Here is a 72,089-nt window from a genome sequence, read left to right as displayed (position 1 = left end):
TTTGTTGGTATTCAATCAGCACTGTTTTTTTATTTTTTGCTAAACAAACTAAAAAAGACTGAAAATTTTGAAAAAAAAAAGTTTTTTCTTAGTTTCTGTTATAAAATGTTGTAAATAAGTAATTTTTCTCCTTCATTGATGTGCGCTAATGAAGATGTAGTGATGGGCACTGATAGGCGGCACTGATGAGTAGGCATTGACAGGCATTACTAGTGGGCATTGACAGGCATCATTAATGGGCACGGATAGGCAGCACTGATGGGCACTGATAGGCGGCACTGACTGGCACTGATAGGTGGCACTGATTGGAACTGTTAGGCGGCACTGATTGGAACTGTTAGGCGGCACTGATGGGCTGCACTGACTGACACTGATAGATGGCACTGACAGGCACTGATAGATGGCACTGATAGGTGGCACTGACTGGCACTGATAGCTAGCACTGAAAGGTAGCTCTGATGGGCACTGCTATGTGGCATTGATGTGCACTGGTAGGCACTGATATGTGGCATTGATGGGCACTGACAGGAGGCATTTATGGGCACTGACAGGTGACACTGATGGGGCTACACTGATCATCAGGGCACTGATGATCAGTGCCCTGATGATCGATGTAGATGTCCACTCTGAGGAATGCAGCTTACCGTCTCTCCTCTCCTCACGCTCTGTCAGTGCATTTCCTGTTTATATGCGATCAGCTGTAATTGGACACAGCTGATCACATGACAGAGCCTGTGTCATTGGCTCTTTACTGTGATCAGTGATCTGCTGTGTCCCAGGGACACAGTGCACCACCGATCGCCGTGCGTTCCCAAGGGCACACATGCACAGTTTTAATGTGACATCCTCCCAGAATGAGAGAGCCACCACCCGCCTATCATTTCCTTATATTGCAGATTGGAGGTGGTTAAAAGATAGGAAAATCACTTAATAATTATCTGTTGTATAAAATTTAATTTAAGATGCTTGAAGGGATAGGGTTTCAAAAGGGCAAATGGAGTCCGTTGTTAAATATACGTATATGCATACAGTATATTGTGGACTATGAAATATTTAAATATTAAGACAACTGGAGCTAAAAGTTTGCTTAACCACTTGCCCTCCAGAGGATTTACCTCCCTTCCTGAGCAGGCTATTTCAACTGGCAGTTGTGCGGTCATGCAATGCTGTACGCAAATACAATTCATGTCCTTTTTTCACACAAATAGAGCTTTCTTTTGGTGGTATTTGGGTTTTTTATTTTTTGCACTAAAAGCAAAAAAGACTGAAAACTATATTTTTTTATATTCAGTTATAAAGAAATATAGTAAATTCAAAGTTAGCCATAAATTTAGGCCAAAATGTATTCTACTTAATGCCTTAGGTAAAAAAAATTCCAATAAGTGTATATTAATTGCTTTGTTTGAGATTTATAGCATCTACAAACTATGGTATAGATACTGGAATTTAAGCTATTTTTTGCTATACAGCGCTGCGCTAGTTTAACTGACAATTGTGTGGTCACGCAAAACTGTACATAAATTAAATTTATGTCCTTTTTTAAAACAAATAGAGCTTTCTTTTGGTGGTATTTGATCACTTCTGAGTTTTTTATTTTTTGCGCTATAAACAAAGATCATACATTTTGAAAAAAACTATATATTTTCATTTCTGTTATAAAAAATATCCAATAAACTCAAATTTCGTCATAAATTTAGGGCAAAATGTATTTTGCTATATGCCTTTGGTAAACAAAATCCCGATAGGTGTATATTAACCACTTGCCCACTGGGCACTTATACCCCCTTCCTGCCCAGGCCAATTTTCAGATTTCAGCGCTGTCGCACTTTGAATGACAATTGCATGTCATGCAACACTGTACCCATATGAAATTTTTATCATTTGTTTTCACACAAATAGAGCTTTCTTTTGGTGGTATTTAATCACCACTGGGTTTATTATTTTTTGTGTTATAAACAAAAAGAGAGCAAAACATTTGAAAAAAAAGGGTTTTTTTTGTTTCTATTATAAAATTTTTCAAACAGGTAATTTTTCTCCTTCACTGATGTGCGTTGATGAGGCTGCACTGATAGGCAGCACTGATGGGCACTGATAGGCAGCACTGATGGGAACTAATAGGCGGCACTGATGAGGTGGCATGGATTGGCAGCACTGATGGGCACTGATAGGTGGCACTGATAGGTAGCACTGATGATGCTGCACTGATATTCAGCAATGATGGGCACTGATAGGTGGCACTTATGGGTGGCACTGACTGACGGCACTCTCTTGCAGCACTGCTGGGCACTAATGGGTGGCACTGCTGAGCAGCACTGCTGGGTGGCACTGATGGGGGGCATTGCTGGGCAGAGGTGGGTGGTACTGATAGGCAGAGGTGGGTGGTACTGATAGGCACAGATGGGTGACACTGCTGGGCACAGGTGGGTGGCACTGTTTGGCACTTGTGAGTGGCACTGATAGGCACAGGTGGGTGGCACTGCTGGGCACTGATCATCAGTGCCCTGATGATCAGTGCCGATCTGTTTTCTGACAATTGCCGGTTATCGGCAGTACTTTCCTCTGTGACAGCGTGAGGAAAGTGCAGCCAACAACCAGCAACTTACAGCTGATCACGTGGTAAAAGGCTGCTGTGACTGGCCTTTTACCACATCACGTGATCAGCTGTGTCCGTAGGACACAGCAATCATGGAGATCACTGGGTGTGCACAGTTGGAGTTGGAGATGATGCCCCCCCTCCCCCTCTGCCTTCCACGGCCTTCTCGGGCAGTCCCGGGCCATCGAGGGGAACCTGAGAATGCAGCCGGTGTTTCTTCCAGCTGACCATAGAGCTGATTGGAGACCAGAGTGGTGCCAATCACCTCTATAGTCTAAGAATTCAGAAGTTACAAGCATTTCATCACTTCAGTTTCGCAGGATATAAACAGCGCCATTTGTCAATTGGGAAAGCATCTGATCACACTGATTTTGGTTTGATTAGATAATGTAAGGGCAGAAAAGATATCCAGAGTCTGATAGACCCCAGATTTCTCAAAAAAGAATATATGACAATGCCCATTGAAGTTATAAGGGATATTTGCATTCCCTGTGATAGCATTAAAAGTGCTAAAAAAATGAAAGGTACAGTGAAAAAATAATAAAAAAAATCAAAATAACTAAAAAAAAAAAAATTGCTCCTCCCATGCGCACACACCTGTGTGCACAAGCCTTGACCCTGTGCCAGTATGTAAACAGTGGTTGCACCATGCATGTGAGGTATTGCCGTGAACGTCAGATCAAGGGCAGTAATTTTAACACTAGACCTCCTCTGTAAATCTAAAATGGTAGCTTTTAAAGCGTTGCCTATGGATATTAAAAATGTATGCAGTTTGTCGCCATTGCACGGGGCATGCTCAGTTTTAAAGCATGTCATGTTTGGTGTCTATTTACTTGGCACACCATTATCTTTTATAGTTTACCAAATAATTGGCCAATATATTGTGTTTTTATGCATTAAAAGTAAAAATGTGTATTTTTTTTTTCAATTTGCTTTTGAAATATCGCTGCGTGAGTACTATGTGCCATAAAAAATTTTAGTATCCACCATTTTATTCACTAGGGTGTCTGCTTTAAAAAAACATATAATGTTTGGAGGTTTAAATTAATTTCCTAGCAAAAAATGATGATTGTCCATGTGAACAAAAAGTGTCAGAAAAAGCTTGATCTTCAGGTGGTTAGAAGAGTGAGTGATGTGTGGCATAAACTTCTAATGCTGGGCATAAAACGCCCCCACCCCCCAAAATGACCCCTTTTTGGAAAGTAGACACCCCAAACTATTTGCTGAGAAGCATGTTGAATCAATAGAAGAATTTATTTTTTTACCACAAGTTTTTGGAAAATGACAAAAATATATATATATTTTTTTACACAAAATTGTCATTTAAATGATTTACTGCTCACACATGCCATGGGTATATGTGGAATTACTCCCCAAAATACATTCTGCTACTTCTCCCGAGTATGGGGGTATCACATGTGAGAGACGTTTTGGCAGTCTAGCCAAGTACAGGACCCCAAAATCCAATAAGCACCTTCAGGCTTTTAAAGGGCTATATTTCCTCATTACACTTCCAGACTACCTATCACAGTTTCGGAGGCCCTGAAATGCCAGGATAGCACCTAACCCCCCCAAATGACCCCTTTTTGGAAAGTAGACACCCCAAGAATTTGATAAGAAGCATGGTAAGCATTTTGCAGATCTCATTTGTTGCCACAAGTTTTTGGAAAATTAAGAAAAAAAAACAAAAACATATTTTTTCTATTCTATTTTTATATTTTAAAACCTTTTGAGAAAAAATGAGATCTGCAAAATACTCACCATGCCTCTTTTTAAATTCCTTGGGGTGTCTACTTTCCAGAAAGGGGTCATTTGGGGGGGGGGGGTTTGGTGCTATCCTGGCATATCAGGGCCTTCGAAACTGTGATAAGTAGTGAGAAAGTGTAATGAGGAAGTTAGGCATCTGTAGGCTTTCAAAGTGGTCATTGGATTTCAGGCCCCTGTATGTGACTAGGCTCCCAAAAAGTCTCACACACGTGGTATCCCCATACTCGGTAGAAGTAGCAGAATGTATTTTGGGGTGTAATTCCACATATACCCATGGCTTGTGCGAGAAATAAATCATTTAAATGACAACTTTGTGTAAAAAAAAAAAAAAAGTTTTTGTAATTTTCCAGAAACTTGTGGAAAAAGAAATAAATCTTCCATGGACTCAATATGCCTCTCAGCAGATAGCTCAGGGTGTCTACTTTCCAAAAAGGGGTCATTTGAGGGCGTTTGTACTATCCTGGTATTTTAGCACCTCAAGAAATGATGGGCAGTCAGAAAGTAAAAGCTGTGTAAATTCCATTATCTATACCATAGTTTGTAGACGCTATAACTTTCAAACAAAGCAATAAATATACACTTACTGGGATTTTTTTTAATCAAAAACATGAAGCAGAATACATTTTGGCCTAAATTTATGACAAAATTTTAGTTTTGTTTGGATTTTTTTTATGACCGAAATGAGAAAATATTGTTTTTTTTCAAAAAAAATTTTCTTCAAAATTTTCTGGTTATAGCGCCAAAAATAAAAAGTGCACAGGTGATCAAATACCACCAAAAGAAAACTCTATTTGTGTGAAAAAAAGGACATAAATGTAATTTAATTTATGTACCATATTGCATATTGCAATTGTCCGTTAAACTAGCGCAGCGCTGTATAGCAAAAAAATGGCGTAAATTGCAGTATCTATACCATAGTTTGTAGACGCTATAACTTTCACACAAAGCAATCAATATACACTTATTGGGATTTTTTTTACCAAAACATGTAGCAGAATACATTTTGGCCTAAATTTATAACTAACTTTGAGTTTACTATATATTTTTTTATAGCTGAAAGTAAAAAATATTGTTTTTCTTCAAAATGTTTGGTCTTTTTTTGCATATAGCGTGAAAAATAAAAAGCGTACAGGTAATCAAATACCACCAAAAGAAAGCTCTGTTTGTGTGAAAAAAGGATGTAAATTTCGTTTGGGTGCAGCATTGCATGATTGTGCAATTATCAGTTGAATTAGTGCAGCGCCGAGTAGCAAAAAAGAGGACTGGTCAGGAAGGGGGGTAAATCCTCAGGAGGGCAAGTAGTTAATAGTAAAAAGGTCAGGTCCGAGCATGTAGGCCCTTTACAAAATAATCTAGAGTGGGTGACTAGGGACAAAGAGAAGGCAAGTTTATTAAATACCTTCTTCAGCTCTGTGTATACAAAGGAGCATGGGGGAGCTCTTGTCCATAATGGGAATGGTATGGACACAGCTCCAGATGATCCACATTAGCTCACAATTGATATGATCCAAAAATATTTAGACAGTATAAAAGGTGAATAAAGCACCTGGACCGGATTGCATACACATATGGGTCTTTAAAAAATTGAGCTCTGTCATTTCAAAGCTATTGTTTCTAATTTTTAGGGACTCTTTAATGACTGGCATAGTACCACTGGATTGGTGCAAGGCCAATGTGGTGCCAATATTTAAAAAGGGGTCAAAATCTTTACCAAGTAAATATAGACCTGTTAGTTTAACTTCTATAGTTGGGAAGATACTGTAGAGTTCAATAAAAGACCACATAGATGAGTTCTTGCTTGAAAAAAACTATTTTTTTGAACTTCCAGATGTTGGGGTCTTTCAAAATGTAATAGCAAGTTTCCTAACTACTTAACATCTTTTGCGACCCTGTGTAAATGTATACCCTAGACTGTACCATGCTGTACCCTATACTAATAGTCCACTAGTGTATGGTAGCGACGGAAGCAGTCCTTGAAGCAGAGACTAGGTTGGCCAGGACAGAGGGGACAAAAAAATCAGGTGTCATGCTTAATTCCGTGTCTGCTACAGACACATCTTTTTTGGGGTGCCTTTTGGGTTAGGGTACCAGGAATGGCATTGGGAAAATGCCTCTCATGCAGCCAGCTAACTGCATCTGGGTTGGGGGTTTGGGTTAAAGCACCTTCTGGATACAAAAGGGCCGGGATGATATCTTCCTGGAATTTTAGGAAGGATCCACTTCATCCAGTTGCTTTGGTACAAAATAGTGTCTGTTTATTTATTTCAATTGCCTTTGTATAATGCTTTTGTGCTTTACAGAGTCTAGCTTTTTAGTCGTGGACACAGAGGGGATTCTCAACAACACAATTTGGATGGTTGTGTCTGTGTGAACGGAAGACAGGACAAAAACATCCCGTTCGTCTTTCCACTTCACTGCGAGCAATTCATCATTTTTAAAGCAGGCATGGGGTATGGTACCCCATATGGAAAAAGGGTAACACCAAGTCCCAAACTATCTTGCCACTGCTCCCCATGTAGTCTGGGCATCCGGGGAGCTCCACTTGACTATCTTTTCCCTCATAAATCTGAAACTTACGTTTATAGCCTGTTGACCTCTCACAAGTCTTATACATTTTGACCCTATATCTGACACACTTGCTTGGGAGAAATTTTTTGAATGCAAGGCAGCCAGGAAAGCTAATGAGGGACTCATCAACACAGATGTTTTCCTGGGGAGTATAGACATCTGCAAATTTTTAGCTAAGGTGATTTATGAGGGGCCAAATGTTGTGGAGATGGTCAAATTCAGGCCATCCTGAGGATGACAGAGTTTATTGTCATTGAAATGCATAAATTGCATTATACTCTACAGTATGCCTGGCAGCAGAAAACATGGGCATATGATGAATCAGGTCTGTGGACCAGTACAACTGCAATTAATTTTTTTTAGTAATGCCCATGTTGAGGGTTAGGCCCAAAAAATTTGGAAACCATGATGAGTTTCCATGCAAATGGTCTGGCAAGGTTTGAATTTGGGTTGAGTGCAATAAATTACTGTGCATATAAATTACTTTGATCCACAATCAATCCATACAGATCTTCCGTGAAAAACAGCTCAAAAAAATCAAGGGAAGTAATTAAATTTGTGGTTTCCACCTGAATTCCGGGTTGGGCAGTGAATGGTGGAAGTATGGGTGCTGCAGAATTTATGGGATGCTAGTCAGGTTTTGCAAGCACATGCGGAAGGACACTATGGGCTTTATGGGCCTGCGTTTGAATTATTGGTGGCTGTGGGACACTACTTGTGCTAGCCACCGCACCAGCTTGTACTGCACTTATGGAACTCTCCATGTCACCAAGTGATGCTGCAGTGCTGGTATGTATAAGACCAGGATGTACTAGTCCGCTGGTGCTCACCAGTTCACCAAACGGTAGAGCGGCACTAGTACTGGCACTCTGCTGCATATGAGAATCATCATACAATTTTACCGCCTCAACAACCTAGGAAGGGGGTCAGGTACACCTTACCTTAGCAGGGACCTCTACTCCATCATCTGAGTTATCTGTCAGGGTGCCGCTGCTGTCTACAAGTTTATATTCTGAGGCAGATTCTGTCAATGAGGCTTCCCCTTCACTCTCATCTGACATGGTCAGAATCCTGTAAGCCTCTTCACTAGAGTACCTTTTGTTGGACATTGTGGGCACTAAATTTATAGGTACCTTATGGGAAAAATAGCACCTGGCTGTCAGGGACTGCTAAAAAAAAAATTTACCTGCAAGTGCTAGCAGAGATCAGGCCTGATTCTGCTAACAATGCAGTTTTGTGTGCAATGTATCAAGTGACAGTGATCTACTGACACTGCACTTGCTGGGGGAGAAGGGGGGTTAAGCATAGGGGCTAAAGTCAGGTGCTGGCAGGTGTCAAGGCTGATTCTGCTAACGCTGCATTTTTGGGGACACTATATTTTTGAGAAATCTGACATAGTTCTGATCTGATCAAAGATATTGATCCATTCAGATGCTATACTAGCAATGGAAGTTTATTGTGTATGTGAGCGTGTACCTGGCAAACAAAGGGTTAAATGTGATGACTGATGTAGTGGTGGGGAATCTGATGCTTTCGGGGAGGGACTGACGCCAACGCTATCTGAAGTCACCGGTGACACTAATACAGTGATCAGTAAAATTGTACACTGTATGAATTATACTGGTGACAGGGCAGTGAAGGGGTTAACTGGGGGGAGATCAGGAGGTTAAATGTGACCTAGCTGTGCTTTTACTGTAAAGGTGTGCTGTTTTTACTCATATAGATCTGCTTGCTTCTCTCTCTGGAATGGAATGTGCTGGAAGGAGAGAAGATTTCATCATTTCCTGTACCTGTATAAATGTAAACACAGATACAGGAAGATCTGTGATAGGGCAGGGATCAATCAGCACATCCAGGCCGAACATCACTGGCCGCATCCTTACATGTTTCATCACTTTTGACTTAGTCATAGGGATCATAGGGATAGGGTTCATAGGGATCATATGATCAGAGCCGGAAGTGGCACAGGAGCGTTGTCCAAGAGGTCTGGCAGTGGTGAGATTACATATGTCCACAGCTGATGTCCACCCAGTATTATGGTGACAAGCATTTTTAATTAATTTATCTTGTGAGTGGCTTTATAATTTTAATCAATAAATCTTTGAACATTGGTTATTGTAGCATTGGAGAATGTTTTTTATCTTTCCATGGCAATGATATCTGGTGCAGAGGAGTAAGGAGGTTCATGGCGTTGTAAACAGCGGCGCTTTTAAGTGGAAGCTCAACAAGCTATACATGCCAACCATGAGAGTGGGAGGCATGCGGGTCTGGTGAGTGTATATCTAGGAGGGAGTATTGTCTCACGAGCACGTGGTGATGTTGGTTTTGGGATCTAAAGTGACAAGAAGACTGAAGCACTTAAAGTGACAATCACATGATTTGATGAACTTATGTTAAAAAGGACTTTTTTGAGTTTTTATTTAATGTATATATGTTGTTGATTCAGAGTTCACAGCGTTACTGGGGAAGTTGTTTCTTCATATTAGTAGCCACTTTTTATATAAGGTGGCAGCAGTGAATTGCATTTATCTAATATTGATTTTTGGGATAAAGATTCAAAGAGGGTGTTACTATTTTTTTTTTTTTTTTTTTTAATTTTGAGCAAGCATCCAGCACAGTTTAATTATTGACTGTTTAAAATACATCACTGCACAATATGAAGTGTACTGTATGTTTGTTGTATGTTTTTCAAAAATTAAAGAGATGCCCACCAAGTTTCACCACTTTCAATTTCTGCAGCTTTCATCCAGAGGTACACAACTGCCCAAATGTTAATAGCTTTGCCTCACAAAGCAAAAATGCTTCACACTCAAAATCAGTTTAAAGTGTGTTTCTACTTTTACAGCCAAATTGTAATAACATTTACTTTAATTTGTAGCACTACCCTCATAAGGGCTACTGATATGATTGCCCCGGTTTCCCCTTGCTTTCCCCCCGTAGCCAGGCACACACACTTCTTCAATGACCAGTCTAAGGGATGTTTTGTTTTTGAAGTTTTATTGTAGAACTGGGGATAGGGATGGGGAATTGTAGTAGGATACGTCAAAATTAGAATTATTCACACTGAGGACATCTAGCTGATCTCTTAGTTGAGCAATTTAAGTCCTGGCTGAAAGCAGACAGCAGACTTCTCTGTAACATAGAGCAATAGTTTCAGGTGTGAGAATTCCCTAGTAGTAGTAATAGTAGTAGCAGGGTTGAGCTCCTAAGGTACAGTGTAAGCCTGTTACAGCAGACTGTGGCAGTCCAGAAGTAATAGAACTGAGCAAAGTCCCTTGCAGTAGCATTCATTGGACAAGCTCTTCAGAACACTAGCCCAGTGTTCCCTTTCTTCAGACCCATGCTGACTATCAAGCACCAGAGGGGTAGCAAAGCACAGAGACCCAAGATCTCTGTGTCTGTACTTACAAGCCCAAGGACAGAGTGGCCACCTCCTTCCAATCTTCCAAGCGACTCTCTCTCCAGTGATACCAGACAGATCTTTGGCAGATGGCTTCCCTCTAACTTCAAGTCCTCAGGTTGCCCACCTGAGGCCTACATGAAAGCAGGTTTGCCAGGCAAGGGAGCCTGCCTCCAGCCTGGCTTGGTGCAATCCACTCCAGGGAAATACACTGAACCCATTTGCTCACAGAACATAAATGCCACTGTCAGCATGCAATGGGGTCACATTCCCCTGCAGTTGGCTAGGGCTGTATCCATATTCATGATATTCATTTTCCTAGGCCCTACCCATGTTCTGGAAGGCTCTCACAACTTACTGAAAGTGGGAAAAACTCAGATAAACTCCAACAAAACCAGAGCATCATGAGCAGACCTGACTAAACAATCACAGAACTCTGGTAAGCCGAGATCCGAATTAGATTTTCCTATCAGTCCCTCTGTTAAGCTATGAAACTCATCTATGCTTAACCTAACTATATACATCCTAGCACATGACTAGGAGGGGACAAATATTAATTGCATGCCTTCCTTCACATTGCGTTACTTGAAAAAAAAAAAACTTTTTTAGAGGCTATATTCTGGAACCTCCAGCAAGGAAATACCTCTTTGTTTCTGAGGGGGCTGGGCAGCTGTGTTTGCCTTTATTAACCATGTCTGTATTGTGCAGGTAGATCTTCAATATCAATTGTAATTAGATTTGAATACGGCCTGTTCTAACAAATTCTAAAAGTTTAGGAGCTGGGCTCTTTGTTATATGGTAATAGGCATACTATAGGTTTGGAACAGACTCACAGTGCCATTGTTCAAAAAAACCTTGCAGTCAGCCATGACACCTCCTCCAGAAAAACATCTACATAAAGAAACATGAAGTGGGGGGGGGGGCATGGCCAGCCGCAGACGGAGATGGCCGCTCTGTGACAGAGCTCCAGGAGCCGCCGAGTTCCAAAGCACTTCACCGCGACGAGTGACAGCGGGTATACCCGCCGACGCAGCTAAGAGCCTTCTAAGGGTTGTGGGGCACAAGGGAGACGGGATGGGGAAGCAGAAAATAAAGGAGGGGCCCTGCAAATTAATGGAGTTCTTCACTCCAGGGTGTGGCCCCTCCTCCCAAGATGGCGCTGGTCCCTGATCTCCTCTGGCTCTGCAGGAACATGTGGAGGGAGACAGGCACAGCTCACCCCTGCATACATCCAGCCAAGCTGTGACTGCAGGCTCTGCACTGTCCTCACCTGCAAGCAGCCCCCAGAAAACCAAACAGCGCTGTTCCCCAGATGTGCATCTTATAGGTGAGCAATCTACTGATTCTTTTACACATAATTCTACAAGAGAATTCATAGAACACCTAGAGGATTACCCTGCAGAGTCTTTGCCCCTTACTGCAGCAGTAATGAAGGATATGTTAATTACTCTCAAGGGTTCCCTGCATAAAGATATGATGGGTTTCGTGACGCAAGTTAACAAAGAAGTTGAAAGTTTAGGTGAGCGGGTAACACATGTGGAAACTAAAATGGGCGAATTCGCTAAAGCTCATAACGAATTAGTCGACGCCCACAATGAGGCAGAGGAGGATCTGAAAGATTTAAAAGTAAAACTGGCGGATCTGGAGGACTGCTCCCACAGAAATAATGGAAAATTCAGGGGAGTTGGCGAAAATGTGCCTGCTGCGGATCTTCTCAAATATATCCAACAAATGATTTCCACACTGCTGCCACACATTCCGCATAGAGAGATAGTAGTGGATAGAGCACACAGACTGCCCTCTTTCCTTCCTGACCATGTCTCCAGAGACATAATAGCGAGAATTCATTTTTACCATGTTAAGGAGGAATTAATGCTTTTCGCTTGGAAGAACAACCTGCTACTGAGGGATCTCCTTATTTACTGATCTATCACAATATACCATATTAGCCCGCAAAAAATTGCTTTCCTTCACAAAATTATTGCGCAACAATAATATCAAATACCAATGGGGCTTTCCTACCAAATTGCTTATTACTAAGGATAACTGTGTGATAACGATTAATTCTGAAGAGGAAGGATTCCAGTTAGCCAAAAAATGGGGCCTTCTGCCAACAGATGAAGAACCTATGCCAACTAAAGCTTCACCCAGAAAAATAACCCCAGAGATTCACAGGATGATGTGCATCTTTAAATTTTCTGCCGCAATGCCCAGTTCATTTTCGTTCAACCCGCTGTGCATTTGGAAAGCCATTACTCAAGCTGCGCCTTTTGGCATTTACCCCCCATCCACTACAGTGATTAATTTCACACAAATCTACATGTTAACTGTTACTTTTGTTTTTCTCCACGTTTTCTTTCTCTTTCTTCAATTTTTTTAAAGAGTATCAATGTCAATCTACCACGGGATCTCAGCATGTCATTCCTAATGTATCTTGGGGGGACGAAGCCCTTCCCTCGTCGCTGGACCACCTGGGATACTGCAAGCTTACACCTTTGGATCACTTCCTGTGATGTGCATTTTCTACTTCTACCACTTGAGGGTGACCCCTCCTCATTTTTGCTAAATCCATCATGGTTCTGAAGGTAGTTTCTATGAATGCCCATGGTCTTAACAGCCCATTTAAACATCATTCAATGTGGAAAGAGGCTCAACGGTTATGTGGCGACGTGATCTGTGTTCAGGAAACACATTTTTCCTCTAGTAGGGCTGCTTATTGTTCACATCGCATGTTCCCACACATTTTCATGTCTAATGGCCCTGATAAGAAATGTGGCGTTCTTATAGCTATCAGAAACTCTGTTGCTTTTCATTGCTTTCTCAAGTGTAGTAAAGGTAGATTTCTAATTATTATATGCGAAATTAATAATATCCTCTATACTATTGTGAATCTCTATGCTCCTAATGTTCATCAGGTCCACTTTTTAAATTCCCTGCGAAAAAAAGTGGCAAAAATTCAGAAGGGTTTTGTACTATACTGTGGAGACTTCAATGCTCTTATAAATAATTCTCTAGCTGTATCACACTCCTCTCGCAGTTTGAGACATTCTCTAGCTAATGTTTTATCTGAAGCCAATTTGTATGATCCCTGGAGATGTCTACATGCATCTGAATGAGATTATATGCACTACTCAGCACCTGTCAGGGATCACGGCGCCGGAATCCTGCATCACGACGCCGTCCCCCCGCGCATGCGCACTGGCGGCGAGCCGCGGCTGACAGGACGCCGCGCATGCGCAGTAGAGAGTCGAGGGCGCGCCTCAGGCGTCCAATGACAGCCGGGGGCGCGTCCCAGCCAGCCAATGACAGTGCAGGGCGCACTATTTAAAGATGCCCTGCACTGTCACCCATTGCCGCAAGGTCTTATGTGATCCTGGATACCTGCTCCTGTTCTGTGACCCTGTTTTCGACCCTGACTACTCTGCCTGCCCCTGTGTTTGACCCGGCTTGTCCTGACTACTCTGCCTGCTCCTGCGTTTTGACTCGGATATCCTGACTATTCTACGGACTGATTTACCTGGCTGACCCTGCATGTGACCTGACTACTCCTTGCCCGCTGATTTGGTACCCCGCTTACCCCCCACGGAACCACTATCCGTGCCACCCTGCTGGGGCCGTCATCCGCCTCATATCTGGCTCTCCCGGTACCTACACGCATCCCCGGAGGCCTTCCCAGCCGCTGGTGGGCCCGCCCAGAGGTCGTGACCTGGCCCGGGACTGTTTCAAGTCCATCCCCACCATCAGGGGCCCTGGTGAAGGCACAGCCCGGGCTTAGACCCCACGCTCTGGGTTGGTCTATCAGTTGGCAGCCGGAAGGCTCCGCCTGGCGGATCATAACAGTACCTTGCGGCCATGACAGAGCCAGGAGGTGGACCGGCGTCCCTAGAGGATATTTGCCAGCACCTGGCAACTTTGACCCAGGCCTTCCAGAACTTCCACAGTCGCTGCGCCCGACTGGAAGACCGCATGGAGACATTAGCCCCCCAGACTCCCCCTGCTCAGAGTCCCCCGTCTGTGGAACCTCCCGCTACCCCGACATCCGGAGCGGTTGCCACACCCTTAGCTCCTGAGCCCCGCGTTCCCCTGCCGGAACGGTTCCGTGGTGACCGGAGCCGCTTCCGAGCCTTCCGGAATGCTTGCACACTATATTTTGACTTGCAGCCCCGCACATTCTCCTCCGAGACCGTCAGGGTGGGGTTTATAGTCTCTCTCCTTCAGGATGAGCCCCAGGATTGGGCTCACCGTCTGATGGAGAGGCGTGACCCCCAGCTTGACTCCGTGACCAAGTTCTTTCAGGCCATGGCAGTATTGTATGACGACCCTCAGCGGGCTGCCTCCGCAGAGGCTACCCTATACTCTCTGCGGCAAGGCCGCCGGGCAGCCGAAGAATACGCGTCCGACTTTAGGCGATGCATGGGAGACACCAGATGGAACGATGCGGCCTTATGTCACCAGTTCCGCATCGGGCTGTCTGAGTCTCTCAAGGACGAACTAGCACGAGTAGGCCTACCAGACTCCCTGGAAAGACTGATTGAGTTGGCCATCCAGATTGACCGTAGGTTAAGGGAACGTCGGCTGGAAAGGAGCAGCCAGGGTCAAAGGGTGGCATGGATCCCACCGAGAGACACAGCTCCAACCCCGGGGAACCATCCCCGAGGCACGGAATCGGGGGACAACCCGGAACCCATGCAGCTGTGACTGGCCCGTTCCCACTTGTCGGTCGAGGAACGTCAAAGGAGACGATCGCTGAACCTATGCCTGTACTGCGGGGAAGCTGGTCACCAGGTGCGCTCCTGTCCTGCAAAGATGAGTAAGTCCGCTTCCTTTTCTTTTACCTTACCCGCAGGAAGGGATGATCAGTCCAATTACCTGGCCATACCTGTGTCTTTGCAGCTCCCGGGAAGAACACTATCGGTGACCGCAATCGTTGACTCTGGAGCTTGTAGTTGCTTTGTCGACCTGACTTTTGCCCACCAGCAAAAAATACCACTGCAGACCAAAGAAAGGGGGTTCAACATCTTCTTGGCAGACGGCTCCAGTATAAAATCAGGGGTGGTGGACCAGGAGACACCACCCATTTTTACCACAATAGCAGACCATCACCAGGAGTTCCTCCGTTTGGATGCCATCGCATCACCCCTATTTCCAGTCATTCTGGGGCTCCCTTGGCTGCGGGCCCATAACCCCCAGGTTGACTGGGAAAGGGGGACGATTCAATTTAGGTCACCCTACTGTTTGAATCACTGCCAGGTCACGGGATCCGTGGGTCCCCGGTTCCTCCTGTGCTTGGACGGTGATGCCAATCTATCCCAGACTATTCCCCCGGCCTACCATGACTTCTTGGACGTTTTCAGTAAGCAAGGGGCTGACGTTCTTCCCCCACACCGTTCTTACGATTGTCCTATAGACCTCCTACCCGGATCTGAGATCTCGTTCGGCCGGATCTTTCCCTTGTCAGAAACGGAATCGGGTGTACTGAGGGAATATATTGACGAGAACCTGCGGAAGGGGTTTATTCGTCCTTCCACATCCCCAGCCGGGGCCGGGCTGTTCTTCGTAGAGAAGAAGGACAAATCGTTACGGCCCTGCATAGACTACCGTGATCTAAACAAGATAACGGTAAAGAACCGTTATCCCTTACCGTTAGTCCCCGAGCTCCTCCAGAGATTAAAATCGGCAATGATATTCACTAAACTAGACCTGCGGGGGGCCTATAACCTTGTCCGTATCAGGGAGGGGGATGAGTGGAAGACGGCCTTCCGTACGAGATTCGGTCACTATGAATATCTAGTGATGCCATTCGGGCTCTGTAATGCACCGGCAACCTTCCAGCATTTCATCAACGATGTTTTTCGTGATTTCCTCGATGTCTTTGTAGTAGTTTATTTGGATGACATCCTAATTTTCTCCCCTTCACTGGAGGTTCATCGAGGTCACGTAGTACGGGTATTAGAACGGTTGCGTCAACACGGGCTATACGCCAAGGCAGAAAAGTGCTGTTTCGAACAGCGCGAAATCACGTTCTTGGGACTGGTTCTCTCTTCCGCGGGGGTCGCGATGGATCCCCAGAAAGTCACGGCGATCTTAGATTGGCCAATACCCGCCGACAAAAAGGGGGTACAGCGTTTCATCGGCTTTTCCAATTTTTATAGAAAGTTTGTTAGGAACTTCTCCGGTCTGGTCTCCCCGATCACGCAACTGACGAAACAAGGGGTCCGTTTTAAGTGGACTTCCGAAGCCCAGACGGCATTCGAGAAGCTCAAAAAATTATTCACGTCTGCGCCCATCCTCTGCCATCCGGATACTTCCCTCCCATATGTCTTGGAAGTGGATGCCTCTGAGAACGCGGTAGGAGCGGTTCTGTCCCAAAGAAATGGAACCAAGGAACTACTGCACCCCGTGGCGTTCTTCTCCAGGAAGTTGACGCCGGCTGAACGTAACTATGACATTGGAGATCGGGAGCTCCTGGCCATCAAATCTGCTCTAGAAGAATGGAGGTACTTACTGGAAGGAGCCACACACCCAATCCTAGTCTTCACAGATCACAAGAACCTGGAATATTTAAGAACAGCGAAACGACTGAGACCCCGCCAGGCAAGATGGGCTCTTTTCTTCTCGCGATTCACTCTCCATATTACGTACCGACCCGGTACTAAGAACACAAAACCAGACGCTCTGTCCCGCATGTTTGAGGACCCCGATGACACAGTGGCACCTGACACCATCTTACCTTCCGGAAGTTTCCTTGCTCTACAAACAGAACTTCGTTCCAGACTCCTCGACGCTTCTACAGGACTACCAGTTCCGTCGGGGTCACCCCTCCTGAACCACGGCGGGCTGTTTTGGAAGGAAGACCGGATCATGGTCCCAGAAGAGGTGCGAACCCTGGTCCTAGGGCACTGCCACGACCATCGAATGGCAGGTCACTTCGGGGTTGCGAAAACTCTGGAACTACTACGGCGCTCGTTCTGGTGGCCGAACATGAATAAGGACTGCGAGCGTTACGTCCAGACCTGCTCCACCTGTCAAAGGAACAAGCCCTCCAGGAGCCGGGCATGGGGATTGTTACGTCCATTACCAATACCCAAGCGGGCCTGGCAAATGATTGCCATGGACTTTGTGGTCGAACTCCCACCATCCCAAGGCTACACAGCAATAATGGTGGTCGTGGACCGCTTCTCAAAGATGGCACATTTTATACCCCTGGAGAAAACCCCATCGGCACCTGAAACGGCACGGATCTTCATTAAGGAAGTAGTCAGGCTTCATGGGGTCCCCGAAGATATAGTGTCAGATCGGGGAGTCCAATTCACCTCCAGGTTCTGGAACTCCTTGTGTAAAGCACTAGGAATCAAGCTGTCGCTTTCATCCGCCTACCACCCACAGACCAACGGCCAAACCGAGAGGACCAACCAAACGCTGGAACAATACCTGCGATGTTACACGTCCTACCTTCAGGATGACTGGTTGACGTTGTTGCCGTCCGCAGAATTCGCGTACAACAACTCGAGTCACTCTGCAACGGGGCAATCCCCGTTCTTCGCCAATTACGGGTATCATCCCACATTTCTCCCTGACCTGATGCCTGAAAACCCGGTACCGGCATCTCAGGACGTCTTAAACTTCTTCTCTGTCAATAACAAGACAATTCAGGAAGCCATCGCCAAAGCCCAAGGGGACAGTAAGAGGGCGTTCGACAGAAAAAGAAGAGGAGAATTACTGCTTCAACCAGGGGATCGGGTATGGCTGTCAACGACCAACTTGAAGATGCTGCATCCTTCGAGGAAGCTGGGACCCAAGTACATTGGCCCATTTCCGGTAAAGCGTGTAGTCAACAAGGTGGCCTACGAGCTTGAGCTTCCGCAGACCTTCAGGGTACATCCTGTGTTCCATGTGTCTCTCCTGAAACCATCCAGACCGGATCCTTTCCCGGACCGTGAGTCCAGACCTCCCGAGGCAATCTCCGTAGATGACCAGGAGGAATACGAAGTGGAGACTATCCTCAGTTGCCGACGGAGGGGGAACCAGACCCAGTTCCTGATAAAATGGAAGGGTTATGGCCCTGAGGAGAACTCATGGGAACCCGCCCAGAACATTCACGCTCCCCGGCTCATCCGGGAATTTTTTCGTGGACACCCACGGTGGAGAGATCAGTGGGGCTCCCGGAGGGTGCCCATTGGGGGGGGGGCAGTGTCAGGGATCACGGCGCCGGAATCCTGCATCACGGCGCTGTCCCCCCCGCGCATGCGCACTGGCGGCGAGCCGCGGCTGACAGTACGCCGCGCATGCGCAGTAGAGAGTCGAGGGCGCGCCTCAGGCGTCCAATGACAGCCGGGGGCGCGTCCCAGCCAGCCAATGACAGTGCAGGGCGCACTATTTAAAGATGCCCTGCACTGTCACCCATTGCCGCAAGGTCTTATGTGATCCTGGATACCTGCTCCTGTTCTGTGACCCTGTTTTCGACCCTGACTACTCTGCCTGCCCCTGTGTTTGACCCGGCTTGTCCTGACTACTCTGCCTGCTCCTGCGTTTTGACTCGGATATCCTGACTATTCTATGGACTGATTTACCTGGCTGACCCTGCATGTGACCTGACTACTCCTTGCCCGCTGATTTGGTACCCCGCTTACCCCCCACGGAACCACTATCCGTGCCACCCTGCTGGGGCCGTCATCCGCCTCATATCTGGCTCTCCCGGTACCTACACGCATCCCCGGAGGCCTTCCCAGCCGCTGGTGGGCCCGCCCAGAGGTCGTGACCTGGCCCGGGACTGTTTCAAGTCCATCCCCACCATCAGGGGCCCTGGTGAAGGCACAGCCCGGGCTTAGACCCCACGCTCTGGGTTGGTCTATCAGTTGGCAGCCGGAAGGCTCCGCCTGGCGGATCATAACAGCACCTCACAAATCTTATTCAAGAATTTACTTTTTTCTAACTGACATTCAATTATTGCAAAATGTCTCCCGTGCTGAGATTCATCCAATGACGTGGTCGGACCACGCTCCTATATCTTTGTCCATAGAAGAATCCTTAAAATTTTCCCCAGTTTTTCTGTGGTATAATGACATTTCTATGTTTCATAATCATGCTTTTCGTTCTACTATTACTTCAGCTTTACAGGAATATTTTGATATTAACTCTCCTGCTAATACAAATGTATTTTTTATTATTATTATTATTATTATTATACAGTATTTATATAGCGCCAACAGTTTGCTCAGCACTGTGGCGTTCCCACAAAGCATATTGTAGAGGTTTGCTTTTGAAATTGGCCTCACAGACGAGGCACAATAAGAATAAATCCTTTTTGGATAAGGTTGACAGGATAGCTAGACTAGAACAGCTCCATAAACAATCCTTATCCCCTGTGGTGTTGCAGGAACTCCAAACTGCTAGACTTGAACTTAGGACCCTCTTGTCATGGCATCATGGCCAAAATCTGAAAAAAGCTAAAGCTAAATTTTATATGTAGGGGAACAAAGCAGGTAAGATGCTTGCAAGATATCTTGCTGCCAGACAATCTAAATCTAAATTAGCATCAATTTTAGACCTCTTATTGAACAAACCTACTTTCCATCCCAATAAAATAGTGGCAGCGTTTCGCTCCTATTACTCTCAGTTATATAATCTTAAAGATGACCCTAATACTCCTCAACATACCCCAGAGCTAATGCGTCAATTTTTAGATCCGCTTTCCCTACCTAAATTAGCACATCATAAATTGGAAGGGCTTAATCAACCTATCCTAGAAAGCGAAATAATCGTGGCTATTAAACTTTACCAAAAGGGAAATTCCCGGGGGCTGACTGCTTTGCAGTGGAGTATTATAAGGAATGTCAAACAATATTACTTCCTCATCTTAAAAGAATGTACGATGAAGCAGTACTTAAATCCACATTTCCATCTGAGATGTTAAAAGCTATCATCGTCACTTTACCTAAACCGGGAAGACTCCTGACTGTCCTCAAAATTTTAGGCCAATTTCCCTGTTAAACACAGATCTTAAAATATACGCCAATATTATAGCAACTCGTCTATTAAATATTACTCCTCTTCTTATTCAGGCGGACCAGGTGGGCTTTGTTAAGGGCCGACAAGCAGCAGATGGAACTCGTAGAATACTCAACTTGATGCATTTGATTGAAAGACGAGGGTTTCAGGCTGTGTTTTTGGCACTGGATGCCTAGACAGCATTTGATAGAGTTCCCTGGCAATACTTAGACGCTACTTTGAACAAATTTGGTATCAGCAGCTTTATAAAGTCGGCTATTATGGCATTATACACAGTCCCTACTGCCCAAGTATTTACATCTAATGCCCTGTCGAACCCTTTTAGTATCACTAACGGCACAAGACAGGGATGCCCCCTCTCGACCATAATTTTTTCACTGGTGATGGAACCTCTAGCGACTGCAATTAGAAATAATACATGGATTTCTGGCATTCAAGTAGCGTCTATATCCCATAAAATTGGACTGCTTGCGGACGATGTTATACTTACTGTTACTGATCCAGTGAACTCCCTTACAGAAATCTCAGCTTCCTTGCAGTCTTTTAGCGAAGTTTCCTACTATAAACTTAATAACACAAAATCCTGTGCTCTACCAATAGCTATAGCGAAGGGGCCCCTAAACTATCTCAAAGACAAATTTTCCTATCATTGGACTCATAAAGAATTGGACTACCTAGGTATTAGTATATCAGCTCCATCCTCTAATACATTTAAAAATAATTTTGAACATTTGTACCAGTCCACTATAACGGAGCTGCAGAGGCTCGACAAATTTGAAACTGCATGGATAGGTAGAATAGCTGCATTTAAGATGTTAATGTTTCCTAAAATATTATATTACTTCAGAACGATCCCGATTCTTATTCCTCAGGCCTATTTTCATAACCTGGAGATGGCACTAAAAAGATTCATCTGGAAAGGGAAAAAAACACAGATCCCATTTCTGTCCCTTACTAAACATAAATCTAAAGGAGGAATTGGTCTTCCAGTACTTTCTACTTACTACTATGCAACAATTTTAGATCAACTCCCGGAGTGGTTTGTCCCATCAGACTAATCATGGGTACAAATAGAACAGAATGTGGTTTCCATTAGAGACTTACGGGCACTTCTATTGGCTAGATCTGTTACATCAAAACTTTTAACTACATTTCTCCCATCTATTACCGCTACATTGGAAGCCTGGATAACAGGTCTAAATAAAGTATCTAATTCCTCTCCTAAGCTTCAAATTGATATCCCTCTATCGGCTTATGAGTAATTTATCCCAAATCTTAAAACCAAACATTTAAAGGATCTTGGTTACAGCACCTTTGCCGGAATAGAAATACCTATCCCGAGTAAAGGTCTACACCCTTTCTTGCAAATAACAGGCATTCACAGAGCTAATTTGCAGACATGGCTTGAGATAAATTCTAAACTATGGCATACCTTATCTAATCCTGTTAATCCTGTTAGAATGAAAAAAGGTATTTCTTGGTTTGATAAGTTCTTGCACTATGATACTGATTCTTCTACTTTGGGTTGCGTGGGAAGATGGGAGAGGGACTTACAAAGATCCTTCACCTGAGATGTGTGGGAGGCTGCCTTAAGTAATAATTGAGTATTGCAAAATGTACCAATCATTGGGACTGCTCTATGAAAATATTGTACCGTAGCTATCTTACCCCATGCAAATTATCTCAAATGTACCCTGCTGTGTCATCCTTGTGCTGGAGGAATTGTGTTGGAAAAGGGAATATACTTCATATCTTGTGGAAATGTTCCTGCCTGCAGAACTTTTGGCAAGAAGTTTTTGACCTTATTTCGCAGGTGTCAGGAACAAAGACTAGCCCGGCACCGCACCTGGCATTACTTAATATTACCTTAAATCTTTTCCCTGGCAAATATAGAACAATAATTGGTCATATACTTATTGCTGCTAGATTGGCCATAACAGCTGTGTGGAGGTCACCAAAAATTCCTTCCATATAGGAAGTGATTCACAGGGTTCAGTCACATTATATTTGTAAGAGGGCCTTGGAACTTTCTCATCAGCATATGGAGAAATTTGAAATGAAATGGTCCCATTGGAAAGAATTGTTTATGTCACACATTATGCATATATAGATTTGAGATTGATGTGGTTTCAGGAGTTGAACTTGAACGTGCTCTGCTCTTTTCTTAAGTTTTATGTTTTCCTTTCCTTTCTTCTCCTGTTTTTTTTTCTTTTTTTTCTTTTGTATTTTCTCTCTCCTTTTTTCTTACTTATGTTTTAAATACCTGGAGGTTCGGCCTGTCTGCCCGTTTTTCCAGGATAATTGTGATTGCAGAAAGTGCACTATGCCAATTCAGTATGCCTTATTTGTAACTATTATGTTTGGACACAAAATCTATTTCTACTGCTTTACATAGTTAAAATATATTTTTCATGGCCGAAAGGCCAACTTATGTTTGATATTGCAACCTTAAGACTGTACTTGAGACGTGGTGCTATGAAAAAGCTGTACCTATTTCCTATTCGGCATTCTTTGCTGTTGTAACAGTCTAAAAAATGTCAATAAAAAAGATTTGAAAAGAAACATGAAGTGAGGTTTTCTCAAATTCGACAGCAAAAGTGGAAATATGCTTCAAGCAATTATATTAGGATATTCCCAACCTAGAACAAATGGTCTCCTGGGAAACTTACAAATTAGAGACCTACAGAATTACATGTGGAATTATTTCAGACACTACTCAAACTTTGCCACATATTGTAATTGAGGACCACCCTCCTGTGTCATTCTACATTGGCTCTGAATCGGAGAATACAGTTGTGCTGGAGGTGATGTTCGGCTCTGGTCCTAATCCTTTCCTGATTCCACTTCCCCCTACCCCAGTTTATTTTTTCCCTTTCCTTCTTCCTCGACTTTTCAACCTCCTCTGGTTTTGGCCTTATATCAGTCTTAGTACAGCAGCCATACTCCAAAACGATCTTACATCTAAACCTTCCTGGAGATCATGTTTTTCTATATACTCATGAAAGATGTATTGTTAAGTTCTCCATTTTTACACTCTATGAGACAGGTTACACATGATCCAAATGATACGAGTACATCTTCATTCATTTGAAGTGCCCATGCTGACACATTTCTGATAAATGTAAAAAACCATCAAATGTTTGTCCTGTCTATGTTGTCCAGATGTAATGATATAAAGTATACCTCATGTGTACATCCTATGCTTTGCATACAACAGTTATCTGTTCATTTGGATATGCTCTGTCCTGTATTGTTTGTATATGCTGAAATTCTTAATACACGCAGACTAAAGATATTCCATATATTGTTATTAAAATCTCTTTGTCTATTTAGTTGTGATTATGTTGTTATGCATAATAATACAGTAATTTTAATTTAATACTAAAGGTCCTCTTATCTTTCAAATACCTGGGAATTAAGATGGTGGCCAACTGTTGGTTTCCTAAATGTGTATGTACTCATAAGTAGTGTTGGGCTTCATGTTTGAGTCAAACATAAGTTTGGTGGACACACAAGCGGTAAGGGCGTTGGTGGGCTGTTCACCTGCCACGCTCCACAATGCACTGCACCCGACAGTGCATTGTGATTGGCCAAAGCAATGCACTTGACCACAGGTTAGGTGCAATGCTTTTGCCCTCCACATCACATGGTGACATCACAAAGGGGGCAGGGTTGGGTCGAGAGTTGAGTGGGTTTTTACTTTTATTTTTTTCAGGTCAGTAGTGGCAGCAGGTATCGTGATTGACATTGGATCTACTTCAGGAGACTTTTTTTATTTTTGTTTTTAATAATGCACTTGCCAAAGGCTGTCTCCTGTTATTTTTACACTACTTTTTTTTTTTGTGAATAGGTAGTGGTACCATTTACCCCACACTCATTCACATGGGGGGGCTGGGATCTGGGGGTCCCTTTGTTAAAGGGGGCTTCCAGATTCCAATAAACCCCCTGCCCGCAGACCCCCACAACCACTGGCCATGGTTGTGGGGAAGAGGCCCTTGTCCCCATCAACATGGCAACAAGGTGCTTTAAGGGGATCCCCCTGCCCCAAAGCACCCCCCATGTTGAGGGCATGTGGCTTGGTTTTGTTCAGAAGGGGTGGCACTCGCTTTCCTCCACCCCCTTTCCTGACCTGCTGGGCTTCATGCTAGGATAAGTATATGGTATGGATTTTGGGGGACCCCCACACCATTTTTTAAAACATTTTGATGTGGGGGTTCCCATTAAAATCCATACCAGACCCAAAGGGCTTGATATGAATGGGGCGATCCCATGTCATTCTTTTTACATTCAGCTGTCGGTAGGGAACTCCACTGACAGCTGAAACATTAAGGAATATCTTCACTACTAAAAAACCGCATGACTTAATAATATAACTCATGCAGTATTTTAGTAGCTGTGCAGTATCTTACCTCATACTAAGTTGTGGTAGGATACCGCTTAGTGAATTGTCCCTGTTTGAAGTTCACTGTTGAATTTTTGGTGGATTTGAATCCATGAACCGTGTGTGTGTGTGTGTGTGGGGGGGGCTTGGGTTCGGCCCATCACTACTCACAAGCCATGTCTGAATACCACATAATTTGTGTAGTGTAGCTAATGGGGTGAAATGTACTCCAAACCCATTAGACAGAAATACTGTTGACTCCTACCACCAACTTAGATGTGAGTTCATAGTAGTGAGTAGAGATGAGCGAATCGAAGTAGGCGAAGTGGAATTCGTTTCGAATATTGGAACATTTTCGATTCGCGCCGAATCCGAAAAATAGCCTACTTCGGACGCGCAAATCGAAATTTTTCCTAAAATGGCGGCGGACATGTGCGGCGACGGAGCGGGGATGTCTGGGAAGGCGCGCAGACAAGGCGCGCTGACCCATAATGCATTCCTTAATGACATGTGATCGCATTAGCCAATCATCAGCCAGCCAGCCAGCACTGTGTAATGGTCGAGCTATAAATGGCGGCCATTTTAGAATTCTTCATTTGCCTCCAGTCATTCAAGAGAGGCAGACCGCTCTGTATTAGGGACAGAGTTAGGGCCACAGAAACGTTACTTGGGGACAGAGAAACGTTACTTAGGGACAGAGAAACGTTACTTAGGGACAGAGAAACATTACTCAGGGACACAGAATTGTTAGTGAGGGCCACAGAATCGTTAATTAATTATTAATTAATTAGGGCCACAGAAACGCTAGTTAGGGCCACAGAATTGTTACTCAGGGACAGACAGAATTGTTACTGAGGGCCACAGAATTGTTACTTAGGGCCACAGAAACGTTACTCAGGGCCACAGAATTGTTACTGAGGGCCACAGAACTGTTACTTAGGGCCACAGAAACGTTAGTTAGGGCCACAGAATTGTTACTCAGGGACAGACACAGAATTGTTACTGAGGGCCACAGAATTGTTACTTAGGGCCACAGAAACGTTACTCAGGGCCACAGAATTGTTACTGAGGGCCACAGAACTGTTACTTAGGGCCACAGAAATGTTAGTTAGGGCCACAGAATTGTTACTCAGGGACACAGAATTGTTACTGAGGGCCACAGAACCGTTACTTAGGGCCACAGAAGTTACTCAGGGACAGACACAGAATTGTTACTCAGGGACACAGAATTGTTACTGAGGGCCACAGAACCGTTACTTAGGGCCACAGAATTGTTACTCAGGGACAGACACAGAATTGTTACTGAGGGCCACAGAATTGTTACTTAGGGCCACAGAAACGTTACTCAGGGACACAGAATTGTTACTGAGGGCCACAGAACTGTTACTTAGGGCCACAGAAACGTTAGTTAGGGCCACAGAATTGTTACTCAGGGACAGACACAGAATTGTTACTGAGGGACACAGAATTGTTACTGAGGGCCACAGAACTGTTACTTAGGGCCACAGAATTGTTACTCAGGGACACAGAATTGTTACTGAGGGCCACAGAACCGTTACTTAGAGCCACAGAATTGTTACTCAGGGACAGACACAGAATTGTTACTCAGGGACACAGAATTGTTACTGAGGGCCACAGAACCGTTACTTAGGGCCACAGAATTGTTACTGAGGGACACAGAATTGTTACTGAGGGCCACAGAACCGTTACTTAGGGCCACAGAATTGTTACTCAGGGACAGACACAGAATTGTTACTCAGGGTCACAGAATTGTTACTTAGGGCAACAGAAACGTTACTCAGGGACACAGAATTGTTACTGAGGGCCACAGAACAGTTACTTAGGGCCACAGAATTGTTACTCAGGGACAGACACAGAATTGTTACTGAGGGCCACAGAATTGTTACTTAGGGCCACAGAAACGTTACTCAGGGACACAGAATTGTTACTGAGGGCCACAGAACCGTTACTTAGGGCCACAGAATTGTTACTCAGGGACAGACACAGAATTGTTACTGAGGGACACAGAATTGTTACTGAGGGCCACAGAACCGTTACTTAGGGCCACAGAATTGTTACTCAGGGACAGACACAGAATTGTTACTCAGGGACACAGAATTGTTACTGAGGGCCACAGAACCGTTACTTAGGGCCACAGAATTGTTACTAGGGGACACAGAATTGTTACTGAGGGCCACAGAACCGTTACTTAGGGCGACAGAATTGTTACTCAGGGACAGACACAGAATTGTTACTCAGGGACACAGAATTGTTACTGAGGGCCACAGAACCGTTACTTAGGGCCACAGAAACGTTACTCAGGGACACAGAATTGTTACTGAGGGCCACAGAACCGTTACTTAGGGCCACAGAATTGTTACTCAGGGACAGACACAGAATTGTTACTGAGGGCCACATAATTGTTACTTAGGGCCACAGAATTGTTACTCAGGGACAGACACAGAATTGTTACTGAGGGCCACAGAACCGTTACTTAGGGCCACAGAATTGTTACTCAGGGACAGACACAGAATTGTTACTGAGGGACACAGAATTGTTACTGAGGGCCACAGAACCGTTACTTAGGGCCACAGAATTGTTACTCAGGGACAGACACAGAATTGTTACTCAGGGACACAGAATTGTTACTGAGGGCCACAGAACCGTTACTTAGGGCCACAGAATTGTTACTCAGGGACACAGAATTGTTACTGAGGGCCACAGAACCGTTACTTAGGGCCACAGAATTGTTACTCAGGGACAGACACAGAATTGTTACTCAGGGACACAGAATTGTTACTGAGGGCCACAGAACCGTTACTTAGGGCCACAGAATTGTTACTCAGGGACACAGAATTGTTACTGAGGGCCACAGAACCGTTACTTAGGGCGACAGAATTGTTACTCAGGGACAGACACAGAATTGTTACTCAGGGACACAGAATTGTTACTGAGGGCCACAGAACCGTTACTTAGGGCCACAGAAACGTTACTCAGGGACACAGAATTGTTACTGAGGGCCACAGAACCGTTACTTAGGGCCACAGAATTGTTACTCAGGGACAGACACAGAATTGTTACTGAGGGCCACATAATTGTTACTTAGGGCCACAGAATTGTTACTCAGGGACAGACACAGAATTGTTACTGAGGGCCACAGAATTGTTACTTAGGGCCACAGAATTGTTACTCAGGGACAGACACAGAATTGTTACTGAGGGACACAGAATTGTTACTGAGGGCCACAGAACCGTTACTTAGGGCCACAGAATTGTTACTCAGGGACAGACACAGAATTGTTACTCAGGGACACAGAATTGTTACTGAGGGCCACAGAACCGTTACTTAGGGCCACAGAATTGTTACTCAGGGACACAGAATTGTTACTTAGGGCCACAGAACCGTTACTTAGGGCCACAGAATTGTTACTCAGGGACAGACACAGAATTGTTACTCAGGGACACAGAATTGTTACTGAGGGCCACAGAACCGTTACTTAGGGCCACAGAATTGTTACTCAGGGACACAGAATTGTTACTGAGGGCCACAGAACCGTTACTTAGGGCCACAGAATTGTTACTCAGGGACAGACACAGAATTGTTACTCAGGGACACAGAATTGTTACTGAGGGCCACAGAACCGTTACTTAGGGCCACAGAAACGTTACTCAGGGACACAGAATTGTTACTGAGGGCCACAGAACCGTTACTTAGGGCCACAGAATTGTTACTCAGGGACAGACACAGAATTCTTACTCAGGGAAAGACACAGAATTGTTACTCAGGGACACAGAATTGTTACTGAGGGACAGACACAGAATTGTTACTCAGGGACAGACAGAATTGTTACTGAGGGCCACAGAACTGTTATTTAGGGCCACAGACACGTTACTCAGGGACACAGAATTGTTACTCAGGGACAGACACAGAATTGTTACTCAGGGACAGACACAGAATTGTTACTGAGGGACACAGAATTGTTACTGAGGGACACAGAATTGTTACTGAGGGACACAGAATTGTTACTGAGGGCCACAGAACTGTTACTTAGGGCCACAGAAACGTTACTCAGGGACACAGAATTGTTACTCAGGGACACAGAATCGTTTAATTAAAGAGTATGTCAGACAACATGCAGAGGAGTGGCAGAGGAGGCAATGTTTTAGGAGCGAGCAGACGTGGCAGCAGAGGAAGGGGTCGAGGCAGCACTATTCGCAGCCAGAGGCTAGTGCTCCCGGTGTCATCCAGTACAGTGAGGAAGAGCTAACAGAGGGCGGTCAGGAACGGGGGGAGACGTCCGCCTCTTCAGCAGCCAGGCGAAGAAGTAGTGGCGAGGAGAGTGGCTCAGTAGCCGGTCTAGAGACAGGTCTGTCTCCTGACCCACACGCAGCCGAGGGGGCTAGTAGTGAGGCGGAGACCCTAATTGATGATGATGAGGCTTATCGCACTTGGCAGCCTCGTCGTCATCAGGCTATTGCTTCCGCATCATCAGGAGAAGAGGGTGGCAGCTTGGCAGCGAGCAAAACAGTCGGTGGGTTGTCTCCATCGCCACACTCTGCTGCCATGTGCCACTTTCAGGTCTCCTCACACACTGCTGGTGTGTTCCATTTTTTGTCATAGGGTGCTGGCAGATTACGGGCCTCCCATAGCTGCTGCCAGGCCCCTAATCTGCCATGGGCCCCTATACCGCCTCCTCATGCTGCTGCCAAGTCCAGAGTCTCTCATGGGTCCCTGTACGGCCTCCCATTGCTGCTGTCTCCATCGCCACACTCTGCCATGTGCCACTTTCAGGTCTCCTCACACACTGCTGGTGTGTTGAATTTTTTGATATAGGGTGCTAGCAGATTACGGGCCTCCCATAGCTGCTGCCAGGCCCCTAATCTGCCATGGGCCCCTATACCGCCTCCTCATGCTGCTGCCAAGTCCAGAGTCTCTCATGGGTCCCTGTACGGCCTCCCATTGCTGCTGTCTCCATCGCCACACTCTGCCATGTGCCACTTTCAGGTCTCCTCACACACTGCTGGTGTGTTGAATTTTTTGACATAGGGTGCTGGCAGATTACAGGCCTCCCATAGCTACTGCCAGGCCCCTAATCTGCCATGGGCCCCTATACCGCCTCCTCATGCTGCTGCCAAGTCCAGAGTCTGTCGTGGGTCCCTGTACGGCCTCCCATTGCTGCTGTCTCCATCGCCACACTCTGCCATGTGCCACTTTCAGGTCTCCTCACACACTGCTGGTGTGTTGAATTTTTTGACATAGGGTGTTGGCAGATTACGGGCCTCCCATAGCTGCTGCCAGGCCCCTAATCTGCCATGGGCCCCTATACCGCCTCCTCATGCTGCTGCCAAGTCCAGAGTCTCTCATGGGTCCCTGTACGGCCTCCCATTGCTGCTGTCTCCATCGCCACACTCTGCCATGTGCCACTTTCAGGTCTCCTCACACACTGCTGGTGTGTTCAATTTTTTGACATAGGGTGCTGGCAGATTAAGGGCCTCCCATAGCTGCTGCCAGGCCCCTAATCTGCCATGGGCCCCTATACCGCCTCTTCATGCTGCTGCCAAGTCCAGAGTCTCTCATGGGTCCCTGTACAGCCTCCCATTGCTGCTGTCTCCATCGCCACACTCTGCCATGTGCCACTTTCAGGTCTCCTCACACTGCTGGTGTGTTCCATTTTTTGTCATAGGGTGCTGGCAGATTACGGGCCTCCCATAGCTGCTGCCAGGCCCCTAATCTGCCATGGGCCCCTATACCGCCTCCTCATGCTGCTGCCAGGTCCACAGTGTCTCATGCCATGTGCCACTTTCAGGTCTCCTCACACTGCTGGTGTGTTCAATTTTTTGACATAGGGTGCTGGCAGATTACGGGCCTCCCATAGCTGCTGCCAGGCCCCTAATCTGCCATGGGCCCCTATACCGCCTCCTCATGCTGCTGCCAAGTCCAGAGTCTCTCATGGGTCCCTGTACGGCCTCCCATTGCTGCTGTCTCCATCGCCACACTCTGCCATGTGCCACTTTCAGGTCTCCTCACACTGCTGGTGTGTTCCATATTTTGACATAGGGTGCTGGCAGATTACGGGCCTCCCATAGCTGCTGCCAGGCGCCTAATCTGCCATGGGCCCCTATACCGCCTCCTCATGCTGCTGCCAGGTCCACAGTGTCTCATGCCATGTGCCACTTTCAGGTCTCCTCACACTGATGGTGTGTTCAATTTTTTGACATAGGGTGCTGGCAGATTACGGGCCTCCCATAGCTGCTGCCAGGCCCCTAATCTGCCATGGGCCCCTATACCGCCTCCTCATGCTGCTGCCAGGTCCACAGTGTCTCATGCCATGTGCCACTTTCAGGTCTCCTCACACTGCTGGTGTGTTCAATTTTTTGACATAGGGTGCTGGCAGATTACGGGCCTCCCATAGCTGCTGCCAGGCCCCTAATCTGCCATGGGCCCCTATACCGCCTCCTCATGCTGCTGCCAAGTCCAGAGTCTCTCATGGGTCCCTGTACGGCCTCCCATTGCTGCTGTCTCCATCGCCACACTCTGCCATGTGCCACTTTCAGGTCTCCTCACACTGCTGGTGTGTTCCATATTTTGACATAGGGTGCTGGCAGATTACGGGCCTCCCATAGCTGCTGCCAGGCGCCTAATCTGCCATGGGCCCCTATACCGCCTCCTCATGCTGCTGCCAGGTCCACAGTGTCTCATGCCATGTGCCACTTTCAGGTCTCCTCACACTGATGGTGTGTTCAATTTTTTGACATAGGGTGCTGGCAGATTACGGGCCTCCCATAGCTGCTGCCAGGCCCCTAATCTGCCATGGGCCCCTATACCGCCTCCTCATGCTGCTTCCAAGTCCAGAGTCTCTCATGGGTCCCTGTACGGCCTCCCATTGCTGCTGTCTCCATCGCCACACTCTGCCATGTGCCACTTTCAGGTCTCCTCACACACTGCTGGTGTGTTGAATTTTTTGACATAGGGTGCTGGCAGATTACGGGCCTCCCATAGCTGCTGCCAGGCCCCTAATCTGCCATGGGCCCCTATACCGCCTCCTCATGCTGCTGCCAGGTCCAGGCGATTGTAGTCACACAGGGGAGGAACTTCTCAGTGTAATGAACAGAGAAATCGACAGATGGCTGTCTCCGCGCAAACTGAAAATCGGAACCATGTTGACCGACAACGGAAAGAACATGGTGTCTGCTCTGCGTCAAGTAAGGTTGTGCCATGCGCCATGCATGGCTCACGTGTTCAATCTGGTTGTCAAGCGGTTCTTAAAATCCACCATCCCACTGCAAGACATCCTTAAAATGTCACGTAAACTTTGCATGCATTTCAGCCATTCCTACACCGCAAAGCACACCCTCCTTGAGCTGCAGCGGCAGAACGGAATTCCACAGCATCGCCTGATCTGCGACGTTGCAACAAGGTGGAATTCAACCCTACACATGGTAGACCACCTTTACGAACAGCGAAAGGCCATCACCGATTTCCTGATGTTACAAGCGGATAAAGGTACTCCCCTGTGTAACTTCGATGTCAGCCATTGGCAGCTCATGCGTGACACCTGCCGCTTGCTCAGGCCCTTTGAGGAGGCCACGCTATTCGTGAGTCGGCAGGACTATGGGATGAACGACGTCATTCCTCTGTTGCACGTCCTGGAACAAATGCTGTTAACAATGGCTGGTCAGGGTGCGGTAGACGTGGCGCACAGATCTCAACGCCACATGACCCCTGTGGGGGCAGGACAGGAAGAAGAGGAGGAGGTAGAGGAGGACATTTGTGCTCAGGAATTATTGAGTGAAATGGGTGGTTTTTCCACTCAGCGGACAGGAGTGGAGGAGCAGGAGCATCTGGTAGAGGAGGAGGAGGAGGAGACAGAGGACCCAGATGCACCGTGGCAGTATGCTGTGGAGATGGAGGCAGGGAGTCCCTCGCATTCCTTGGCACAAATGGCCCATAGCATGCTCGGTTGCTTGCGTAGCGACAGCCGAATAATAACCATCAGACAGAGGGATGACTTTTGGCTGTCCACCTTGTTGGACCCTCGCTACCGTTCAAAAATGGTGGCCTTTTTCACACCTGCTGAGAGGGAGGCCAAAATAACGTACTATAAAAACCACCTATGTAGTCAGTTGGTCTCTGCCTTTGTGCGCCAACGTCCATCCTCAGACGCTGTGGGCCCTGTGCGCTCGCGTTCCGCTGCCATGGCAGCAAAGGAGGGGTGGGGTGGTAGGAGCAGTGGCAGCTCCACCAGCAGCGGCTGCCTCAGTCTGCAGTCGATGATGAGTAGCTTTCTTCAACAGCGCAGTGAGGAAACTACTAACCAGCCGCAGCAGCAGCAGCAGCATCAGGTGGACCTGGAGCAGGACCTCAAACAACAGGCTTGGGCCTACTTGGACAGCACCCTGCCAACCGAGGTAGACAATCCCCTTGACTACTGGGCAACGAAACTTGACCTTTGGCCCCAACTGGCTGAATTTGCCCTTGAAAGGCTGTCATGCCCGGCCAGTAGCGTGGCATCGGAGCGCGTGTTTAGTGCGGCAGGAGGTATTGTAACTCCGCGGAGGACACAACTGTCCACCCAAAGTGTGGAGAGACTCACGTTTGTGAAAATGAATCAGGCGTGGATTAGTCTGGATTTCAAACCACCAGTTCCTGACACAACTGACTAAATCCGCCATGAATCATGCCCCAAACATGTGCCACTTTCAGGTCTCCTCACACACTGCTGGTGTGTTCCATTTTTTGTCATAGGGTGCTGGCAGATTACGGGCCTCCCATTGCTGCTGCCAGGCCCGTAATCTGCCATGGGCCCCTGTACCGCCTCTTCATGCTGCTGCCAGGTCCAGAGTGTGTCATGGGTCCCTGTACGGCCTCCCATTGCTGCTGCCAGGAGGCAGCAGGGTCGCAGCAGTGTCAGTGGAGGCAAACGGCCACGGAGTAGAGCACCAGCTCCACTGCAGCCTACCACCACGGCCAGTAGTGATGCCGGTGTGCACGGAGGAAGTAGCAGTCAGCCAGTGAGGAGTAGCGGGGGCAAAGTTTCCTACTCGGGGGTGTGGAAATTTTTCGTCAAGCCGCCCGAGGAAGTAAACGTAGCCGTATGTCGACTATGTGGCCAGAAAGTCAAGCGTGGCCAGGGGGCCCATGTTGGGACTACAGCGTTGCGTCAGCATATGCAGCGTCGCCATTCGGTGGCCTGGGAAAACCGTGATAAAGATACGGCGGTTCTGCCTGCCCCAGCCCAGGGTTCCATTTTGTCATAGGGTGCTGGCAGATTACGGGCATCCCATTGCTGCTGCCAGGCCTTAATCTGCCATGGGCCCCTGTACCGCCTCCTCATGCTGCTGCCAGGTCCAGAGTCTGTCATGGGTCCCTGTACGGCCTCCCATTGCTGCTGTCTCCATCGCCACACTCTGCCATGTGCCACTTTCAGGTCTCCTCACACACTGCTGGTGTGTTGAATTTTTTGAAATAGGGTGCTGGCAGATTACGGGCCTCCCATAGCTGCTGCCAGGCTCCTAATCTGCCATGGGCCCCTATACCGCCTCCTCATGCTGCTGCCAGGTCCAGAGTCTCTCATGCCATGTGCCACTTTCAGGTCTCCTCACACTGCTGGTGTGTTGAATTTTTTGACATAGGGTGCTGGCAGATTACGGGCCTCCCATAGCTGCTGCCAGGCCCCTAATCTGCCATGGGCCCCTATATACCGCCTCCTCATGCTGCTGCCAGGTCCAGAGTCTCTCATGGGTCCCTGTACGGCCTCTTATTGCTGCTGTCTCCATCGCCACACTCTGCCATGTGCCACTTTCAGGTCTCCTCACACACTGCTGGTGTGTTGAATTTTTTGACATAGGGTGCTGGCAGATTACGGGCCTCCCATAGCTGCTGCCAGGCCCCTAATCTGCCATGGGCCCCTATACCGCCTCCTCATGCTGCTGCCAAGTCCAGAGTCTGTCATGGGTCCCTGTACGGCCTCCCATTGCTGCTGTCTCCATCGCCACACTCTGCCATGTGCCACTTTCAGGTCTCCTCACACACTGCTGGTGTGTTGAATTTTTTGACATAGGGTGCTGGCAGATTACGGGCCTCCCATAGCTGCTGCCAGGCCCCTAATCTGCCATGGGCCCCTATATACCGCCTCCTCATGCTGCTGCCAGGTCCAGAGTCTCTCATGGGTCCCTGTACGGCCTCCCATTGCTGCTGTCTCCATCGCCACACTCTGCCATGTGCCACTTTCAGGTCTCCTCACACACTGCTGGTGTGTTGAATTTTTTGACATAGGGTGCTGGCAGATTACGGGCCTCCCATAGCTGCTGCCAGGCCCCTAATCTGCCATGGGCCCCTATATACCGCCTCCTCATGCTGCTGCCAGGTCCAGAGTCTCTCATGGGTCCCTGTACGGCCTCCCATTGCTGCTGTCTCCATGGCCACACTCTGCCATGTGCCACTTTCAGGTCTCCTCACACACTGCTGGTGTGTTGAATTTTTTGACATAGGGTGCTGGCAGATTACGGGCCTCCCATAGCTGCTGCCAGGCCCCTAATCTGCCATGGGCCCCTATACCGCCTCCTCATGCTGCTGCCAAGTCCAGAGTCTCTCATGGGTCCCTGTACGGCCTCCCATTGCTGCTGTCTCCATCGCCACACTCTGCCATGTGCCACTTTCAGGTCTCCTCACACACTGCTGGTGTGTTCAATTTTTTGACATAGGGTGCTGGCAGATTACGGGCCTCCCATAGCTGCTGTCAGGCCCCTAATCTGCCATGGGCCCCTATACCGCCTCCTCATGCTGCTGCCAAGTCCAGAGTCTGTCATGGGTCCCTGTACGGCCTCCCATTGCTGCTGTCTCCATCGCCACACTCTGCCATGTGCCACTTTCAGGTCTCTTCACACTGCTGGTGTGTTGAATTTTTTGACATAGGGTGCTGGCAGATTACGGGCCTCCCATAGCTGCTGCCAGGCCCCTAATCTGCCATGGGCCCCTGTACCGCCTCCTCATGCTGCTGCCAGGTCCACAGTGTCTCATGCCATGTGCCACTTTCAGGTCTTCTCACACTGCTGGTGTGTTGAATTTTTTGACATAGGGTGCTGGCAGATTACGGGCCTCCTATAGCTGCTGCCAGGCCCCTAATCTGCCATGGGCCCCTATACCGCCTCCTCATGCTGCTGCCAGGTCCAGAGTCTCTCATGGGTCCCTGTACGGCCTCCCATTGCTGCTGTCTCCATCGCCACACTCTGCCATGTGCCACTTTCAGGTCTCCTCACACACTGCTGGTGTGTTCAGTTTTTTGACATAGGGTGCTGGCAGATTACGGGCCTCCCATAGCTGCTGCCAGGCCCCTAATCTGCCATGGGCCCCTATATACCGCCTCCTCATGCTGCTGCCAGGTCCAGAGTCTCTCATGGGTCCCTGTACGGCCTCCCATTGCTGCTGTCTCCATCGCCACACTCTGCCATGTGCCACTTTCAGGTCTCCTCACACACTGCTGGTGTGTTGAATTTTTTGACATAGGGTGCTGGCAGATTACGGGCCTCCCATATCTGCTGCCAGGCCCCTAATCTGCCATGGGCCCCTATACCGCCTCCTCATGCTGCTGTCAAGTCCAGAGTCTGTCATGGGTCCCTGTACGGCCTCCCATTGCTGCTGTCTCCATCGCCACACTCTGCCATGTGCCACTTTCAGGTCTCCTCACACACTGCTGGTGTGTTGAATTTTTGGACATAGGGTGCTGGCAGATTACGGGCCTCCCATAGCTGCTGCCAGGCCCCTAATCTGCCATGGGCCCCTATATACCGCCTCCTCATGCTGCTGCCAGGTCCAGAGTCTTTCATGGGTCCCTGTACGGCCTCTTATTGCTGCTGTCACCATCGCCACACTCTGCCATGTGCCACTTTCAGGTCTCCTCACACACTGCTGGTGTGTTGAATTTGTTGACATAGGGTGCTGGCAGATTACGGGCCTCCCATAGCTGCTGCCAGGCCCCTAATCTGCCATGGGCCCCTATACCGCCTCCTCATGCTGCTGCCAAGTCCAGAGTCTGTCATGGGTCCCTGTACGGCCTCCCATTGCTGCTGTCTCCATCGCCACACTCTGCCATGTGCCACTTTCAGGTCTCCTCACACACTGCTGGTGTGTTGAATTTTTTGACATAGGGTGCTGGCAGATTACGGGCCTCCCATAGCTGCTGCCAGGTCCCTAATCTGCCATGGGCCCCTATACCGCCTCCTCATGCTGCTGCCAAGTCCAGAGTCTGTCATGGGTCCCTGTACGGCCTCCCATTGCTGCTGTCTCCATCGCCACACTCTGCCATGTGCCACTTTCAGGTCTCTTCACACTGCTGGTGTGTTGAATTTTTTGACATAGGGTGCTGGCAGATTACGGGCCTCCCATAGCTGCTGCCAGGCCCCTAATCTGCCATGGACCCCTGTACCGCCTCCTCATGCTGCTGCCAGGTCCACAGTGTCTCATGCCATGTGCCACTTTCAGGTCTCCTCACACTGCTGGTGTGTTGAATTTTTTGACATAGGGTGCTGGCAGATTACGGGCCTCCTATAGCTGCTGCCAGGCCCCTAATCTGCCATGGGCCCCTATACCGCCTCCTCATGCTGCTGCCAGGTCCAGAGTCTCTCATGGGTCCCTGTACGGCCTCCCATTGCTGCTGTCTCCATCGCCACACTCTGCTATGTGCCACTTTCAGGTCTCCTCACACACTGCTGGTGTGTTGAATTTTTTGACATAGGGTGCTGGCAGATTACGGGCCTCCCATTGCTGCTGCCAGGCCTGTAATCTGCCATGGGCCCCCGTACCGACTCCTCATGCTTTGACATTGCAACAAGGTGGAATTCAACCCTACATATGTTAGACCGCCTTTACGAACAGCAAAAGGCCATCACAGATTTCCTGATGTTAAAAGCGGATAAAGGTACTCCCTGTGTAACTTAGATGTCAGCCATTGGCAGCTCATGCGTGACACCTGCGCTTGCTCAGGCCCTTTGAGGAGGCCACGCTATTCGTGAGTCGGCAGGACTATGGGATGAACGACGTCATTCCTCTGTTGCACGTCCTGGAACAAATGCTGTTAATAATGGCTGGTCAGGGTGCGGTAGACGTGGCGCACAGATCTCAACGCCACATGACCCCTGTGGGGGCAGGACAGGAAGAAGAGGAGGAGGTAGAGGAGGACATTGGTGCTCAGGAATTATTGAGTGAAATGGGTGGTTTTTCCACTCAGCGGACAGGAGTGGAGGAGCATCTGGTAGAGGAGGAGGAAGAGGAGACAGAGGACCCAGACGCACCGTGGCAGTATGCTGTGGAGATGGAGGCAGGGAGTCCCTCGCATTCCTTGGCACAAATGGCCCATAGCATGCTCGCTTGCTTGCGTAGCGACAGCCGAATAATAACCATCAGACAGAGGGATGACTTTTGGCTGTCCACCTTGTTGGACCTTCGCTACCGTTCAAAAATGGTGGCCTTTTTCACACCTGCTGAGAGGGAGGCCAAAATAACGTACTATAAAAACCACCTATGTAGTCAGCTGGTCTCTGCCTGTCTGCGCCAACGTCCATCCTCAGACACTGTGGGCCCTGTGCGCTCGCGTTACGCTGCCATGGCAGCAGGGGAGGGGTGGGGTGGTAGGAGCAGTGGCAGCTCCACCAGCAGCAGCTGCCTCAGTCTGCAGTCGATGATGAGTAGCTTTCTTCACCAGCGCAGTGAGGAAACTAATAACCAGCTGCAGCAGCAGCAGCAGCAGCATCAGGTGGACCTGGAGCAAGACCTCAAACAACAGGCTTAGGCCTACTTGGACAGCACCCTGCCAACCGAGGTAGACAATCCCCTTGACTACTGGGCAACGAAACTTGACCTTTGGCCCCAACTAGCTGAATTTGCCCTTGAAAGGCTGTCATGCCCGGCCAGTAGCGTGGCATCGGAGCGCGTGTTTAGTGCGGCAGGAGGTATTGCAACTCCGCGGAGGACACGACTGTCCACCCAAAGTGTGGAGAGACTCACGTTTGTGAAAATGAATCAGGCGTGGATTAGTCTGGATTTCAAACCACCAGTTCCTGACACAACTGACTAAATCCGCCATGAATCATGCCCCAAACATGTGCCACTTTCAGGTCTCCTCACACTGCTGGTGTGTTCCATTTTTTGTCATAGGGTGCTGGCAGATTACGGGCCTCCCATAGCTGCTGCCAGGCCCCTAATCTGCCATGGGCCCCTATACCGCCTCCTCATGCTGCTGCCAAGTCCAGAGTCTCTCATGGGTCCCTGTACGGCCTCCCATTGCTGCTGTCTCCATCGCCACACTCTGCCATGTGCCACTTTCAGGTCTCCTCACACTGCTGGTGTGTTCCATATTTTGACATAGGGTGCTGGCAGATTACGGGCCTCCCATAGCTGCTGCCAGGCCCCTAATCTGCCATGGGCCCCTATACCGCCTCCTCATGCTGCTGCCAAGTCCAGAGTCTGTCATGGGTCCCTGTACGGCCTCCCATTGCTGCTGTCTCCATCGCCACACTCTGCCATGTGCCACTTTCAGGTCTCCTCATACTGCTGGTGTGTTGAATTTTTTGACATAGGGTGCTGGCAGATTACGGGCCTCCTATAGCTGCTGCCAGGCCCCTAATCTGCCATGGGCCCCTATACCGCCTCCTCATGCTGCTTCCAGGTCCAGAGTCTCTCATGGGTCCCTGTACGGCCTCCCATTGCTGCTGTCTCCATCGCCACACTCTGCCATGTGCCACTTTCAGGTCTCCTCACACACTGCTGGTGTGTTCAATTTTTTGTCATAGGGTGCTGGCAGATTACGGGCCTCCTATAGCTGCTGCCAGGCCCCTAATCTGCCATGGGCCCCTATACCGCCTCCTCATGCTGCTGCCAGGTCCAGAGTCTCTCATGGGTCCCTGTACGGCCTCCCATTGCTGCTGTCTCCATCGCCACACTCTGCCATGTGCCACTTTCAGGTTTCCTCACACACTGCTGGTGTGTTCCATTTTTTGTCATAGGGTGCTGGCAGATTACGGGCCTCCCATTGCTGCTGCCAGGCCTGTAATCTGCCATGGGCCCCCGTACCGCCTGGTCACGCTGCTGCTGGGTCCACAGTGTGACATGGGTCCCTGTACCGCCTCTCATTGCTCGAACTCTGCCATGTGCCACTCAGGTCTCCTCACACTCCTGCTGGTTTCCATTTTGTCATAGGTTGCTGGCAGATTACAGGCCTCCCATAGGTGCTGCCAGGCCCCAAATTTGCCATGGGCCCCCGTACCGCCTCGTCACGCTGCTGCTGGGTCCACAGTGTGACATGGGTCCCTGTACCGCCTCCCATTGCTCCCACTCTGCCATGTGCCACTTTGAGGTTTCCTCACACTCCTGCTGGTTTCCATTTTGTCATAGGTTGCTGTATGGCCTCCCATTGCTGCTGCCTCCACCGCCACACTGTGGCTCCAAACACTGGTTTTGGCCCCGTGACTGGCCAAATGAGTGAAGTGTGCGTTGATTCTAAGATCGACGGCACTCATCTGCATGTCATACTGACTGACAGTATTATTTCTCTTCCCCAGCAGACTCCAAGGGCATTTAAATTAAAGGTACAGTGTTCTGCACTAATATTAAGTCTCTCTGAAGCCTAGAAACATCCTTTTTTAAGTTAAATTCACAGCGAATATATTCGACTCGAATCGAATATTGTCCACGAATTCGCCGAATCAGTCGAATCGAATTTTTGAATACTTCGCTCATCTCTAGTAGTGAGAGGAAAAAAACATTCGGAGAGCACATTGCCCCAGGTTAGACTGTTTACAACAGACAGGGTTAGCTTCTTATGGGTATCCAGTAGGTAATCAGAAAAAAACATGCATCAATGAAAAGAGCACCAGAGCAAATGATAGAGGAGTCTACATTAATTTTGTTTACATGCAGAATATTGCCTCATGTCTAGAATGTGGAGTTGGAGATTTTGAGGTGTTCCTGTGCATGCTATGTTAACATTGCATTAAACTTTGTAAATACAGTGTGACACTGAACTAAAAGAAGATCATATGATATGCTATGAAACATGTAATGTCACTGTTTGGCAATTGTTACAAAGTAGAAACATTTTTTTTTATTTCAAAATGTAAATAGTTTGATATATTTATATCTGTGCTGTGCACTACTTCAATAGCTCAATTCTGGCCTAAAACTGGTAGGTAAAAAAAAACATGTGCTGCAGCAAAAACTATATAAAATAGATGAATTATCAAGTTAAAATTAATAAAATAGGGGTGCAGTTGTTTTATGTAATCCAAAAAAAGAATGTGCATTGTATTACACATACAGTACACATTATGTAATGCTGTCCAGGAGAATTGTACTGTTCTCTAACACTGCATGAAACCTAAAGGCACCTCTGAAGTATGTCATTTGAAGATTTGCTGTTTTCCCATGTCTTTCTCAAAGTTGCATAAAATAGAGGGCACTCCCACCGCCGATCAATATTTTTATTTTTTTTTGCATTGGGACATGTTTTTCCTGGCAGTACCCAGATTCCAATGCCCTTTTTTTTGATAATCCTCTGTCTATCAGCATTGACAAGAGAGAGAATTGATTTTAATGATTTACCTCCTATGCACTTCAGTAGGGTTCATAATAAAGTTATAAGTAAATAGTTTATTATGTGGATTCTATCCCTTCGTATTTCCTAAGTCAACAACGGCATTTTTTCATTTTCTTGAAGAAAAGGATAATTAGGGCAGAAATTTCAGCAAAGAGTCAACGTAATTCTAGTGAAATATCATTTCTAAAGGTATAGCCAGATAAAAAGGTTCCACATTAAAGCAATGCCAGAATATTTCAAAACTGAAGCAGTCACCTCTTTGTTTAACCCATCTCATTTATTAACGCTGTGAGCTGTGTGAAAGAAGAAAAAAGTTTTCTGACAACCATATCAAGAAAATATTTAAAAAATACATCAGAAACATATTTTGTTCACACTGAAATGTAAACAGATCTACTTTCCATAGCAAAGCTGTTGTTATTAAGCCAAAATATTTTCAGTCAGTGGCTTCTGAGAGCATCAATTGCTCCTTTATAGCTGCATTCTCCTGTACGTTTTTTTTTTTTACATTTTTATTGATTTTTATTGATTTTTACGATGAATAGCAAAGAACATACAGGTTATAACCTGAAAAGAGGCATAACAGCCTTCACAAGAAGAAAAAAAAACAAGTACAGGGTACCATAAGCAGGAATACAAAGTGAACTCTAAGAATAGAATATAACAATGTATTATAAAATGAACTTTAAGAAAAGAGTATCTCTTTGCAGTAAAAAATGGCAATAATCAGCTAAAACTGTTCTAACAAGTTACCTGCAAGAGTGGAAGTGGTAGGTCAAGAAAAATTTCTTATGCTTACAGTAGCGCATATAACACCTAACAATAAAGAGGGGAAATAAAGCTGGGTTAAGAGTCCGCCCTATTGGGCAGGTAGACATTGAGGGGGGGACATGTGAGGTAGATCAAGGTGTTGGTGAACTTCTATGATTTTTAATTTGCCTAAAGAATTGGAAAGCTCCTCCTTTGGATACCAATCCATGTATTTGAAGGCTTGCATGTGTGTAGATTGCTCCAATTGAGAGATGGAATATTCCATGAAACATTGCCACCTGGCAAAGAATCACCATATGGACTTGTAATTCATCATAATGTTATCCAATTTTTCCAGGAGAAACAGGCTTACTAATGCTTTCTTCATAGTAGATAGAAGAGGTGGTGTTGACTGGATCCAGGTTGCAAGGATAACTCTGCTGGCCACTAACAGGCATAAATGAGGTAGTCCCAGGTTGGAAGGGAACTGCTGCTGAGTCAGTAGGTCTTCATAGCCAAAAAGACAAATCAGAGAGTCCTTGGGTGGTTGGGATTTGCAAACTTTTGTGATATATGTTAGGACATTATCCCAGAAGGTAGAGACATGCTTACACTCTCAGAGAAGGTGGAATAAAGTAGGCCTTGAGAAGGTGCACCATTGGCACAGCACTTGTGTTGGATCATCTCTGGGTGCAGAAAGGATAATAAGCCCTATGCACAATTTTAAATTGAGTCTCAGGTCACTTTTCACAGATGGTAAAACCACAGGTTCTTTGGTAACGGATAGGAGCAGTTCTGGGGCTTGGATCGTAACAAGAATAGGGATCCACGCTTTGCAAGGAGTAAGATGATATTTGAAAGCCTGGTATAGAAGTAGATATTTATACAAGTCAGAGATAAAGTAGCTGTTGTAGCGGAGCACTACCTCAGTGAAGGAACTGCAAAGAGGATCTTGTCCAGATTTGAAGCAAGACATAAGGTAACTGAGCAATTGGTAGTAGTAAAATACATGGTCTGATGGGAGTATAAATTCAGTAGAGTTCATAGAACTTTTTATAGGTTCCCGAGACATCCCTGAAAACCATGGCAACCTTGGTTAGGCCAGAAGCTTTCCATTGGGCAAATGCCCCATGTATAATTGAAGGGGGGAACACAGGGTTCCCCTATATAGGTAAAAAGCTAGAGATGGTTGAGGGCAGGTCCAGGAGCCTCCAGACTTCCCTCCATGCTACCACAGTGTCTCTAAACAAAATATTTGTTTTAATGGTAGTAACTTAGGTTTAGAGTGAAGAATGGCAGGGAGGTTGAACAAAGACACCAAGGCGCTCTCAAGCACATAATTAGTGTAGCGGGACTTGCCAGATAACCAGTCAATGCGCTGTCTGAGTATACATGCAACATTATAAAATCTCAGGTTGGGCAAGCCTGCACCGCTGTTGTTCTTGGGAAGACAAAGCTTTTGGAAGGCTATAGGTGGTTTCCTTCATTGCCACAAAAAGGACAGCAATGCCAAGTAAATTCTTTGTATGTCAGAGTGTTTCAGCAGTATGAGAATGGTTTACATAGGATAAAGTAGTCTAGGAAAAGAAACCATTTTAAATAAATTACATCTACCAAAGAGCAAAATGGAAAGATTTGTCCATGCTTACAATTCCTGAACAATCTTGGCAATTAAGGGAGGATAGTCAAGGTGGTATATAGAAGATGGCTCTCAGCCTATTCATATGCCTAAATGCATAATATGTAGCCTTGCAATGGCGAATGGCAATGATGGGAGCCATCGCCTGGCTTTGGACAGATTTAGGGCCAAGACATGATTTTTCTCCAGGTTAATCTGCAAACCAGAGCAAGTGCAGTAGAGAGCAAAAAAAAATCCTTGACTTTGTCAATATCTGAGAGAGGTCAGAGGAGAATAATAAAACATCATCTGCAAATAGTGCAACCTCAAAGCTGTTAATTAAGAATTGGAACCTTCTAAAGAGCAGGATGACTCTAGTAATAGAAAAACACTGTATACTATAAGCCAATTTCAACCTGAAGGAGACACAGTATGTGATGAATATGGAAAACAATAATTTAATGATAAAGAGACACCAGATAGAGTGGAAAGTGTTTAGCCAATTAGTACTAGCACCAACATAGAAATAAGCTATGGTGTAAAGCAATCAAAAAATCAGTCAAAAAGAGATATAAGAATATTGGTAGCAAGAAGACTGCTGTAAGTGGGATTTAATAAAATCATGCTCTCTACAAAAAATAGGTTTTCTGTTTGTCCCAAATTTCAGGACTATCAGCAATCAATCAAGATCTAGTGATCAACAAAAATGTATACATTTTTTAGAACCAGAAAAGAGACACAACACCAAGAAAAAGAATGAACAACCTGTAGACAAGGAATGAATAGTTATTTAGATTTGTGAGCTTTTTTAACCTCTAGCCTACAGGGCACTTATACCCCCTTCCTGCCAATTTCCAGCTTTCAGCACTGTCGCACTTTGAATGACAATTGTCAAACAACACTGTACCCATATGAAATTTTTATCATTTTTTTGTGACAGATAGAGCTTTATTTTGGTGGTATTTAATCACCTCTGGGTTTTTTATTTTTTCTTAAACAAACCAAAAACCACTGAAACTTTTGAAAAAAAGTTTTTTCTTAGTTTTTGTTATACAATTTTGTAAATAAGTGATTTTTCTCCTTCACTGATGTGCCCTAATGAGGCTGCACTGATGGGCACTGATAGGCTGCACTGATGGACACTGATAGGTGGCACTGATGGGCACTGATGAGGAGGCACTGGTAGGTGGCACTGATGGGCATTGGCAGGCATCACTGATGGGCACTGAAAGGCAGCACTGATACATGGCACTGATATATAGCACTGATAGGTGGCACTGACTGGCACTAATAGGAGGCACTGACTGGCACTGATAGGTGGCACTGACTGGCACTGTTAGTCGGCACTGAATGGCATTGTTAGGTAGCACTGACAGGCACTGATAGGCCTCACTGATGCGCACTAATAGGCAGCACTGACTGGCACTGATAGGTGGCACTGACTGGCACTGATTGGCATTGATAGCTGGCACTGACTGGCACTGTTGGGTGACACTGAAAGGCAGCTCAGATGGGTACTGATATGTGGCACTGATGGGCACTGGCACGAGGCCCTGATGAGCACTGACAGGTGGCACTGCTGGGGCAACACTGATCATCAGGGCACACTGATCATCAGTGCCCTGATGATCAGTGTACATGTCCCCTCCGCGGAAAGCCGATTACCGGCTCTCCTCTCCTCTCGAGCTGTCAGCGTGACAGCGCGAGAGGAGTGAAATGCCGATAACCGGCATTTCCCTGTTTACATGTGATTAGCTGTGATTGGACACAGCTGATCACATCACCGAACCGACATCTTCGGCTATTTCCGTGATCCACTGTGTCCGAGGGACACAGCGCACTGCCGATCGCCACGCTGTTCGCTCCCTGAGCCGCGCATGCGCAGTGAGAATGGGAGGACGTCATATGACGTCCTCCCAGAACGAGAGAACCACCTTGCGCCCGTCATATTACTATATGGCGGGCAGGAGGTGGTTAATCATGCAGTCCAATAACATACAATACATCACAGTGAAAATTCCAGTGATATATGGCAGAAACTATGACAAAAATGTAATCAACTGGGTACAATAGCATAATGTATATCACAATGTGAATTATAAAATTTGAAACACAAAATCATAAATTATAATATAATAAATAATCCTAAAAAATAATAATATAATAATAAATGTAATTCAATAATATAATCAAACCAAAAACACTGAAATTTGAAATATAGTGCCAAGTTTGCACATCACTGAGCAAAGGCGCAAAATCGTTTTCAGTGTATGATGACGAATTTCCCCACAAATCATTAGCACTCAATTCTGCAAGTGGTTCTGATTTACTATCACTGTATTCTAGCTGGTCTAAAACCACTTTTGACATAAAGGGATGCTTTTTGGAGGCCATGGACTTTTCTCAGTTTCCAGGCAGAAAGAAAAGTAAAAATGCAGGCAGGGCACAGGACAAAGCAGCAGGGACAAAATGTATGTGAAATGCTTTGAAAACAGTAATGTTTTACTATGTGATTTTAGTGTATTAGTGAATGTCACTTTTTAAAAATTTTTAATTTCCCATCGGTTCCGGTCCCCCTAAGGCCCATACGTCCCGGCGCTTGCAGGGACCGGAACCCGGAAGACGGATAGGAGATCGCCTGCGACACTGCCGGGGACACATCACGGGAGCGCAGGACAAGGTAAGTGATCGAGGGAATTCCAGAGCAATGCTGCAGGGTAATCCTGAGTGTAGCTCAGGATTATCGCTTTTGGCACTGATAATTAACCCCAAGATACACCAGGGAGGTTAAATGGTCCTCCTCTTCTCTTTGTGCTCCCATGGCAAGCCACTTGCTATGGGGGCACATGTGAATGCTCACACCTGATCTGTGACCATGCTCCATAGACACACAGCATAGATAGGCTCCGCCCCAGTCAATCCACACAGAATTTGCTTTACAGCAGCAGGAGCCAATGGCACTAAGGGCAAAACTGTTTTGTTTTTTTCATTTTGGATATGATAATGGACTGTTAGAACCCCTGTCAGTCTGTTTTCACCATCCGTATCCCATTGGTGAGATTCATCCTCTATTGTTTGACAAGACAATATGTAGGATTTTCTAGTCCTTTCAGTTTCACTAATAAAACCAAACAGTAGAAATATAGAGAGTGACTCTCTCTAACGGGGCACAGACAGCAAGAAAAAAATGATAGATGTTCTAACCCTTCTCTGCTGTATCCAAAGAAAAAATACTTTCTTGTGCAATACAAAAGTCACATATAAAATACACATATTAGGCAAAAAAACTGATGGTGAGAGATTTGGTTTATGAAAAAGCAACTTCAGAGGGAAAGATAAAATCAGGTGGTGGGTTAAGAGGTGGAAAGATTTGTTACCCTACTGTCTGAGTAAGTTGTTTCTTTTGTCAGTACTCTGCTGTACTTGTAAAGAATTCCTGTATACATGCCTTCATGGCCTTAATTTCTACTTCGATGGCCTTTAATAGACCCTCTAAGATTTCACAATCTTCTAGCTGTGCTTGTTGGAAAATCTCACTCTGCTGACACACAAAAACAAGTTGTTCTCAAAATTACGTGTGCCACATATAGTATGTCCATGTCGTATGTTGATTGGTGGAGTGCGCGAACCCAAATTGGTGTTAACATCTGCAGAATTTTGGCTGAAATAGTTTTCTTTGTTTTGTGAACTTGAAGATGGTGGGTGAAGGTTCACATTAGGCTGCTGTTGTTGAGACTGTCTGATGTCATTATTCTTGTCAGATGTGGAGAAGCCTAGATCTTGAACATCTGCTGCCTCAGAAAAGAGTAGGATGATTCCTTCCTCTGTTGGGTCTTCTGCAAGAGAACAGATACTGATTCAGTCAAAGTTGGCCCATGTCCTCCCCTTCTTGCAAACTCATTCAAGTCCAGAATAAATCCAGTACTTGGCAAAGATGCTCCATGGTCACTTCAATGGAAAGTTTGCCAAAAGAGTATTGTATTCTGAAGGAGAAGGGAGTTCCTCCTGACAGCGTACAATAGGGCTGCAAGGGAGAACCAGCATCAACATTGAACATGCATAATTCACAGGTAGAATATTCACAAACACAATGTACATAGTGAAAAGAATATCTTATGGCACCACTCCAAGCTATGAAAGGAAAATGATCACCCCATCAGCAAGTGAGAAGAGGGGAGTCCGAGCGATTCCAGTGTCAGCCAATACAAGTGAAGGGATGGATGCTGCTCAACCGACCCCAGGAGTCCAATGTAGAGGAATGGCCACACCCTCTGATGCATTTCACCCCGTTCACTGGGGTTTGATCACAGAGGTCAGAGGAGACCTCTGTGTCCAAGTCCTGGTGGATGGGGTGAAACGCATTGGGATTTCCAAGTATAGGCATAAGGGGGGACTGTTGTGGAGATAGGGTAGAAGAAGCAAATGTTTTTATGGCTATATGGACAGTAGCTCACACAGTTTGGTCAATCTTTTCAGCAGGTAGAATTAGGAAGAAAGTCAGGAGAGGCATACAAGAGGCAGGAGAGAGACGTCTTGCTCCAGGGGTACACATAGTTCAGTGTATGATGGCAATTCCTTTAAATTACATGGGTGAGGTGTGTTACTGTATAAAAGAGCTTAAAATCTGTTAAATCTAAGCATCCATGTTGCCTAGAATGGATCATGCAACTCGAGTACCAGAAAAAGAATATCACCATTGTTTGTAGTTGTAAGCAAAAGGTGCTCAGTAGTCTGTTTGGTATAGCTTGCATCAGATTTCAAGATGCAAGGCAATATGGTCATCTTAAACACATTGCATCTTCTAAACCAAGTTAAGGTAATGTAATGAATATAACAAGGTATTTGCTGACTGAATATAATAATGATGTAAAGGTAGATTTATAAGGATGGCATGGCTTCTCTGTAATTTACTGTACATACCCAGACATTTGAGTCTGCCCCTCATCTGTTTAAAGGAAAATTAGGATTGCACTCTAAAATAGTATATGGGGGAATATTTATGTTAGGGTTCCAATTTTATCCCATCAAACCCCAAGAATCAGGTCCCAAACATACCTCCAAGATGCTCTTGCCAACCCAATATGGTTGCCCTCCAACTCAGGATCAGCAAGTATTCCCCCTTTCACTGCACAGCCAGGTGTACAAGCCAACATTAAACATTTTTTAGAATTTTTTTTATTATTTATTTTTGCCTGACAGTCCACTTCATTTTATTGTGGAACAGGCAAACCTTTTTGCCCAACAATTCATTACTAACAACCTCAGTTCATCCTATGCCCATACATTTGAATTAAGATCTTTAACATTGGAGGAATTTAAGTTATTTTTGGACCTCACCCTTTACATGGGGCTTCCAAAAATATTAAGGACATGCTTACTGGTCCACACACCTTATCCACCGCATGTCCATTTTTTGTTATAATGCCCAGGTTATGTTATGAGATAATCATGTGATTCCTTCATTTCAGTGACAATACCAAGTTCCCTCCCCGGGATCATCCCAACTATGACAAATTATACAAAATTCATCCATTTCTTAATTTTTTTTTCCCAAAGATTTGTTGAACTTTATGTCCTTGAAAACACATATGTGGACAAATCCTTTGTTCACTTCAGTGGCCAGCTGGGAATCAAGCGATATATTCCAAGCAAAAGGGTCAGATATGGGGTAAAGCTCTATAAGCTTGGTGAAAGAGCCACTGGATATTTGTATGTGTTCCGAGTGTACGGAGGCAAATATTCCCACTGCAGCCCACTGAGTGCCCAACCTACATCAGCACAAGAAGAAAAGTTGTCTGGAACCTGGCTTTTCCACTTTTCCAAAAAATCTATCACATGTGCCTTGATAATTTCTATACCAGTCTGCCCCTTTTCCAACACCTGTACTGTGAGAAAACCTTGGCCTGCGGTACCTCCTGAAAAAGCAGGAAGCGCTTCCTACAAGCTCTATTGAACATCAGGCTACAATGGGGGGAATCAGCAAGTCTAAGAAACAATGAAGTGCTGGCCCTGAAGTGGAAGGACAAGAGAGACGTTTACATCCTGTCCACCATCTACAATGACACCTCGGTGGAAATTACTGGAAGACATGGTCCCATCTAAAAGCCTGTGTGCATCCAAGATTATAATCTATACATGGGTGTGGGGGGGGGGGGTGAATTTCAATGATCAGATGCTACACCCCTATTTGGCAAAAAAAAGGTCTAGTTTCTGGTATTCCTCAAACTTATAGAAGAAATTGTCACGTCCCTTATATACCAGCAAGGATCCCCCCCACCCCAGAAAGCATTCATTCCGATTCTGTGAGCAGACTTCACGAGCACCATTTCCCTGAGAGCATTCCACCAACAGAAACAGGCCGAAGACACCAAAAAAGATGTCAGGTATGCAGCAGAGGGGGAGATAGAAGAGACACCTTTTTTCATTGTCCCCAGTGTCCCTCCTAACCAGGCCTGTATTTTGGAGTGTAATTCTTGGTATGTCCATGCTGTTTGTTAGAAATATCTTATAGATTTACAACTTTGTGTTAAAAAAATACGGTTTTATTTCTTTTACACATTTTACGAACACCTGTGGAAAAAATTATATGTCAAAAGACTCTTTATACCTTTCAGAAAATACGTTGTGGTGTTTGCTTTCCAAAATAATGTTATTTTGTGGATGTTTACACTTTCCTGTGGCTGCAGGGCCTTCAAAAATGTGATAGGTTGTCAGAAAATTAGATGTGTAATTTTTGCCCCTAGAAGGCCTAAAGGTGCTACTTGGATGTTGGGTCTCTCTATGTGGCCAGGCTGTAGAAAGGTCTCACAAATGTGGTATCACCATAATCAAGAGAGATAGCAGAATGTATTTTGGGGTGTACTTTTTGGTATGTACATGCTACAAGTGTATGTGTGAGAATTATCTTATAAATGGACAACTTTGTATTAAAAAAAAAATCTTAAAACTTGTGGAAAAAAATGACATGTTCAAAAGACTAATTATGCCTCACAAAAAAGGTTGGAATGTTTGCTTTCCAAAGTAAGGAAATTTTGTGAGCATTTTCACTGTCCTGGTGCTTCAAAAACATGATAGATTGTCAGGAAATTAGATGTGTAATTTTTGCCCCTATAAGGCCCAAAGGTGCTATTTGGATGTTGGGGCTCTCTATGTGGCCAGGCTGTGGAAAAGTCTCACACATGTGGTATCCCCATACTTAGGAGGAGTAGCAGAATGTATTTTGGGGTGTAATTTTTGGTATGTACGTGCTATGTGTTGGAAATATCTTATAAATGGACAGCATTCTGTAAAAAAAAGTACGTTTTCATTTTCTTTTCACATTTTCTGAAAACTTGTGGAAAAAAAAGACAATGTTCAAAAGACTCATTATGCCTCATATAATATATGTTGGGGTGTTTGCTTCTCAAAATGGGGTCATTTTATGTGTAAATTCCATTGTCCTGGTGCTCCGGGGCCTTCAAAAATGCAATAGGTAGTCAGGAAATTAAAGGTGTAATTTATACCCCTAGGACACCTGACATGTTGGGCCTCTCTATGTGGCTAGGCTGTGAAAAAGTCTCACACATGTGGTATCCCCATACTCAGGAGGAGTAGCAGAATGTGTTTTGGGGTGTAGTTGCAAGTATACATATGCCGTGTGAGAGAAAAACCTGTTATTATGACAATTTTTTGGAACAAAAAAAACCCTTCATTTTCAATAGAATTGTGGGAAAAATTACAACATCCAAAAACTCACTATGCCTCTTACTAAATACTTTGGACTGGCTACTTTCCAAAAAGGGATCATTTGGGGGATAATTCTACTGTCCTGGCTTTTTAGTGTCTCAAGAAATTAGATAGGTCATCAGTACATCAGGTGTGATCAATTTTCAGTTGTTGGTACAATAGCTTATAGACTCTATAACTTTCACACAGACCAAATAATATAGACAGATTTAGGTTATTTTTATCAAAGAAATGTTTGCCCAAAATGTATGAAGAAAAATTACTTATTTGCCAAATTTTCAAAAGAAAAATACCAAAATACTTTCACATACAAGGTATGGGTTTAGCTGAGCACCTCAACCCTAAAGAAATTTTAAATCATATATCAAAAATGCAAAATACACATTAAACACATAAACACACTCATTAAAAAATGTCAAGGGTCACGTCTAAAGATCAATAAGATATCTTGGAGTAGCCTCCCTAGCGGTCTGATTATGTCAGTATTTCTGTGCTCAAAGCGGTACATTTTTTTTGCATGGAAATATATATCATTTTTATTGTAGGCCTGTAATGTTTGTGAATAACTCACTGAAATCTGTCCGAACAAGAGTCTAGTAAACATCCCGGGTATGTTAAAATTTGAGACACAAAATCATAAATTATAATTTAATAAATAATCATAAAAATAATAATATAATAATAATAAATTTAATTCAATAATATAATCAAACCAAAAACACTGAAATTTGAAATATAGCGCCAAGTTCGCACACCACTGAGCAAAGGCGCAAAATCGTTTTCAGTGTCTGATGATAAATTTCCCCACAAATCATTATCACTCAATTCTGCAAGTAGTTCTAATTTACTATTGCTGTTCTCTAGCTGGTCTAAAACCGCTTTTGACCTAAAGGCACGCTTTTTGGACGCCATGGACATTTCTCAGTTTCCAGGCAGAAAGAACAGTAAAAATGCAGGCAGGGCACAGGACAAAGCACTAGGGACAAAATGTATGTGAAATGCTGTGATACAGTAATGTTTTGCTATGTGATTTTAGTGTATTTAGTGAATGTCACTCTCACATTTTTAAATTTCCCGCCGTTCCATCCCCGTACGTCCTGATGTCGCAGGGAACGGAACCCAGAAGATAGATGCCGGCATCGGCCGGAGGACATTGCAGGGGACACTGTAGAATGGACAAGGTAAGTGAAGAAGAGATCACGGAGCAGTGCTGCAGAGTATTCCCGAGCATAGCTCGGTGACTGCTTGTGGTGCTGAAACTTTACCCTGAGCTACACTCGGGAATACCTGCAGGGAGGTTAAAGTGATACACATATGGTATATATCGTATATTTATATTATATTAATTGGATACCAATCAAAGCTGAGCGCTCTCAGAAAAAAGGGACAGATAGGGATAAACAGAGTGGCCACTAAGTTTTTAAATTAATGCACAGCATGCTGGACTAATATGGATCCCTGGTCAGTCCCACACACACACAGTTGACAAGGATATATAATAGGTAAATTCCTAAATCTCCAGATTTTTGGTTATATCATGAATAAAGGTGAATGAACAGAGTCCCAGTGTATTTTTTACTGGATATTATATCAAGTTTGGTTCCACAGACAGTAATGGTAATGTATAAGATGTAGCCACAAAATAACAAAGCCAGAGGAGTATTAACCATGCATGGTCCAGAGGAGGAAAAGAATATTAGTATAGGGTTATTTTGTAGGTATGAGCAGGGGCGGACTGACCATTTGAGCACTTAGGCACTGCCCGAGGGCCCGGGGTCAGTAGGGGGCCCCATGAAATGCCCCTGGTACCTTTTATAAGCTTTTTCGGGGGTACTTTGAGTGTGGGCAAGGACACAGGGGCCCCATGATCCCCTATTGACCGGGGGCCCCATGACTTGTCAGTCCGCCACTGGGTATGAGTTAACCCAAAAGCACCTCGCACCAGTAACTGCTTCTTTGTAGCCTATATATACTCCGATACTCCGGTTTTGTTGCCTAGTATTGATATCCTGTGCATATATTGGCTCCAACACAAAGGACTGATCGGGGGTGAAATGGCCGAGAAGAAACTGGGGTCTTCTTGAAACCAAACAATATATATATAAATGGATAATTTCCCTTTTGGATGTATATTAGATTGGTATACTTATCAGTCCATTTCTAAATTGAATGTAGATCCAGACATGGTCGGTGACTTGCCTAACCTGTTTTACCGGTCCCTCCCGGCTGCTTCAGAGGCTTGTATGAAACAAAATAAAAAGCCCTATTACAGGCTTAAAGATGGCCATCATAGATGAACTGCACATGTGTGGTGCCCCATGACACCATGAGGTATACATGTACAGTGTGCGCAACATCACGGCATCACCACCATCTTCAAAAAGAAGGAAGGAAGGACAGAATGAAAACAGATGGAGGGAAAAACCACATACTGAAAAAGTATGTTTTTTGAACAACTCATGTAGTGCTGACATTAAGCCACAAGTTAGCCTAAAAAAGAAACCACCCCTGATCTATCAAAATACATGATGGTACATGTATGAGTAGAATATTAAGGACTTAAAAAGTCCATTATAACAATGCCATTATTACAAAAAGTAGCTTAAAGGAATTATGAAAAAAGAGAGAAAAAAAAAGAGAAAGACGGAGGGAGCAAAGGGAACACCTTAATGCATCCCCCTTAACATTCTATCTCTCCACCATATCCCAGCCCCATCTTCAAATCCAAACCCTTCCTATCCCCATATACAGCTACTGTAAACACTTAAAATACACCAAAAAAGATATCTGTTGGATGATCAAGTATATATGAATAGGTTAATATTTGTCTATCCATGTTTATATACAACCATATAATCTGTAAGTACCACTTTCACGTGAAAAAAAAAATGGAAAAGAAAGAAAATTGAAAGAGAGATACTTCCTCTCCCTCTCCCCTGTCCACATCCCCCCCCCCCCTAGCCCAAAAAGGGAGAATAACTTATATAGTCATTGAAGCCAGGTGGTCTGGTCGCATCCAGCTCCCAGATCCACTGGGTCTCATGCTGCAAAAGCAATTTGTCAAAGTCATGTAACAAACTGTGGCTGTTGGCTTCCTATACAAGTAGTTTTAATCATCACTTGTGGAGATATTTCTATTGACAAATCCAGAAACTTAACTCTTTCCTGGTGCCAATCACTTGTAAAGCAAGGATTATAGGGGATCACCGAAAGTCGTTCCATGAACTCCCCTCTCTCCTCTACTGAACCCATCCAAAGGATGAGGGCGTTGTCAATGTACCTGCACCAGGATAGAATCCACACACATGCCAATCCCTCCACTGGCTTCCGATTACCCAACGGATCAAATTCAAAATGCTAACACTGACGTACAAAGCTGTCCATAACTCTGCCCCAAACTACATCACCGACCTAATATCCAAATACCACCCAAAATGCACTCTTAGCTCCTCACAAGACCTCCTTCTCTCTAGTTCCCTGGTCTCCTCCTCCCATGCCCGCCTCCAGGATTTCTCCAGGGCGTCACCCATCCTCTGGGACTCCCTACCCCATTCCATCAGACTATCACCTACTCTCCTCTCCTTTAGGCGCACCCTGAAAACCCACCTCTTCAGGGAAGCCTACCCCACCCCCTGCTAATTGCCGACCTCCTCCACTCTTCCTACCACTCCATCCCCACAGCTATTTCCTCCTCTACCACTATCCCCTCCCTCCTAGATTGTAAGCTCCAAGGAGCAGGGCCCTTGAACCCCTCGCATTGTATTGTTATTGTACTGTCGCAAGTACTGTCTCCCATTGTAATGTACAGCGCTGAGCGAACTGTTGGCACTTTATAAATACTGTATAATAATAATAGGCGCAGGAGAAGTCCTGCAGCCCATCCAGTAGCTTATCTACCACTCTCTGAAAGGTAACCGGGCGTTCTTCATCCCAAATGGCATGACCCTAGACTGATACAAGCCAAACGAGGTGATGAATGCTGACTTTGGTACCACGTCCACATCTAGCAGAATCTGCCAGTACCCCTTGCAGAGATCGATGGCGGTAAGGAAATTACCTCTGGCCATGCGGTCCAGCAGCTCATCTATCCGGGGCATGGGGTATGCGTCGGTCACGGTCCGGTCATTAAGCATTCGGTAGTCCACCCATCCTTCTTGGGTACCAGGACTATCAGGGAGGCCCAGGGACAGTCAGAGGGTTCTATCACACCTAAATCCAACATTTCCTTTATTTCTCTCCTCATCCCTTCTCTGACGGACTTGGGCACTTGGTAGGCTGCCTGCTTCAGGGGGGCATGACCTTGCGTGTCTACCCGGTGGGTAGTTGTGGTGGTGTACCTGGGTAGGGATGAGAACAGCCCTCGGTGCTTTTGGAGCAGTTGGCGGGCCTGTTCCTGGGCCTCGGGAGGCAGCCGTGTGCTTATATCTACGTCTGCTACACTCAGCTGGGACTATCCGTCCCCCGGCAGCCCCGGCAGAAGAAGCGTTCGAGTCATCGGTAGCTGGAGCAAAAAGAGCAGCTACACTCTCCTCCTGTTGTTTGATGAACAGTTTCAGCATATTCACATGGTAAGTTCGCCGGATACTTCCATCCGAACAGTGAGTTACAATGTACGTGGTATCACAGAGTTGCTCCACCACTTGGTATGGACCCTGCCAGGCAGCCTTTAATTTGTCATGCCTGACTGGTTTCAAGGCTAACACTTTCTGTCCTAAAAACTTTTGGTCTCAAGCAGATCGGTCGTACTACCATTTCTGTGGGCTCCGGGCAGCCTCAAGGTTGTCCCATACTAGGGTCGTCAACCGTTGTAGCCTCTCCCTGAGCTCCAGCACATAGGCCACCACCAAGGTCCCCTCCTCGGCCACTGCTCCCTCCCAGTGTTCGTGTAGGAGATCCAGGGGTCCCAAACCCTCGTACAGCAGCTTGAAGAGAGAGACCCCAGTGGACTCCTGTGGTACCTCTCGGTAGGCGAACAGGAAGTGGGGGAGATGTCGCTCCCAGTCCTTATGGGACATGGTGAACATGCAGAGGAGCTGTTTCAGCGTACTGTTAAACCGCTCACAGAGCTCATTAGTCTGGGGTTGGTAGGTAGAGCTTTACAGCGGTCTGAAACCACACAACTTCCAAAGTTGTTGGGTGAGCTCGGCCGTGAGCTGAAAGCCTTGGTTGGTCAGGATCTCCTAAAGATCTGCAGCAGGGCTTGAGCAACTGTTTCTGCCTGCACATCTCTGAGCGCTACGGCCTCCGGAAACCTGGTGGCGTAGTTGACAATGGTCAAGATATACTTCTTGCCTGTGGGACTAGGCCATTTCAGGGGCCCCAAAAGGTCCACGGCGATACGGCTGAAAGGTTCCCCAACTATGGGTAGGGGCCTCAGAGTGGCCCTGGGCCTGTCTCCCTGCTTTCCTACCTTCTGGCAGACATCACAAGATAGACAGTAGTCCCAAGCGTCCCCCAATACTCCTGGCCAAAAAAACCCCTGGGTTAAGCGATGCAGGGTCTGCCGGTTGCCAAAATGCCCAGCAAGGGGAATATCATGTGCAATCGGAGGAGATCACGCCGATACTTCCTCAGTACTACCATCCGCCGGTAAGATATTTGGGCAGCGCCCACCCCCGCTCCTCCATGGATCCTCTACAACTTGCCCTCATCCCACTCATACCTCACATCTCCCAATCCCCCAGGATCACTCCCCGCCCTCCATCTATAGGGGTCTACAGTCCAGTCACTGGCTGTTACTTTAGTGAAATCAGTGGGGAATCCCAGGTCAGGGCAGGGACGAGCTCAGAAGGGGGTGGGTATTTGACTCTTACCAGAGCCTCGGCAGGTGGAGCGGCAGCGTGCTCTCTAGTCTGGTGGCAAGTGGTGATCGGATGAGCTTCAGTAGGGGGTTTCAGTGCAAAAAGTGGAGACCAGGACTCCCAGCTCATTTCCAAGGAGAACCTCAGCCGGCAGGTTCTGCATTACTCCAATTTCAACGTCCCTGGCCCCAGCCCCCCAGTCTAGATGAACGCTTGCAGTAGGAATCCGGTAGACATGACCTCTCGCTACCCATACGGCCACAGACCACCCGGTCTTGGCCCAGTCTAGTACCAGTTGGGATTGAACTAGGGTGAGTGTGGCCCCAGTGTCTCGTAATCCTTGGGCCCAATGGCCGTTAACATGGACAACTGTTGGTGAGGTCGGCGATTGTCCAGGGTGGCAGCCTGGAGAGGGTTAGCCTCGTGAAAGACCCCAATGTCCTCATCCTTGGTTGTGAAATTCCTCCACGAAGTGGCGGTGTCACTGGGGTGGTCCTGCAGGCAGTAGGCAGAGGCTTGGCCATAGGGAGTGGAGGGTCGGTTGGAAGTACCCTGAAGGGGTTGGCTGGTCTGGCACTTGGTGGATTCCGGGAGCAATGAATGTGGATGTGCCCTGTTTGGTTGCAGTGGGCTACACCACTTTGGGTCAGAAGGTGTGGGCGGTCTGAGGCATTCTCAGGTGACTGGAGTGGGCACCACTGGTTGTAGATGATGTGCAGGAGGAATGGTGGGTTCGGTTGTCCAGGTACTCATAATCCCAGCGACTAGTATCGGCTAAGATTAGGGGGTGTCTATCTCGGACCCAATGTCTAAGATCCCCTGGAAGTCCATTGTAAAACTGCTCCAGTAACAGCATTTGCAACAGTTCCTCCAGCTTGGTGATCTGACACCCTCAAACCATGCTGTGGGCAGCGTGTTGTAACTGATGTCCCCATTCAGTGAAGGTGTCCTGGGGTTTCTTCTTGAGTGCCCTGAACTTTAAGTGGTATGCCTCAGGGGTGAGAGCATAGCGCGCCATCAATTGTTCCTTAACATAATCGTAATCCAAGCAGTAGCTGTCGGGTACAGTCCTGAACGCGTCTGCAACCCGACCGGTTAGCTTGCTGCTCAAAATGGGGACCGGTCTTTGGCTGCCACATCATGGATAGTGCACAACCGTTCAAAATCCTGAAGAAAGCTGTCAATGTCCCCATCCACCTCCGAGAAAGTTTTAAAAGCAGTTTAGGGAATTTTGTTTGGTCAGGTTGCGGTCTGGAGAAGGAGGGAGGTAATCCACTCCCAAACAGAACCCTCGGTGGATGACCGGGAGTGACTAAGCTGCAGTTAGGTGGAGTCGTCCAGGGCCTTGGAAATCTGTTCAGGGGTGGGAGCGCTGCTGAACAGAGCTAAACGTCACTCCACCTCTTATTGTAAATCTGAATGGTATAGGGGTCTCCGTGCGATGCTAAGCAGGCCTGGCGTTTCAGGGGCCGATGAGCTGCTCTGTTCCTTCAACTCCTCCCGGAGTATGCTTCTGGTGGAGCGGTGTTTGCTTCAAGTGAAGTGGGGTGTGCATCCACTTGGTCCACGGCCATAATCTCGGCCAACAGTTCCTCTCTGGTCTTGGAGCCAGCAATACCTCCCCGAGGGACAAGCAGATTTTGGAGAGCTGGCTTCCGGAGGTCCCGTACATCCACCTGGCCGAGCAGGTCGGTGGTTGGTGGTTTGGACTTTCTCCGCAATGAGGAAAGATCCCACTGCTGCTAACCAGCTGTGGTGGAACCGTTCCTCCTGGGCTTCCTCTTGCGGAGAGATACGGCGTCCGCAGCGTAGTCTTAGCCAATGGTCCCCTTTTCCGGCAAGTCTTCCAGCGCTCTGCCAAGGTGGGTATTAAAGCTCAAAGACAATCCTTCCTGTAAGGTGAATGAATGCATCCCTTTATTGAACACAACTCAACTTATATAGCACATGCTGGCAGTAATCCCTGCCCCCCTCCACCCCCACCAGACAGTCTGGCACCTGGTTCCCCACCCACACCCAAAACTCTACAGCAGGATACAGCAGTAATCAGCACAGTGTGAAATCTGAATAAGTGAAAGGCTACAAGTCCCTATTACCCAAGCAAACTGCAGAATGCCTGTCTACATAACAGCTGCTAAACATAAACAGTTTAAAAAAAAAGTAGAATGGAAAGGCCACTTAACAAGGGAATAAAACTGGAATGGAAAGGGCAAAATGTTATCACAAAGACAGTTCTTCACAATGTACGATACTCTTTACTTGTCAAATTTGTCCAATCTCCCAAAGGTCCTAATATTTTTGTATTATTCCTGAGGTCTTGTAAAATCTGCAACACCAGCCTTCTGGGAAATAAATATAGGTCCTTAACAACATCATATGTGCTCCACTTAAGCATAGGACAAAAAGATAGACCTTTGCCAAGTAAAGACAATATAAAGCGAAGAAAAATGTGTTTTTCCTTTATAGCACAAAAAAAATAAAAAAAAAACAGTGCTGATTAAATACCACAAAAAGAAAGCTCTATTTGTGTGAAAAAAGGACAAAAATTTCATATGGGTATAGCGTTGCATGACTGAGCAATTGTCAAAGTATGAAAATGCTGATAGCTGAAAATTGGTCTTTGCAGGAAGGAGGTATAAGTGCCCAATAGGCAAGTGGTTAAACATCAAAACATTTTAAGGTCTTGTTTTAACCCTTGCCTCCCCATTGTACAGATCATTGCACAGAGGCAAGTCCCTCTCCACGGTCAGCATTCTCCCAAAAAGGGATACTCCCACTTTAGCATGAAAGGTTTCACAATCATTCTTTTTGGAAACCATACTTGCAATTTCCACACTCATTTCAAGAAAGATAGACTTACCCACCACTTTTTTTTGATTGAAAAGATACTTTTATTACAGAAGCATCAAAAACAACATGACACTTGTAATCGGGGTACATCTCACCCTGTACTGCGACGCAGCGCACCACATTGCAATACAGTTCCAAGCATACAATAAATACATTCAAAAATAAATACATTCGCTCAGCGGTATGATGCCTGATGTGATGTGCGTGGAGGACGAATCTCCAGACCAACACGTCATGCATAACGCCTCTTACCCCAAAAACCGTAGCATCCTAATACACAATACTTTTTCCTAATGTCACAAAATCATGCAAGAACGAAAACCAAACGTTACAGTCTACAATAGGCATCGGGTGTGTGGGGGGGGGGAAGGGGGAAAAAAGGGGTAAACACAGGCCCAAAGCTTTATTGAAGGGACAAAGACACGCAAGGGGGAGTAGGGGGAAGGGGGGATCTTCAGACGTCCTCTTCCTCCTTAAAGTCCATCAAGGTATAGTCTCTGAGCAGACTGAGGATCAGTCTGTGGCAGTCCTCAATGGACATCCTCTCCCGCTGGTGGATGAGGCGCTTTCTGGCGCACCATAAAGCGTCCTTAAAACAACACAGCACCCGCCAGGCGCCGTCAATGTCCTCCAGAGAAAAAGTCCCACAGAATAGTCCATTCAACACCCCAAAGTGAGTGATGGCTGTCTGTGGTACAAAGTCCTTGAGTTCAGGTTCCAGGGCCCCCAACAGGGCCTGAGCAAATGAGCACTCCCAGAAAATGTGGTGAGACGTTTCCTCATGGATGATGCAGAAGGGGCAGTGTCTGTATCTGCTCAGGTTCCTGGCATGCATAAATGTCCTGAGAGGCAACCCCCCTTGGATTGCCATCCATTACCCACCACTGCTGTAGTTGTTGCTATCCTCCTTTGAGCATTCTGGTTCAGGACCGACTACTCTGTTTCTCTTTGACCCTGTCATTTCACCTAAGCAGCCATATGGAGAAACAACAGCAGGATTCCTGTGCTCTCTGGCACCCACTGAAGGGCCAACATAATGTTTGCCCCTTTTGTGGGGCATAGTAGACACTGTTCCAGTAGACACGATTCCAGAAATACCAAGGCTGGTACACGTATATCCCTTCTCGGCTTGGCTGCCTAGTGCAACATCCAGAGACAGAGGATACTTGGAAACAGCATGCCCTCACTCACTGTACCACAAGCAACACACTTGCCTCCATACCTCATCTCGGCTTTCCATGCAGAATATTCCTGCATTCTGAAGCGCTGAAGCACAATCACATCTTTCTGGGAGGATTGAGCCCAGGGGCGGAATGACAACTCATGGGGCCCGCGGGCAATAGGGGATCATGGGGCCCCTGTTTCCTTGCCCAAACTCAAAAAAGCCTATGAAAAAGGTACCAGGGGCATCTCATGGGGCCCCCTACTGACCCTGGGCCCTAGGGCAGTGCCCAAGTTTCCAAATGGTCAGTCCGCCCCAGATTAAGCCACATCTCCTCTGGAGCTTTTTTTTTGTTATGTTTTTAGTTCAAAAGGTTTTTAATAAATGTTCACATATGTAAAGTTAAGGAGTTGTTAAAAACTATGTATACATACAACCAAGAGCTATAGTGTAGTCTCATCATAACAACATATTGACTTGCATCTTACATACAGTGGTTATTTCTACTAAGGGTAAGGAAAAAAAAAATGGAAGAAAGCTTGGAGGTAGTGCCATTGTGCACTGCCCCACGTTTACATGTATAGTTTCCAGCATTACAATATGTAAACTAATTAGAACAAATTCCAAAACATATACAGTATCTAAAGGGTATGTTATTCTACAAACAAGAAAGGAAACATAACTGAAGTAGATCTTACTCTCAGCGAGCACAGATCACCTTAATGTTATAGAAACCAATAATTATGAACTGCTCCTCTGGAGCTTTAGTCTTTCAGTGATACACTTTCTCCAGATGCTATGGGAGACAAACTTCCCTCAGCTGAGGCTTGCTGGATCTCACAGTCATGGTGGATTTTTTCCATTATCAGGATTTCACTTTGAAATTTGTTATAGTCGCTCCAATCTCAGCCCTTCACCCAGTAGCCTTATTACTTTACCATCAGCAGAGACAGTAGGAGTCCTAACCAGTGTTCTTTTGGGACATGCTTCTTGTACACAACCCACTCAAAGCAACTTATAAAAGGTATTTGCATCATCAGTAAGCAACATATTTTGCAAAAGAAAATAGCTGGGGTTTCTACAGGCAATAGCACTTGCCTCCTACTTCTGGACCATCTCTTTCACAGCACTAAGGACTGGCTTGGGTCTCTCCTTGGCTGGGGTCACTGCTACCAAATGACATTTACACTAGTCCATAGCAGACTCCCAAACTAATGCATTCTGTTTTGGGCACATATAGAACGTGCCCAGGTGGTAAAGTCCCCTCCACAGAATTCTCTCTCATTTTAGCAATGTCATCCTTTGTTAGGTGCCCCATATTACGGTCACAGTGTTTACAAAGTCCACCACAACTTGTATACTTTCAGCAAACTAGTACACTGTCATTTTAGATCATGCTCCCCCTTTTAACTTTTGCAGGTATACACCACCTGCCACACCATGCACTTTTCAATTACCTCTTTTTTGCATTGCACGAACAGTTCATTACAGTGAAAATCACACTTTTCAGCAAGGATCAGAAGCTTAACCCAAGTGTAGAACCAATCATGAGCTTCAATCTAGCCAATGAAGCACATTTCAGGGTTTTTTGCCCACTTTTATTGGGTTCAAAATTATACAAAACATTACCCTCACAGGGTTTTTCAACATAACAATGATACATAGAAATTTTCCAGTCTCATGACTATGTTGACTCTGTAATCCCTAAATCTATCTCAGCACAGACTCACTCTATTATCTCATTCAATTTGGTGACAAGTAAACTGCCCACCTTGGGCTGCATAGGCTGCTGCCTAATTACATATATTCTCTAAAACCTCTCCCGGGCAACTCCCCCAATGCCTCTTCACACATGCTGCTTGTTTAGCAGCTTGTCTCCAGGGGAAGGAACTCTGAAGCATAGACAGCCCCTTGAGTTAAAGGGCTGTGCACACCTGCGCAGTCAAGATGCTAGTTTCCTGAAAAATGTGGAGCCAATTCAGGAATTATCAGTCTTTAAGAAAACTGCCAAATCTATTTTCTCCACAAAGAACAGACATCACAGAGCCCTTCAACCTGCTTAACCACTTGAGCCCCAGAGGATTTACCCCCCTTAATGACCACGCCTCTTTTTGCTACTTGGCGCTGCACTAATTCAACTGATAATTGCGCGGTCATGCAATGCTGCACCTAAACAAAATTTACGTCCTTTTTTTCACACAAATAGAGCTTTCTTTCGGTGGTATTTGATCACCTGTGCGCTTTTTATTTTTTACGCTATAAACAAAAAAAGACCAAATATTTTGAAGAAAAACAATATTTTTTACTTTCAGCTATAAAAAATATATAGTAAACTCAAAGTTAGTTATAAATTTAGGCCAAAATGTATTCTGCTCCATGTTTTTGGTAAAAAAAATCAAAATAAGTGTATATTGATTGCTTTGTGTGAACGTTATAGCGTCTACAAACTATGGTATAGATACTGCAATTTACGCCATTTTTTTGCTATACAGCGCTGCGCTAGTTTAACGGACAATTGCGCGGTCATGCAATATTGTACATAAATGAAATTTATGTCATTTTTTTTAACACAAATAGAGCATTCTTTTGGTGGTATTTGATCACCTGTGCACTTTTTATTTTTGGCGCTATAACCAGAAAATGTTTTGAAGAAAAAATTTTTTTTTGAAAAAAACAATATTTTCTTATTTTGATCATAAAAAATATCTAAAAAAACTAAAATTTCGTCATAAAATTAGGCCAAAATGTATTCTGCTACATGTTTTTGGTTAAAAAAATCCCAATAAGTGTTTATTGATTGCTTTTTGTGAAAGTTATAGCGTCTACAAACTATGGTATAGATAATGGAATTTACAGAGCTTTTACTTTCTGACTGCCCATCACATTTCTTGAGGTGCTAAAATACCAGAATAGTACAAACACCCTCAAATGACCCCTTTTCGGAAATTAGACACCCTAAGCTATCTGCTGAGAGGCATATTGAGTCCATGGAATATTTATTTTTTTCCACAAGTTTCTGGAAAATGACAAAAACTTTTTTTTTCTTTTTTTTTTTACACGAAGTTGTCATTTAAATGATTTCTTTCTCGCACAAGCCATGGGTATATGTGGAATTACACCCCAAAATACATTCTGCTACTTCTACTGAGTATGGGGATACCACATGTGTGAAACTTTTTGGGAGCCTAGCCACATACAGGAGCCTGAAATCCAATGACCACTTTAAAAGCCTGAAGGTGCGTAACTTCCTCTTTACACTTCCTCACTACCTATCACAGTTTCGAAGGCCCTGACATGCCAGGATAGCCCCAAACCCCCCCAAATGACCCCTTTCTGGAAAGTAGACACCCCAAGGAATTTAAAAAGAGGCATGGTGAGTATTTTGCAGATCTCATTTTTTCTCACAAGGTTTTGAAATATAAAAAAAGAACAGAAAAAATATGTTTTTGTTTTTTTTCTTCATTTTCCAAAAACTTGTGGCAGCAAATGAGATCTGCAAAATACTTACCGTGCCTCTTATCAAATTCCTTGGGGTGTCTACTTTCCAAAAAGGGGTAATTTGGGGGGGTTAGGTGCTATCCTGGCATTTCAGGGCCTCCGAAACTGTGATAGGTAGTCAGGAAGTGTAATGAGGAAATAAAGCCCTTTAAAAGCCTGAAGGTGCTTATTGGATTTTGGGGTCCTGTACTTGGCTAGACTGCCAAAACGTCTCTCACATGTGGTACCCCCATACTCGGAAGAAGTAGCAAAATGTATTTTGGGGAGTAATTCCACATATAACCATGGCATGTGTGAGTAGTAAATAATTTAAGTGACAATTTTGTGTAAAAAAAAAAAAAAAAATTATTTTTGTCATTTTCCAAAAACTTGTGGTAAAAAAATAAATTCTTCTATTGATTCAACATTCCTCTCAGCAAATAGTTTGGGGTGACTACTTTCCAAAAAGGGGTCATTTTGGGGGGTGGGGGCGTTTTATGCCCAGCATTAGAAGTTTATGCCACACATCATTCACTCTTCTAACCACCTGAAGACCAAGCCTTTTTGTGCACATGAAAACAATCAGTATTTTTTGCTAGGAAATTAATTTAAACCCCCAAACATTATATATTTTTTTAAAGCAGGCACCCTAGTGAATAAAATGGTGGGTACTACAATTTTTTATGGCACATAGTACTCGCGCAGCGATTTTTCAAATGCAATTTTTTAAAAAAAAATATACTTTTTTTACTTTTAATGCACAAAAACACAATATATTGGCCAATTGTTTGTTAAAATATAAAAGATAATGGTATGCCGAGTAAATAGATACCAAACATGACATGCTTTAAAACTGCGCATGCCACGTTCAATGGCGACAAACTGCATACATTTTTAATATCCATAGGCAGCGCTTTAACAGCCTTTAAAAGCCACCATTTTAGATTTACAGAGGAGGTCTAGTGTTAGAATTACTGCCCTCGATCTGACGTTCACGGCAATACCTCACATGCATGGTTCAACTGCTGTTTACATAAGGGCACAGGGTCAAGGCTTCTGCACACAGATGTGCGCACATGGGAGGGGCAATTTTTTTTTTTTTTTTTTTTTTTTTTTAATAGTTATTTTGATTTTTTTTTTTATTATTTTTACATTGTACCTTTTCATTTATTTTTTTTTTTATCACTTTTAATGCTATAACAGGGAATGTAAATAACCCCTATAACTTCAATGGGCATTGTCATATATTCTTTTTTGAGAAATCTGGGGTCTATCAGACTCTAGATATCTTCTCTGCTCTTACATTATCTAATCAAACCAAAATCGGTGTGATCAGATGCTTTCCCAATTTACAAATGGCGCTGTTTATATCCTGCGAAACTGAAGTGATAAAATGCTTGTAGCTTCCGAATTCTTAGACTATAGAGATGATTGGCATCATTCTGGTCTTCAATCAGCTCTATGGTCAGCTGGCAGAAACACCGGCTGCATTCTCAGGTTCCCCAGATGGCACGAAACTGCCCGAGAAGGCCGTGGAAGGCAGCGGGGGAGGGGGGACATAATCTTCCACTGCTTGTAAAAGCAATCTTGCAGCTAATTAGCCACTAGGATTGCTTTTACATGAAAGCCGATCGCCGGCTGAAAAAAACGATACCAGGATGATGCCTGCAGCTGTAGGCATCATCCTGGTATAACCATTCAAATCCAGTGATGTACCAGTACATCGCTGGTCCTTGTTGGGTATATATGCTATGTTCTTTTTTTTTTTGTATGCAGCCTGTGGACTGAATGAAAAAATGAGAAGAAATATCTGCCAGAAAAAGTGTGTGGTATGCCCACCATTAGAATATACCGCCCTGCATCCACCCACTTCTAATGGTGGGCACACATTAGGTCACACTTTGCCACATGGTGCCAGTTCCAATATTGTACAAATGTCTAAATAGTGGCACGCTTGAATAAAAATTGTCCACGTATAAGTGGTACCCCATATGGAGAAATGATGACACCAAGTCCCAAACTATCTTGTCACTGCTCCCCATGTAGTCTGGGCATCCGGGGGGCTCCACGTGACTATCTTTTCCCTCGTAAATCCAAAACTTATAAGTATATCCTGTTGTCCTCTCACAGGTCTTCTACATCTTGACCCCATATCTGGCACGCTTGCTGGGGAGAAATTGTTTGAATGCAAGGTGGCCAGAAAAATTAATAAGGGACTCCTCAACGCAGATGTTTTGCTGGGGAGTATAAACATCTGCAAACTTTAGGGTAAGGTGATTTGTGAGGGGCTGAATTTTGTGGAGCCGGTCAAATTCAGGGTTACCCCGAGGATGACAGAGTGTATTGTCGCTGAAATGTATAAAACACATTATACTCTCATATCTATGCCTGGCCATGGCAGCAGAGAACACGGGATATGATGAATCGGGTCTGCGGACCAATACAACCGCAATTCATTTCTTTTAGTAATGCCCATGTTGAGGGTTAGGCCCAAAAAAAATTTAAATTTGAAAACCGTAATGAGTTTCCATGCGAATGGCCTGGCAAGGTTTGAATTTGGGTTGGCGGCGATAAATTGTGCATATAAATTGCTTTGATCCACAATCAACGCATACAGATATTCCGTGAAAAACAGCTCCAAAAATCAAGGAGGTATGTGAAAGACCAAGATGTACTAGACCGCTGGTACTCCGTTCACCAAAATGTAGAGCGGCACTAGTACTGGCACTCTGCTGCATATGAGAGTCATCAAAATTTACTGACAAGTGCTAACAGAGATCAGGCCTGATTCTGCGAACACTGCAGTTTTGTGTGCAATGTATCAAGTGACAGTGATCTACTGACACTGCACTTGCTGGGGGAGAAGGGGGGGTAAGCGTAGGGGCTAAACGCAGGTGTTGGCAGGTGCCGGGGCTGATCCCGCTAACGCTGCGTTTTTGGGGACACTATACTAATGTGAACGCTGGTATAGTGCTGACCTGATCAAAGATATTGACCCGTTCAGACACTATACTAGCAATGGAGGTTTATTGTACATGAGCGTACTACTGGCAATCAAGGGGTTAAATGTGATGACTGGTGTACTGACGGGCAATCTGACGCTATCTGGGAGGGGTGTGAAAACCACGGGAGCGCGAATCACGTATATATATATTTGTGATTTTGTGTACCCATGCCGCCCTGTAGCAGTATTTCTGCTGTAGGGTGGTAAGGAAGCGGTTACAGAAGAGGTTTGTGTTACGTTGCTGCGTTACTTTAACTGACAATTGCGCGGTCATGCAACACTGCACCCAAATTAAATTTACATCCTTTTTTTTCCACAAATTGAGCTTTCTTTCGGTGGTATTTGATCGCCTGTGCGTTTTTAATTTTTTGCGCTATAAAAAAAAAAGGCTGACAATTTTGAGACAAAAAAACAATATTTTGGACTTTTTGCTATAAAACATGTCCAGTAAAAAAAATTAAAAAATCAAATTTTGTCACAAATTTCATCCAAAATGCATTCTGTGACATGTCTCTGCTAAAAAAAATCCCAACACGTGTAAATTAATTGGTTTACGTGAAAGTTATAGCGTTTACAAATGGCGGGAAAGATACTGGGATTTTTTATTTTATTTATACTAATAATGGTGGCGATCAGCGACATATTGCGGCGATCAGCGACATATGACGGCGACCAGCGACTTATGGCGGGACTGCGGGACTGTGGCGGACATTTTCACACTGGGGGGGAACTGACTTAGGGTCACTGACATCCCCAGTGACACCAATACAGTGATCAGTGAAAAAAAACCCCACTGAAACTGTACTAATGTCACTGGGGAGGAAGGGGTTAACATTTTTGTGTTCACTGTGTAAGGGGAGTGTTTTACTAGGGGGAGGGGGTGTGTGCTGGAGGGGGGGAGGGAGGGGGGAGCTGTTCGAGGGAGAGAAACCCTCTGCAGCTTTTCACAAGCTGAGCAACTGACAGATAACAAGGCTGTGTGTAAACAATGCAGCCTTGTTATCTCTCAGTGATCACAGCTCATCGCGGCCAAAAAGCCGGTAATCACTGGCCGTGACCCGGCGGCTGGGACCCGCTGATGACACCCGCGGCACAGGTAGGGCGTGCACGCGCCTCGCGTGCGCCCCCTACCTGTTTTGCAGAACCGCGTTTTTAAACGTGGTTTTGCCTGTGAGTGCCGCCCTGTCACCGTACATCTACAGTGGCTGGGCGGCAAGTGGTTAAGTGAAAACCTTTTACCTCGGTTTATGTTCACAGCACTTATTCAAATAGATTTGGACTATCCTTCAATTTTTTTGGACTGACAGTTTTAGGGTGATTTTCGTTTTTTATATATATGCAATATGGTGGTGTTTTTATAGATGTATATTCAGTAAATGTTTCATATGTCATTTTTTTGTATATATGTTTTTACAGTTGCTTTAATATGGGTATTTACACAAATAATATGATGTTTTTTTGATAAAGCAGGCTGGGTTGAGCGCAACACATCACTACAACTTTACATTTTAGAAAGGATATCTTCTATGGTGTCTGCAAACTCACCTTTAAGCATTTTTTGTTGTTTTGTTTTTTTTGCTTGGAAATTTTTTTGCACAGGTGCACAGTTTTGTTAAATAGTGATTAATACTTTGTATGTATAGAGAGCAGGGGCGGACTGACAACTCATGGGGCCCCCGGGCAGTAAGAGATAATGGGGCCTCCTGTCTCCCCGCCTACACTCAAGCCACACCCACACAACACCCTACCTACATATTGCAGCTCAGCTGCATAGAAGGGGCATTTAAATATTTACTGCAGCAAAGTCTGCATGAATGTTCCCGGCTTCTTTCCATAGAATCCACTGGACACTTCCAGGTGTAAAAATGGCTGCCATGTGGGGGAAGTGAAAGAGAGGGGGGAGTGAGATGGGGAAAAAGAGGAGGAGTGTGAGAGAGAGAGGTGGAGGATTAGGAGTGAGAGAGGGAGGAAAGGATGAGAGCGGAGGGGTGTGTTTTAAATTGAGCTAAAAATTGGGCATGGCTTAAAAGGGGTGTGGTTAAATAGTGTCTGAGATGACTTATATAGTGCAGAATGAGGTAATGTTAAATAAGGAATGTACAGTGTGGAGTGTATGACAGTGGGTAGTATCTACAGGGAGAGGAGTGCGGAGTGTATGGCTGTGGGTAGTATGTGTAGAATGGTGTCAGTAGGTGGTGTCAGTAGTTCTTCATTTTTATTAGTATTATTATTTTTTTTTTTTACAATTTTATGGTTTTTTTTTACAAATTTATGTTTTATTATTTTCATCGTTTTTTTTCAAAATGCTTTTGGGTGGCCAGTGGATGATGTCAGTAGAGCAATGGTGTGGTGTCAGAATTTGTATTATCTAATTTTTAATTATTTTTTATAATTTATTTCTGTATTATTTTTTCCACAATGATTTTGTGGGGGTGGGGGCAGTGGACAGTGTCAGTAGGGAGTGAACAGGGAGCACTGGTATATGTTGGGCTGTCATTAGATTGGGATGAATAAACAGAACCTGTACCCCTTATATCAGAAGGAAGGGAATGGATGGAGGGAAGGAAGGAAGAAAGAAAAGGGAGGGAATGGTTGGAGGAAGGAAGGGGAGGGAAGGAATGATGGGTGGGAGGAAAGAATGAAGGGAAGAGATGGAGGAAGGAAGGGAAGGAAGAAAAGGGAGGGAGGGAATGGATGGAGGAAGGAAGGAATGAAGGAAATAAATAAAATGGATGGAGGAAGGAATGAAGGAAAAGGAAGGAATTTAGGGGAGGTAGGAAAGGAAGGAAGGGGAAGGAAGGGAGGGAGGAAGGAAGGAAGGAATAAAAAGGGAGAGAAGGAATGGATGAAGAAAGAGGAGGGAAGGGAGGAGGGGTGGGAGGAAAGAATGAAGGGAGGGGATGGAGGAAGGAAGGGAAAGAAGAAAAGGGAGGGAGGGAATAGATGGAGGAAGGAAGGAAAGAAAGAAAATGGATGGAGAAAAGAATGAAGGAAAAGGAGGGAAGGGAGGAAGTTAGGGAGGGAATGGATGGAGGAAGAAAGGGAAGGTGAGGAAAGAAGGAAGGGTAGAGGAAGAAGGAAGGAGGGAAGAAAGAAAAAGGAGGGAATAGATGGAGGAAAGGAAGGAAGGGGAGGGAAGGAAAGGAGGGAGAAAGGAAGGAAGGCAAAAGGAGGGAGGGAATGGATGGAGGAAGGAACAAAGGAGAGGGGAGGAAGGAGGGGAGGGAGGAAAGAATGAAGGGAGGGGTTGGAGGAAGGAAGAGAAGGAAGAAAAGGGAGGAAGGGAATGGATGGAGGAAGGAATAAAAGGAGGGAGGGAATGGAGGGAGGAATGAAGAAAATGGATGGAAGGAAGGAAGGAAGGAAGGAAGAAAAGGGAGGGAGGAAGGGAATGGCTGAAGGAAGGAAAAAAGGGAGGGAAGGAAGGAAGAAAAGGGAAGGAGGGAATTGATGGAGGAATATAGGAATGAAGGAAGGAATGAAGGAAGGAAGGAAGGAAGGAAGGAAGGAAGGAAGGAAGGAAGGAAGGAAATGAAAGGAGGGGAGGGAGGGAGAAAAGAATGAAGGGAGGGGATGGAGGAAGGAAGAAAAGGGAGGGAATGGATGGAGGAAGGAAGGAATGGATGGAGGAAGTGATGAAGGAAGGGAAGGGAAAGAAGGAAGGAGGGGAAGGAGGGAGGAAGGAAGAAAAGGGAATGGATAGAGATAGGAAGGAAGGGAAGAGAAGAGAAGGGAATGAAGAAAAGGGAGGGAATGGATGGAGGAAGGAAGGAAATGGATGGAGGAAAGAATGAAGGAAAGTGAGGGAGGGAAGGAAGGAGGGGAGGGAGGGAGGAAGGAAATGAAAGGAGGGGAGGGAGGCAGGAAGGAAGGAAAAAAAGGGAGGGAATAGATGGAGTGAGAAAGAAAGGAGAGGGAAGGAAGAGAGGAAGGAAGAAAGGAAGGAAGGATGGAAGGAAGGAAGGAAAAAGAAGGGAGGGAATGGATGGAGGAAGGAAGGAAGAGGAGGGAAGGAAGGAGGGGTGGGAGGAAAGAATGAAGGGAGGGGATGGAGGAAGGAAGGGAAGGAAGAAAAGGGAGGGAGGGAGGGAATGGAGGAAGGAAGGAAGGAAGGAAGGAAGGAAGGAAGGAAAATTGATGGACAAAGTAATGAAGGTAAAGGAAGGAACGAAGGAAGGAAAGGGAGGGAAGGAGGCAGGAGGGAAGGAAATGAAAGGATGGGAGGGAGGAAAGAATGGAGGAGAGGAAGGAAGGGGATGGAGGAAAGGGAGGGAGGGAATGGTTGGAGGAAGGAAGGAAATAAATGGAGGAAGGAATGAAGGAAGAGGGAGGAAGGAAGAAAGAAAGAAAGAAAGAAAGAAAGAGAAAGAAAGAAAGAAAGAGAAAGAAAAGGGAGG

The sequence above is a fragment of the Staurois parvus genome, unplaced genomic scaffold (genome assembly GCF_062004578.1).
Source record: "Staurois parvus isolate SC_StPar_1 unplaced genomic scaffold, SC_StPar_1.0 ptg000022l, whole genome shotgun sequence".
Classification (NCBI taxonomy): domain Eukaryota; kingdom Metazoa; phylum Chordata; class Amphibia; order Anura; family Ranidae; genus Staurois; species Staurois parvus.
This window is presented reverse-complemented; position numbering follows the sequence as displayed.